The sequence below is a fragment of the Ambystoma mexicanum genome, chromosome 2q (genome assembly GCF_040938575.1).
Source record: "Ambystoma mexicanum isolate Mex_15411 chromosome 2q, UKY_AmexF1_1, whole genome shotgun sequence".
NCBI lineage: Eukaryota > Metazoa > Chordata > Amphibia > Caudata > Ambystomatidae > Ambystoma > Ambystoma mexicanum.
Window position 1 is genome coordinate 1,400,194,335 of NC_090924.1, and position 72,089 is coordinate 1,400,266,423.

The following is a 72,089-nucleotide window of genomic DNA, read 5'->3' on the forward strand; positions in this document are numbered from 1 at the left end:
GAAGAACGAAAGTAACAATCTACTTCACGAGTTGTCCCCGAAAATATTGAGACAGAATGAAGTATACATGAGGGTCTGGGCTATACTCTCTGGAAGACCTTAAGGGATAAATAGAATATAATACCTGTAAATTCGATGGTGAAGTCAGGATACTCTAAAAACTATATTTTCACCTTCCGCTAAAGACAGTCACTCTTAATTCAAAGAAGATAAAGAGCAATTGCAAACTCGGTGAGAGATCTTGAGAAGGAACTGAAACTGAGCATACGACAGGAACCAGACCCAACCCATGCTTCAGTTCTCAAGGAATAGGAAGAACGAATATTAACAAAGACTTACCTGAAATCTATTTATCTGCTGACCTGGAAGATCTTTGTCCTCACAAGAAGATACCATCAGAGACCCACTGTATCATTTTGTTTATTTATTTATTTTCTTGTTTAGTTTCAAAAGAAAGGATGATAAAAGTTAGAACAGTTGTACGTTGAGATTAAAAGTTATCTTGGGAACAAGTTAAAATTAACTCTCCTTTTGACTGTGTTCGCATCTATTCGGCACAAACCTCGCAATTTGGTGTTAGAAGTGGGATAAAAAAACCGAACACCATGGAGGAACTCATTAAAACGTTGAGTGAGGGGCAACAATTGCTTCAACAGGCGTTACAGTTACAGAACCAACAAGCCCAAGCCGATAGGCAAGCATTTCAACAGGCCATACAACTACAACAAGCCCAATTAATGGAGGCGACCACCGTAAGACGACATTCCCAGGTTCCAGCATCAGTCTTACAAAAGTATGCCGTGGGAGAGGACCCGGCTCACTTCTTTGTGAACTTCGAAAGAGTGGCTAGGAACGCGCAATGGCCAAACGAAAGCTGGTGCCACTACATAGCACCCCTTATGACAGGTGAGATGCAGAGTGCGTACCAAGCAGCAAATCCATCTGGTGAAACACCTTATACAGATATGAAACGAGTAGTACTGGAACGCTTGGGACATGATGAAGAAGCATATAGGATAAAATTTAGAGAGATCAAGCTACAAGCCGAAGAAACACCGAGGCAGTTGTTTTATAGAGTTAAAGAGTTAGGAGAGAAATGGTTGCAGTCTAACTCCAGTACTGCTCATGAGATGTCGGAGAAAATTGTGATGGAGCAGTTTGTGGAAGCCCTACCATTACCGATGCAACGTTGGGTCCGCCAACATCACCGACCCAGCCTGGTTGAAGCCGTTAACATCGCTTCAGCCTATCAAAAGGCTGGACAAGGCAGGACCATGTCATATGCGATAAACAACAAACCAACCTCAACACCCAGTTGGAATAACCCTTCTCTCAGAACCACCAACGCTACAAGATGGCCGAACTCGATGTTACGTAAGGCGGAGTGGGAGGCTCCTAGAGGGAGACCAACGAGTGAAAGCCCTGTAGGCATCAGACCCCCTAATATGGTACCAAAAGGTATACCGTGTTTTGACTGTGGGGAGTGGGGACACTTGGCAAGAATGTGTCCCAAAAGAGCTAAAACTGAACCGATGGACGTGGGAAACCTGGAGGTTCCCAGAGAAGGAGAATATCAAGAAGTGATAGCAATCCCAAAAACATCATATTCATATATCTGTGAAGCCGAAGTTGATGGGAAACCTACAAGAGCCATGGTGGATACCGGCAGTTTACAAACAGTAGTAAGTACAGAACTGGTAGGGAATACGGGGGACCCGAATACAATGATTCCCATCCGTTGTGTCCATGGTGATGTCAAACCTTATCCTACCAAAGAAATTAATTTAAAAGTGGCCGGGGAACAGATGGGGATAAGGGCCGCCCTCATGCCAGTATTACCAGAGCCTCTGCTGATTGGTTCCGATGTTCCTAATTTTTCACAGATCATAAAGAAGATAGAAGAGAGTTGGTTAAGAAATGCTCCTTTCGCCCAGGAGACGATTGCAGAGCCACCAAAAAAAGAAAAGAAATTAAAATCTGAGCTAAGAAAGTTAAAGAGAGTTTGGGCCGAGAAAAATGTTTGCCCAATTGCAGTTGACTGGAGAATTGATGAAGCGGGAGATACTTTCAGAATGGCACAAGAAATAGATCCGCTATTAGGAAATGCTAGGGCTGCAGTTCACTCAGTGGTATCGGGAAATGGTCCCTCTTTTGTTCAAGAAAAAGGATTATACTACCGAATTAGCAAGGATGCCACTGGAGCCGTTCTGAAACAGTTGTTAGTCCCCAAGAAATATTATCAAACCATGTTGGAAGTGGCCCATCTGCAAATTGGTGAAGGCCATTTAGGAACGGAAAAGACCACTCAGAAAATCCTTGCTAGGTTTTATTGGCCAGGGCTCTATGCTCAAGTAGCTCGTTTTTGCCAAGCCTGTCCCGAATGCCAGAAGAAAAATAAGGCCAATGTGAGAAAAGCCCCTTTGCAGCCGATGCCAATCGTGTTAGAACCTTTTCATCGGATTGGGTTAGATATTGTGGGGCCCTTGGAGCCCTCATCCAGAGGTCATAAATACATTCTAGTGATTGTAGACTATGCTACAAGGTACCCAGAGGCTTTTCCTCTTAGATCTACTAGTACCCAAAGTATATGTGATGCCTTGATACCCTTTATCAGCCGAGTTGGAATACCGAAGGAGATTGTTACGGACCGAGGATCCAACTTTATGTCATCGGTGATGGAACAAGTGTGTACGATTCTACAGATGAAGCATTTAAAGACCGCTGTATATCATCCTCAAACTGACGGCCTTGTAGAGAGGTACAATCAAACCATAAAACAAATGTTACGTAAAACAGGAGAGCCGGGAGGAAAGAATTGGGACAGGTTGTTACCATGGATACTCCTTACCTTAAGGAATACGCCACAGTCATCAACCGGGTTTTCACCCTTTGAACTTCTGTTTGGAAGATCGGTGAGAACACTTCTCGATGTTTTAAAGGAAAACTGGGAAGAAGAGCCGAGTCAAGAAATCTCCCTTACCGAATATGCCTACCAACTTAGAGAAAGGGTAGAGAAGTTACAGAACATTGCCAAAGAAAACCTGTTACAAGCACAAACTAAACAGGAATATTATTATAATCGCAATACTCAACTGAGAACATTTAACAAGGGAGATAAAGTGCTGGTCTTGCTCCCGACCACCGAGAACAAAATGCTAGCCGCTTGGAGAGGTCCTTATGAGATTGAAGAGGTCCTAGGTCCACTAACATACAAGGTGAGACAAAAGGACAGGAGATTCCCAACACAGACATATCATGTGAATCTACTGAAGAGATGGGTAGAACCTATAGCGACGGTGGCAGTGATTAATACAAAGGAGGTATCTTTCGAACCTTTTCCTCAGCTCAAAGAAGAGATAGGACTGGAGGCGTTAAACGTAAATCAAGACCTATCTGAGTTACAGAAGAAAGAACTTCTGGAGTTGGTAACGAGATTTGCTAATACTTTTTCCTCTTTACCGGGGAGAACGAACCTGGTGTGCCATCGTATTGCGACTCAGCCAGGAGAAGTAGTAAGGATTAGACCCTATAGAATCCCAGAAACAAAACTCCAATCTATCAACAAGGAGATAAAAGAAATGCTGGAAATTGGCGTAATAGAACCTTCTCATAGCGAATGGTCATCCCCCGTGGTAATGGTGCCGAAACCTGATGGAACAGTTCGTTTTTGCATGGACTTTAGAAAATTGAATGAGATTTCCAAGTTCGACGCCTATCCTATGCCACGGATAGAAGATTTGATAAACAAGCTGGGTAAAGCTAAATTTCTAACAACCATAGATTTGACAAAAGGGTATTGGCAAATACCGTTACTCCCAGAGGACAAAGAAAAGACAGCTTTTGCTACGCCATCGGGATTGTTCCAATTTACAGTCTTACCTTTTGGGTTACATGGGGCACCCGCAACCTTTCAAAGGCTCATGAATTCAATCCTTAGAGGGCATGAAGCATATGTAGGAGCATACCTTGACGATATTATTGTCTTCAGTCAGACTTGGGACGATCATTTAACCCATTTGGAAAAGGTACTGCGACTCTTACAAAAATCCGGTCTACGCATAAATCCAAAGAAAACTTGCATGGCTAATTTCTATACTAGATATTTGGGATACTTTGTAGGACAAGGGATGATTAAACCACAAGAAGACAAGTTGAAAGCCATAAAAGACTTACAATTTCCTACAAACATTCGACAAGTGCGAGCCTTTCTTGGCTTTATTGGGTACTATAGAAGGTTCATTCCTCATTTCCCAACAATAGCAACTCCTCTGACGGATCTGTTGAAAAACTCGTCCAACACGAAGAAGGGCTGGTATACAACAGAAACAATTAATGCATTTAATAGCTTAAAGAATGCTTTATCGGAAAAAGCCATTTTAAAATGTCCAGATTTCTCAGCGCTGTTCTTCCTACACACGGATGCCTCCGGAACAGGTCTGGGAGCGGTATTATTCCAGGGACAAGATGAAACGGAAAGACCAGTACTTTTCATAAGCAGAAAACTCTTACCGCATGAACAACACTATGCTACGATTGAAAAGGAATGTCTTGCAGTAAAATGGGCCATAGAGGCATTACGTTACTACTTATTAGGAAGAGAGTTTACCCTAGTGACTGATCATGCACTTCTTGTATGGTTAGCCCGTAACAAAGATACTAATCCCCGAGTACTTAGATGGTTTTTATCACTACAACCTTTTACGTTTAAAACAGTTCATCGCCCAGGAAAATTATTGACCCAAGCAGATTTCCTATCCCGGAGTAATTCCCTTCCCGAGCGTAAGGGACTAGAGGGGAGGGTATGTGATAAAAATGGGGCAGTCTCGACATTAAGGACACCAGCAGGCTCAGGCTCTGTTAATACGAGGCAGAAGGACCATATGAAGGGTTAATGGAGTCGCTCTGATTCAATGGATTAAGTGACAGGTCATTGGACCAATCATGGAGTGGCTTGGATGAAAAGGAAGTTTTATGACAACAATTGTCTCTCCTTTGTTTTGTTTTTGTTTTGTTGCCAGGAGACGGAGGAGGAGGAGGTTTTGAAAGACGACAGTTTGAGCTGGGCATATTAGGAGACGAGAAGCTGAGGCGATTTGTGCCGTTGCACTGAGTTAGATACAAGTTGTGAATTTTAATATTATAGGCGATCGTATGAAATCGCTATTCCCTTATCTCCTTGTGTGGGCGAGAGAAGCGGAGGAGAGAGGGAATACAGAGAAGCTGAGCAGCTGATCGATCGTAAGAGGGGCCGCGCTGGGCCGAGCAGATATCCACACATTGAGAAACCAGAGGGGAGGAGTTTCCGTTATCTGAGGCCGTCGGGTGGAACAGCTGATCCGTCCCACGAAACGCCGAAGGAAGGTGACGCGGTTAACGAGAGCCGCGGAGTCGAACAGCTGACATCTCGCCGAGTGCGGAAAGGGGAGGAGTTTTGTTCGGCGGAGGCCGCGCTGAGGCGAAGAACTGAAGGTCGGAGAAGAGGCCAGAGAAAGAGTTGAGGTATAGCGGAAACACCCAGGAACAAACGGCTTCAACCGGTAAGAGAGAACCGAGTGGGAGATTGGGACGCTACGAGCCGCACTGAGGGGAAGCAGCTACCTCATAGTGAACAGGCGATATAGATGAACTCTGGGAAGACATTCGTATGAGAGGAGACGGAAGTATAGTAGGGGGAGTGAATACCAAATAGCAGAAGAACGAAAGTAACAATCTACTTCACGAGTTGTCCCCGAAAATATTGAGACAGAATGAAGTATACATGAGGGTCTGGGCTATACTCTCTGGAAGACCTTAAGGGATAAATAGAATATTATACCTGTAAATTCGATGGTGAAGTCAGGATACTCTAAAAACTATATTTTCACCATCCGCTAAAGACAGTCACTCTTAATTCAAAGAAGATAAAGAGCAATTGCAAACTCGGTGAGAGATCTTGAGAAGGAACTGAAACTGAGCATACGACAGGAACCAGACCCAACCCATGCTTCAGTTCTCAAGGACTAGGAAGAACGAATATTAACAAAGACTTACCTGAAATCTATTTATCTGCTGACCTGGAAGATCTTTGTCCTCACAAGAAGATACCATCAGAGACCCACTGTATCCTTTTGTTTATTTATTTATTTTCTTGTTTAGTTTCAAAAGAAAGGATGATAAAAGTTAGAACAGTTGTACGTTGAGATTAAAAGTTATCTTGGGAACAAGTTAAAATTAACTCTCCTTTTGACTGTGTTCGCATCTATTCGGCACAAACCTCGCAATTACATACCCAATAAGTGTCCATGAGGGCCACTTTCTCATATCTGGGATGGTGAGGGTCTTGTTGCAATTTTTGTTTACCCCCATGATGATTTTCCCGTCTCCCTTGAAACACAGTTCATAGTTTATTTCTTTCTGTAGCTTGAAGGGCTTTTCAATGGCCGTTACCCAAGTCAATTTTGAGATGTGCTCCTTCCAGACTGGTGTGCAAGTTTTTTCTGTCCATTGCAGTTTCTCTGGTGCCACACCTCGCAGCGCTTCAGCTTTGCACATTATCTCTTCATCTTTCCACTTATTTTCTGAAAATAATGTCCCTTGTATTATAAAAAATGGTTCCCCCAAACATATCACTCCTACCGCCTTCGGATAACAGGTCTTCTCATTCTGCAACATTTTAAGTTACCTCATGTGCCTGGAAGGTGTTCTTAATTCTGCACAACGTGAGATGAAGGAGACATTGGGCATCGACAATAGGCAACTCTTTGGGCAACAATACTTTGGGTGTACCTGAAGCATGGGGAATGAAGGAGCATAACAGCTCTCATTTGTTGTTTGCTTAGCCGTTGCACTCATGTCTGCATACCATTTATTTGTCTGGTGGGGGTGTCGTGGGTCTTCCATTTTGTCCAGACCCAACCCGTAATATTCGTCATATTTTCTCCTTCCCGCCTCCCTTTTCCTTCTGTTATTTCTAAGATATTTCCCAGCTTCATGGGCGAGGAACAGTGTGGGCTCCCCTTCGCCCTCCTTTCCCCAGTCATTGTAAAATGCTTCATATCCCACTGTCATTTTTTCATTCTCTTTCTTCATACTATCTAGCAGTGTGTTTTCTGTTGCGGGAGTGGGCACGCTGGTGGGGGTGTTGTACAACCATGATATAACAGAGGGGTTACGATCATTTAAACTATGGGCATTGTAATTAGATGCTTTTGGCGGAGAAGTTGTGCTGTTTTGCATTTTTTCCTGCAGTCTTTCATCTGGCGAGATAGCAACATTGGGCGGTGTCATGTATTATCCCCATACAAGTTTAGATCCGTCCCATACCAAAAAATCACCTTCTTTAGTATTTACAGTTGTGGTTTAATTTGTCGCATTAATCCCGTTATTCCCTCCCCCCTCGTTCATCTCGATAGAGATGAACGCTATAAACCAATAAGTAACCAAGCCAAACAGTATTGTAAAAAATAATGTAATGCATACAGACAACCCACACTCATACGAATATCTACATCTTTCAGCTAAAACTTCTCTATATCTAATCAATCCATTCGTTGCAGGCTGCCCGTTTGTTGCCATGGTAGTTCCTGTTTGAGATATAAAAGTGCATTAAGTGCGTGCATGTAAACATTTTTGTTGGCACTGTTTGTGCCAGGAGGTCATGGAAGGGAGATGGGTTGGGTAGGGGAGGGGGGAAGGTGGGAAATGTACAGAGAAGGGAGCAGACAATATACATATTTTTCACATCGTTATTTATACTTCAACGTTTTTTTTTTAAAATCATTTATCTCCATCGATAACCTGTAACATAATTTCTTTCGTTAACTTTGTTGTCTGCCATTATACTCCTCCATTCACTTGTTCACGTTCACTCATCATTTTCATTACTTTTGTTTGCTGTTGTCTGTGCCTCCCTATCAGCCTCTTCCTGTACACTATTTTATGCCTTTCGCACATCTGTCAAATGTATCCAGTATTTGAGCCCCTTTACTTTTACAGCTCTAGGGGTACAAAATACCACTTCGTACGGCCCATGGAACCTTGGGGCATTCCACCGGCGCACAAAGCTCTGGACATAAATTAACTCTCCTGGCATTAATTGTGCCTGTACTTCATGTTCTGCATGGGACACCGTCGTGTTTCCTTCTTCCCTTGTGAATGGTGGTGAGGGCTGCTTTGAGATTGCATGCGCTGCCCTAGTTAGCTTCTTCAGGTATTCTGTGAACTCATCTCCCAATATCGTGGCGCTTCTGTGTGCATCTGAGTGTTGGCGTAGTGGGGAATGTGAAGTGTGCATCCGTCTCCCTGTCACAATTTCGTGCGGGGACAGATGGTGGTCCTTGCTCGGCTGATTCCTCAGCTCAAACAGTGCAAGGGGTAAGCAGTAGATCCAGTTTTTCTTCAGCGAGAAACACAATTTAGATAGTCTCCCTTTTAACAGTCCGTTCATCTTTTCGACAACGCCATTACTTTGAGGATGATAAATCGAGCACAATTTATGTTTTATTCCCAATAACGTGGTCACTTCGTTGAAGAGCTCATTCACAAAATGAGTGCCGTTGTCTGAGCGAATTACGTCGCAAATTCCCCAACGCGGGAACACTTCCCTTACTAGGAACTTTGCAGTGCTTTTAGCATCAGGTCGTGCACATGGGCCTGCTTCCACCCACCTCGAAAATGGACATACAACCACTATCATGTAGCGTGCCCCATTACACCTTTCCCCCATGTCTGCATAATCAATGTGCAGTTCTCTGAAGGGCCCTATAGGCTTTGGAATTGTTCCCCTGAGTGTTCGTAGAGTCATTCCAGAGTTATACATTTGGCACGTTGTGCACTCCATTGTCAATCTAGATATGTGTTCTCGGAGACATCGCACGAACCAGTCTTCTTGTATCTCTCCTTCAATGTGTTGTTTGGTGTTATGCGCGGGAAAGTGTAATTGCTGAAATGCTATCTCTAACAGTTTGACGGGCATTACTACTTTTCCTGAGTTATTTTGTCGCCATAGTAAGTCTGTTGCCGATTGGCTGCACCCTCTTTTTTCCCACACCATCTTTTCATCACAACTGGCCCCTTCCTGCAGCTCTAGTATTTGTGATATGGGCATGGCATTGTATCCTTCTGGAAGCTCTTCGCTCGTTTTGTGCTGTAATAGGTACTCACCTGCTCCATGTCTTTCAAAATATGAAGCTTCCTTGGCAGCAGCGTCTGCTGCTGCGTTCCCCAAAGATACAACGTCTGTGTTGGACGTATGTGCTTGGCACTTCACTATTGCTACCACTGTTGGATCTTTTAGGGCCTCAATCAATTCTTTCAGTAGTTCTGCATGTTGCACTGGGGTCCCATCTGCCCTTCGAAACCCCCTCCGCCCCCACTGGGCTAGACCTCCGTGTACTGTCGTCATGTAGGCTGAATCTGTATATATTGTTACTGCACATCCTTTAGCTGCATGTAATGCTTCTATTAGGGCAATACGTTCTGCTGCTTGTGCTGAGAAATGTGATGGAAGGCGATACTGTACTAGTACTTCATACTCACCTTCTTCTAGCCTCACTACTGCCAGTCCCACATGTTTCTCTCCTGTGTCCATGTCAATCGACGCTGACCCATCCACAAAGTACACCTCCCTCTCGCTCAGGGCATTTTCGCACACCACCGTGCCCTCCCCTGTTTCTCCTGTGTAAGTTGCACAATTGTGTTCTTGCATGTCCTCTAGTGTGCATGGTTCTGTGATGAATGTTGCCGGGTTTACTGTCCTGCATTGTACCACGTGAATATTGGCGCTGGACAATATTATATCATAGGCAGTTGCCCGCTGTGTGGTCAGTGTACTTTTTGATCTTTCAAGTATTACAAATGAGTGTTCCACGAACAACGTGACAGGGCACCCCATTACTATTGTGGCACTTTTCTCAATGGCGAACGCGGCGGCGGCGAGAGATTGCTCGCACGCGAAGTGGCCTTGCATCACCGGATCCAATGTGCCACTATAGTAAGCCAATGGTTTGTGTCCTAGGGAAGTCTTTTGTGTCAGTACAGCTGTCATAAGGGTTCCATTACAATGTGAGAACAGGTAAAATTTGCGCTCATAATCAGGATTGACTAGTACTGGAGCACTCGAAATCAGCTCTTTTAGTGACTTAAATGAGTCACTCATCTCTTCTGACCACTCTATTTTCCTGTTCTCTTGCTGGGCCTCCTTGAGTGCTTGCAGTAATGGCCTGGTGTAGGCTGCATAATCTAATATCCATGCTCTACAATAGTTACACATTCCCAAGAATTTCTGCATCTCCTTCACTGTTGTGGGTTCTCTCACTGACCTTATTGCTTCCACTCTGTCAGGGATTATTCTTTTCCCGTATCTTGATATCAGCTGTCCCATGTACAGCACCTCCGTCTGACAGTATTGTAGCTTTCCCTTGTCCACCTTGTACCCTTTATTCGCCAGCAGCGTCAAAAGTATTACTGAGTCTTTCCTACATGTCTCTTCACTCTGTGCGCAGACGAGCAGATCGTCCACGTACTGAATGATCGTGCTTTCAACTGATAAATTACCCAGGTCTTCGTGTAGTATGCGGTTGAATATGCTTGGACTTTCACAGTATCCCTGAGGTAATCTACAATGCTCGTATCTCTTTCCCCCTAATGTGAATGCTGTCAGGTATCTGTTTTCTTCTGCCAAGGGGATGGAGAAGAATGCATTTTTCAAATCAACCACTGTGAAATGTGATGCTGTTTTTGGGATGCTGCATAATATTGAAGCAGGGTTCAGGACTAAGGGGAACTCTTTCTGTATGACGTCATTTAGGGGGCGTAAATCCTGGATCATCCTCCAAGCCCCTCCCTTTGCTTTTTTGATCGGGTAGATACAGGTGTTACATGGGGAGTTTGAAGGCACTATTATCCCCTGTGCTAACAATGCATTTATTGTCTCTTTTATCCCTTCCTCAGCTTCGCGGGACAATGGATATTGTTTCACTCGGGGCAAAATTGCCCCTTGTTTGAGCTTTATTACCACTGGTGTCACTCCATGCAACAAACCTACATCATGGGGGCCAAATTGTTTGGCACCAGTCGCAAGTCATCGTCAAAAAAGGACGGTGGCATTCCCACCACTGCCATCAACTGGACGGGAATTTGTCTAGTGTGAATCAAAATGTCACAGGACATTGCTTTTTCCATTATTATCTCGCCATCATTTTCGGCATCAGAAAAGAGATCCTCACCAGATAAGTCCCGTAGGGCAATATTAGCGCTGATGCACAGTACAGTGCGCCATTCACACCCATCTAAGTCCATCCCAATCACTGCAATCCTTTTTGCTGACACCTGGACAGCGTGCAGGTCTAAGGATACCACTGACCCTGGTGCTATGTCTGGGCGCACTATTGGGCGGAAGATGAATTCTGCGGGTATTTTCCACTCCAACTTTTTTAGCTCGGGGACTACTTGGGCCAGCGTTTTTAAGCCTTCGATGAACATTCTCTCGTCCACTGGCATGCCGCGTATTTCCGGTGCCGTTGTCCGAGCCTGCACTACCAGCATTACGCGTAATGGGCATATTCCTGGTGTCTAGCACACTATCCCTCTTTCTGTAAATGATATTGTCATGTTAAGCTTGCTAAGAAGGTCCCTTCCGAGCAGGTTTATTGGCAATTGTTCATAATACAGTCAGGGTGTCTTTACCGATTTACCCCCCACTGTCACATCCAAATCTTCTGTGTAAGGAACTTCAATTACAGCCCCAGAGAACCCCAGCGTCTCTAACTTCCGGTTAGATAACGGGCCCTCCCTAATACATGATTTCTCCGCTCCCGAATCCACCATAAATATGAACTGCTTGTCTCCTATATGCGCCCCTACCAATGGTTCCTCCGCTGCATCGTAGGTTGTAGATAGAACAGGACACGCAAGTGTTCTCTGTAGGGGCGCAGATAGAACAGGACACGCAAGTGTTCTCTGTGGGCTGTCCTATGCTGGTTGCCTCATTGTCCCCCCCTGGTTGAACAAACTTGTTCTGTAGTGATGCACTTGCCTTTGCTCTGGGTACCCCAGCTCTTGTTCCCTTTGTTGTTGCCCCATTGGGAGACCATATGGGCTTCCCGGGTGAGGGTTGCCATAGTGTTCTATCTCTGGAAATCCGTTGTTTGTTCTACTCCTGCACTCTCTGGAAAAGTGCCCCCACCTCCCGCAGTTCCAACAGCTTCCCTGCGCACCTCTGAGGACCTTGCCATCCATTTCCTCCCATTCCCCCGTACCCTTGTCTACCCCCTCTTCGACCCCTGTACCCACCTCGTCCCTCTCGAGGGGCCCACTCTTGCCACTGCGGACCTCCACTCTGCTCCTGCTCGTTCCACTGTCGTTGCCCTACTCCTGCCCAATTCGTTGCCATCCTCCCCTGTATTGCTACCTGCCCCCCTCCTCTTCTTCTCCCTCCCTGCTGTGTGGGAGTGCGGCTACTGCTGCAGCGACCTTCACCAGTTTCGTTTGTACTAATTTTGCCTCGTCTGCCAATCTTTTCTGCGCTATCTCCTTTTCCCTCTCTTTTATTCGTTTACAGTGGTGAACTATTATGCTGTGTATTTCGGGCCATCCTTTTGCTTCAATAACTGGGATTTTGTCAAGTGCTTTTTATACCTCTTTAGGGAGCCCCTCTTTATTATGAAGTAGAATAATGATGTTGATTGATACCAGGGCGTGCCCGTTTCTACTCTCCACATCTCTTGGACCCAAAAAATGTAATCCATAGCATCTTCCCCGTCGTTCATTGTACATTGCATGACTGACTGCAAATCTGGGGTGTCTGGGAACGTCCCTCTTAAGGCGTCCCACACCCTGGCACGTACTCTGTTAAAAGAGGCGCCATCATGGCGATCACAGTCTAATGTTACCCCCGGGAAGCCAGCCTTTACCCATACTCTGTCAGCTTGATCCCCCGACTGCTGATACTAGCAGACTCTTCACATCGCCTATTGCTAGAGGTACCCCGGCTGTGTGTTTCTCAAATGCATATATCCACTTGTTTGCCCCTCCTGATAGCGGGGGCAATAACTTTAACAAATTGGCCTTATCCATCTGAGCCCAAGGTATGTAATTCGGCCTCCCTCCTCCCCTGTGTATTAGTGGGAGTTGTAACCTCCCCTTGGTTGTCTTGTCTGCACTCACCTTCATTCCGTTTTTTCCTAGTGGTGCCATTTTTCCCAACCTATTCCTTAGTCGTCCTGCCCACTCTTCTTCCATTGTTCTCCCTGAACATGCGCCATCCAACCCCTCACTTCCTCCTCCCATTGCCATGCTTAGTCTTTCACTTTCCTCTAAGTCTTCTCCTATATCACACAATAGCTCCTCTCTACCTCCTGTAGTCCTTGTCTCATCGTCAGTGCGCTCCTCCCTCTCCTCTAGTTCAATTATTCGGGCCGGTTCTTCTTGTATCCTAAACAATATTTCCCCCTTCTTCCACCCCTCCTCAATGGTTTTATTCTCACTCTGCGCTCTTGATGTGGGCTCTGACCTAGCAGCATTAATCGCAGTCTGTTCACATATACTTTTTATCCTCGAGAGCTCATCTTTTGCTATAGAGAGCCTGGACTCTAGGTCTTCTGTTAGTTTCTCTATGTTCACTATTGGTGTACTTACCTGGTCTCGCTCTCTATGACTCTCATACGGTGGGGGTGCTGTTGGCCCTTGGGTCGTAGTGACTGTTGTTGGGGGTACATATGTTGGGTCACTGTATCCTTCTGAGGGCACTGGCTTATTTAGTATTGGATACAACCTATTTATCTCTACCGGTGGCTCCCCTTCTGGCAACACCTTGTCTTTTGGTATCAGTACTGGATTATCAGTGGTAGATGGCAGATCAGTACCTAATTCCCTTTTCTTAGGTGGGGGTACTTCTTCAAACAATCTTCATAGGTCTAATATTTCTCTCCTATTATGTAGCTGCTTCCCCTTGTATTTCAAACAAATGCATGTAGCTACCATATCTAGGACATTCTTGTCAAATAATCCTTCCCCCTTCAGCTCTGTGATCCACTGATCGTGATATTTCTTAATGCGTTCAGCGTACCCAGGTAGATTCTTACAAATATGTGATAATGGTGTTTCTGCCCCCATAGTTCGTGGTTGCTCGATCCTGATGTATATTTATATATATCTTTATATATATGTATCACCAGATATACCTAAGTATTTGTGTATCACTGCGCGTGGGGACCTGCGTGTGTTTCCGCCACCTGTACAATATAAGAATGGCCGCGCACAGCCTCTATTCTGTATACTTTAGGGGGCACATACAAAAGCAAACCACCCTTCGTACACCATCAATATCTTCAGCAAATTTACCCAAAAAATCAAAAAGAAACAGTCACTTTACTGCATTGCGCTCTTCCTTGTAAAATTTCTTCTGGTCACACTTACCATAACCACACCATAATTATGCACTTATGACCACTTTTACACATTCATCGTGACAAATATGTTCTGGCACATATGATGCTTACACACCCATAGGCAACACTCTATTCACAGCTCAATTTGTAATCCCTTTCCTCCCTTGCTAGCTGTCCCTTTCCGTCTTAATCTGATATTAATTCGTCTTGTAGTTTTGATATAAACTCGTCTTTCTACTTAGATTATCCTTTTTTTTTTTCTTTTTTGCACTAACCCTGTTTTTTCCCCGTAAACCCAGAGAGAAGAATAGAAAGAATAGCAGTCACTAATGTATTAACCGTGTCTTCCTTTACCAGACACCTTTATCTCATTTTCCACTTCTTCATATATTCCCAGTACTAGTCAAGATAGCACTATGCGGCGCCGCCTTCTTCCCCCTCGCAGAGCTAGGTTCCCGTCTCTTTATCTCTTTTCACCTCTTAATCCTAATGGCCATATGCAAAGAAAAAGTAAAGAAAGTCTAGAGTGGTTCTTAGTAGTCCCAAAGTGCCCCCTTTCAACCAACCTCGTTCCCTGTCCTATTTTTCCTCCCCTACTCCCTTTATGGTCGCTCGCACTTAATACTCACGTGCCCGTCTTGAACCGAGAGTCTCTGAAACTGGGTCCGTCCAGGCAGTGTTGCCGTACGCTCAACGGTTAGCCCCGGCTCCGGCGAGCGGTACTCAAAGGGGATTTTTCAACCGGGATCCCGTACCCTCTTTCTGTTGAGTGCGCACTTCTGAGCGTACCTGTCGCCGTTGGCGGACAACCTTCTGGAGCCGGCGCACCGTGCTTATCCCTTTTCGACCGGAGATTTTTTTGCCAAAGGGGACGGTAGGGATATATATTAAGAGAAAATAATCATCACGCTGTCGGGGTCACCACTGAAGGCGAGCGTCCCCCAGATAGCACGATCCTCCCCTCAATGAGAGACAATAATAGACTCTCCCAAGATGGGAATAAGGCTAAGACAAAGTGCGGGTGAGCTTAAATGGGAGTTTATCAATCAGAATAGGGCATGCAAAGGACTCTGCAAACTCCGAGAGCGCTCTGTCTGACAATAGCAAAGACAGGCGTATATATTTACAAAAAACGTCATAAGAACCTACATGCTATAGGGGGCACAATTTCGTGGGGATTGGGTGGCGACGACTAACTATAGGTGCTGCTGCGATGTGGTTTGCCGTGGTCGGTGGACGTCACTGGTTACCCTCGTGGGCTGGGCTGGGCCGGGCAGGTCAGCTGGGTTCATCCAGAGAGTATTGTTGTGCCAGCCGTGACCAGTGTCAGTGATGAACGTCTTCCCTGGCTTTCTGCCCTAAGGCCACGCACACCGCAGTCATTCAACATTGCAATATTATCTTCCCCGATAAATCTTCCAATAGGTTATTCTTTAGGTTAATGCAACACAGGAGGAATGCACCTGGAGTGGGGTCTTTTGGTGATACATCAATACATGGTTACCACCGTCCTGTTGACCGGGTATCATAGGTCGCGAGGTTGGGTCTCAGGGCAAGGGACGGGCTGTCCGAGTTATCATGTCTCGTTAGAAGTCATTATGAATGTGTTCCTGTAGTGTTGCTATAATATTGGGTGTCCTAATTTTACAGGGGGCATTAACCTAAGGTGAGCCGGTGGGTCGTGGAGCCTAAGAAAGGGCGCCTTCGGATCTGTGTTTAAGGCCGGGGTTTACTGCTGGGTTGTAAATAATTCAGGTGGCAGGCCGTGGCCTTGGGTGCTGCGGGGGGAATGTGAATGTTTGAAGCAGCTCCAGCCGAATTGGGGGAGGTGGAGCAGAGCAGCACAGGCCTCTGCTTTTTCGTCTGGCAGGCTTCAATGGGGAGGGAGGGGGAATGGCCTTGCATATGCTCACAAAGGTATTTTCCTCGTGTGTTGTAGATTTAAGTGGAAGAGGCATAAACATTCCTATAATATACAATACTCATGGAGTCTTTTCAAAGCTTATGTTTTCAACATTGTTAGTGCCTTTTACATAGCCATTTCAGATGCGTTACCTATATGCTAAGTATTTAACAACCACAACATTTTGTTACATTTCTATACATGTGCGGTAAGCGAGGTAGTAGTAAGGTTGGTGGAGCACGCAGGGACAACCCGCTAATAAGACTGATGGCAGTGATACATGGTGAGCTTAGACATACATATTGTGCATTTTTCGTGCACCACTTACATGGGCTTCCAATAGGGCTGTACTTGTCTTCCTTTGCACTCTAGCAGCATTAGTTCAGTTATGGCATGGGACCTTGGGGTGCAGTCTTCTCGGAGAAACATATAACATGAGAACCCCGGGACACTTTTACCATTTGCGCATAGCTACGGGGATGTGGGTACTTCACCCCGAATGCCATATAAGCACACATTCTGCCATCTTCATGGAGGTTACAGGTTTTTAGTCAGAAAGTTCATGGAGAGAAGGGTTTCATCACAAGTAGTTTGCTAATTAGTTTTTGGGTGGCACTGCTTTTGTCAGGGGACCATTTTACAGTTCTTCTCCACCCCGGCCCTGGTGGCCGGGTCATACTGAGTACAGTGATACACTGCGGAAGGTGGATGTTACAATGTTTGCATCTAGCGCTAGCTCATTTCCATCCGTTCGTGGGAACGGGCTCTCAGCGGATCTGCCAGGGAGCTGCGGCCACAGGGATAAGTGAAACTCTCCAAGGGTGGGGGCCGCGCTGTGGTGCACAGGGCTGAAACCATTTTGATTTCACAAAATGGTTTCCAGGGCCTAGCTAAATACAGCATGTTTGGTCAATGTCTTCAGCCAGTGGCCCACCCACCACCTGGGCCCTGGTGGCAGGGGGAACCCCCAACGAGCCATGGACTTCACAATGGGGAGGGGTTGCAGGGGAGGGGGTTCTCTTGGACCAATCCTCCCATACACATGTCACAGTACACTGTGCGTGTATCGCATCTACATAACACAGATTCACATTACAGATTGACAACCCAGCTCCCCTTGCAGTCTTTTACATCAAGTGCGTGTTCACGTGTATTCCCACAGAATGAAGTTACATTTAGCTAACTGTGTGGCATGGCGTATCATCCACACTATCAATGTCAGAATTTTCAGTGTCTGTGGAGGTTTCATCTAAGTATGCCCTGAACGGGGCCCAAATGTCTTTTGGTTTACACAGAGCAGGCATCATACTAACATAGTTTTCTTCACATTAATTTACGTAAGTGAGGGTCGTAAGCAACTGTTCTGCTGTTGGACCCTCGCCACTCTTCCATTTCTGAAGGATGCATTTCTTCACTACTGCGCAGGCGACGTTAGAGTCTCCTTGTTTTTTCCGGAACCTTACCAATATCGCCAAACAGGTATTTAGGTGGATTGAGGTGTGCAGGGATTTGTGTTATTTCCTCAAGGATATTGGCCACTGCGAGCCAGAAACCCGCTATCTGGGGGCAGGCCTAGTACATATGAAACGTATCCGCAGCAGGGGCGTGGCATTTCGGGCAACTGTCGGGAATGGTCCTGTAGAACTTTGCCATTTTGGCTGGAGTGAAATGTAGTTTGTTCAGAATCTTGAATTGTACTAGTCTCAGACCTGCATTAAGAGAGGTCTTCTTAGATAGGAGACAGTGGGCCTCATTACGACCCTGGCGGTCCGGAAATAACGGTGGCGGTAAACCCGCCGCCACCGTTGTTTCCGGACCGCCTGATCCCGACCCCTGCAGGCGGGAGGTGATGTTCCCGCCAGGTCTGACCTGGCGCGTTTAACACCTCCCGCATGCAGGTGGACGAGGAAACACCGGCAGCATTACGAGATGCTGCCGGTGTTTCCATGATCCTGATTCCCATTGAGTCCTATAGGACTCAATGGGAATGGGGATTTACACCATTCCGCCTCCGTGATTCCCGGAAAACCGGGGTTGTAATGCCCCGGTAATTCCGGGAATCACGGAGGCGGAATGGTAATACGAGTCCGGCGGTAACCAGGCGGTTTTACCGCCGCGGTTACCGCCAGACTCGTAATGAGGCCCAATACCTGGACCACTTCCCCGCCTCGATTGTAATGTCCATGTATTTTTTTCCCACAATGCCTTGATGGTGTTTGTTGATTTCGTATGAGCCTGCACAATATTGTATAATTTGGACACCCCAGTGCCTGCCTGAGAATGCAATGACTGGTAGCATGCATGTTCGGGGGGTTCGTCTGGTAATGATGGCCACCTTTCTTTGAACGCGGCTTTCATACGATGGAATTGTAGGGTGGCTAGTTGGTTGCTCCCCACTGAGTTTGTGAAGTCTTCAGGAGTTACACATTTACCATTAGGGAACATGCTTTTCATTGTGAGTTCATATTCGGGTAGCCAGTTTTTCTGGATGGCAATGTCGTATGTCGCCTTAATGCCCGGGAAGTTCCAGAGCGGAGCTTGGGAATCATAAGGGCAGTCTATGTGTAGACGTTTGCTTATTGCAGCCCATGCCGCAGCTGTGCAGGAGGCAGGGTCAAACCTGCAATCATCTTTATGTGACTTCGTAAATATGATGGATCTCAAATCGGTTGGGCGGACCGAATGACGCTCGATGGGTATATGTGGTGTATTATCCAAGGGGTCCTGCCAGAACATTGCGTAGCGTGCCTGTGCCACATAGTACAATTCTAAATCAGGGGCGGCGAAGCCTCCCACATCATAGAGTTTGACCAATTTGTTCCATTTCATTCTATTCGCGCCACTGTTCCACACGAAGGTGGTGGCCATGGAACGCAGATTGTCAAAGAAGAGCTTGCCCGGCCATATAGGTACATTACAGAAGATGTATAGGAGCTTAGGGAGTACTGTCATCTTAAGGACTGCTATCCGGCCGGAAAGAGATATGGGGAGTTTGGACCAAATTTGAAGTTTAGGGTATATGGTTTGTAGCGTGGATTCATAGTTATCTATATAAAGAGAGTTCTTGTCGTGAGAAACCAGGATTCCCAGGTATCGAATGTGATCGGGAGCCCATGACAGGCCATGAGTGTTTGTGGGGCAAGTAGTGGCTCGTGTCAACGGAAAGATCTCGGATTTGGAAGTGTTAAATCTTGTAGCCTGAGTGTGTAGTGAATTTGGTGATCACCGCCAAAATGGGGGATAGGTTCTTTTCTGGTTCCCGAACATATAGTAGTGCATCGTCTGCATACAATGAGATGGCTTGGTGTACCCCGGCCATTTTTATACCCCTAAAGTCTTATTCAGCCCTGACTGCAGCTGCCACTGGTTCGATGGTAAGGGCAAAAAGGATGGGTGAGAAGGGGCATCCCTGCCTCATTCCCCTGCATAGAGTAAATTGATTGCATAGGATACGATTGGTTAGAACTCTGGCCTTGGGAGAGGAGTAGAGAAGTTTGACACAACCAATCAGATAAGGGCCGAATCCGAATTTGTGAAGAACCTCAAACATATAAAGCCACGATACCGAATCGAATGCTTTTTTGGCGTCAAGTGAAATGGCTGCCGCTTGTGCCCCTGGTTTGATCTGTGCTAGAACACTGAATAGTCTGCGCAGGTTCAGGGCCGTGGATCTCGTAGGGATAAATCTGCACTGGTCGGGATGGATTAAGGTGGTCATTTTGGGGAGCAGTCTAGTGGCCAGCACCTTCGCTTAAATCTTGGCATCTGTGTTAATCAGGGGCAAGGGACGGTAGGAGGAGTGGTCATATGCCGGGCCTCTGGGTTTCAAGAGCACCGTAATGACTGCATCTGACATGGACTCAGGGAGTGAACCAGCGCTCATAGCCTCTTCCCATACAAGGGACAATATTGGGGCGAGTATCGGAGAGCATGCCTTATACAGGTCAGCCTTTAGACCGTCCGTTCCTGGTGTTTTACCCGCTGCTAGTGCTTTAATCGCCTCAGCAATTTCCTCGGCCGTCATGGGTTGTTCAAGGGACCAGTTGTCTTTTAAAGTTAGCCTAGGGAGGGAAATCTTGCTCAAGTACAACTTTACGTCGTCTCGTGTGCATCTATCGTGGTTGGCGTAAAGATTAATGTAATAGTCTGTGAATTCAGAGTTTATTTCATCCTCCCCATGCACAGCCGTTCCCTCATCTGTTAGAATACTTGCAATAGGGGTGTGATTGTGGTCATTGTGAAGAATACGGGCCAGGTGGTGGCCCATCCTGTTGCCCTCCCCGTATTTGTGTGCCCTGGTCGGGATGGCCATGTATTGTTGTTCTTTGGTGGCCAGTTCGTTAAAGGTTTGGAGGTGTAGACTAATGTCCGCCAAGATGCGTTTGTCATGGGTGCTACTATAGGCAGATTCGAGCGATTGCAGGGTTCATTCTGTGTTGCCCAAGTTGGTTCTAACGGTTCTGAGGAGACCAGACATCTTGGACATAAGATTGCCCCGTACCCACACCTTAAATGTTTCCCAGATGGAAGCCCAGCTGTCCACAGAGCCCTTATTCAGCTGGAAGAATTCTTCCATCTCAGTATATAGAGCCTCCACCACATTCGGGTCCTTCAATATTTTGGGGGGGGGCATCCTCCATCGCTGTGCAGAGCGGCGGATGTCGGGGAGCAGTATATCTAGAGTAACAGGGGAATGGTCCGAGAGTGTGCGCGGAAGAATATCGCAGCATTCGATGGAGTTGATGAGGGGGGAAGAAAAGATGAGCCAGTAGTCTATTCTGGATTCAGAATCATGGACCGAAGAATAAAAGGTATATTTTCTATCTGTAGGATGGGACCCTCTCCATGCATCGGACAAAGCAAGTTCCTCATGGGCTTGGTGTATAATGTTGGCTGTTTTAGTAAGGGCTCTAGGCTTACTTGAGGACCTATCTAATGTAGTGTCGAGGATAGTGTTAAGGTCTCCTCCCCACAATACCCAGGCTTCCGTTGTAGGGCCTATCTCTGCAAGGAGGTGCATGTAGAATTCTGGCTCATCTAGGTTTGGCCCATATGTATTAACCAATATAAATTTTCTGCCTGCCACGGTGCCCCAGACCACAACATATATGCCCTGTGGATTGATTATGCTTTTCTCGGTGGAGAACCCCAATGAGGGGTGGTATTAGCGTGATGACGCCTCTATTTTGGGAGGAGTATTCCGTGCAATACCTATTTTTCCCCCACTGCCGCAGGATACTTTAATTGGTGGATTTTAATGCATGAGTCTCTTGGAGCATAGCGATATGCGGGTGATGCCTGTTAATGTAAGCGCCTACTTTGCTGGCTTTCGCCCTGTTGTTTAACCCCCGGATATTCCAGGTGAGCAGTTTTAGTTTAAGCCCCCTGAGTGTACTAGTTTTCTGCGCCATTTCCGTGTGTCATACAAAAGCTTGGGAGAGTGGAGGACAGCAACTGAAACCGTGAGTGCAATTTTACTGATGTTTAAGCCAACTGAACATCGTGCCTGGTGCCCAACAGGGGCTTCCTGCAACGTTAACGTAGTGTACGAACAGTGGAACAGTCCCCTGTTGCCCGTACCCACCCCCTCCCACACCAACGTGCCCAACTTGATGATGAACCCTTTTAACTAACTTGTGGATGTTCCCAAAGAAGGGGACGAGTGCAGCAGCTCCGCTTCGAGGTCGGGCGCATCTCATCCGGCAGTGTTAAAGGGTGGATGGCAGAGGAGTTCCCCCTGCTTCATCCTGTTTCCAGCATTTACAGTGACCATCATTGACCGGCCCTGACTGCGGCTGGGACCAATGAGTAGGAAGATAGGTTATACAGGTTGTTGCAAGTCGTTCTGGTCGAGCTCCCGTCTCCCCGGCGGGAGGGGTATCGAGGCTTCCATGTAGGCCAAAGCTGTTGCAGGAGATTCGAAAAAGTGTGCTCTTCCAGCATGTTGTATACAAAGTTTCGCTGGAAAGAGAAGGGTGTAGGGGACCTGTCTCAATCGTAGCTGCCGCTTGATAGCTTCGTAGGATCGTATTTGAGTCTAGGAACTTGAGCCTGCAGAGAAGTCCGGGTATATATGGATGTTGTTGTTACCAAACCAGAGGGATCCTTTCTCTCTTGCTCGTTTGAGGATGGCGTCCCTGTCCCTGTAGTTCAACAGTTTGGCAATCACCGTGCGGGGAGGAGCCCCTGGTCTGGGTGGCGGAGCGAGGGAGCGATGCGCCCGCTCAACGAGGAACTCGGGTGAGAGTGCCTTTTCCCCAAGGAGAGATTTCAAAAGGTCTTCGATTCGGGACTCCATTGGACCCTTGCAGAAGGTCTCCGAAAGGCCGACTATGCGGATGTTGTTCCGTCTGGACCGGGATTCCAAATCGTCGCACTTGTCACAGAGTTTATTCATTTCCCCTCTAAGGAGTGCGATGTCCTGGATGTTTTGCCGAGCGGAGTCCTCATTCGTGCCAATTCTGCTTTCAGCCTCTGTGATTCTGGCACTTTCCTTGTCTAGGCGTGTTTTTAGGGAGCCTATCGTGGAGACAATGTCATCAAGTTTGACATTAATGGCCAGAAACCCATTTTGAACTGTTGTCAGCAGATGATCAAATTTCGTATCTTCTGCATTTAGGGTTGAGGCCGGAGGTTGAAGATCCGGGCGTTCAGGAGATGATTGTGAGCTGGTAAAGGAGTCCGTAAGCCCTGCCTTCCTAGTTTTGCCTGCGTTTTTTCCAGGCATCTAGGAGGTGGAGAAACGGCATGGGCCTGATGGTATGAGAGGGCCGTGTGATAAAGTGTGGTGGAGGACGGCTCTGGAAGCGCAACGTCCGCGGGGATCCCGGTGTAATCGAAACGACGGTTGTTCCAAGATGGTGTGCTACGTTGCGTAAGTGGGCAATGACCGCCAGAGCTGAAAGGCACGAATTTTCACAGTGTGATTTGATGGTAGAGGCTCCGAGCCAGTTGAAGGGGAGCACAGTGTGACCCGGGGGGATGCCCGCTGTGTCCGTCAGGGGCAGCCCCAGGATATGTTTGATTCGGATCAGAGAGCCTTACAAGTGCCTCGCGCCCAGCCGCAGCGCCAGCCCAGCCCCACGCAGCTCTCACCTCGGGGAGGAGGAGCGGGAACGGGGACATCAAATCCAGACCGCCGGGCCGCCACCCGGGATGCGCCCCAGGCTGCCGCAGAGATCCGTCAGTGGCCTGTGTCAGGACGCACGGGTGATAGCGCCAGCCACAGGCACGAACAAGCAAAGGGCCCGGAAGCCGGCAGCTGGGTTCCGAGGAGGGGGATGGCACGCTGCAGTCCCCAGGGGTGCAGCAACGAGGGACCCGAGGAGGCCTCGTCGCGAGCACTTTCCTCAGTGGGAGGGACGTTGCAAGGCGCTCTATGCTGGGCAGAGCACAGTATGCCCAGAGAATGTGTGGCGCAATGTATCGTGGCCGCAGTCTGCCAGTCTCGCTCCGCCCACTATGAGGCCCGGTGTAGGAGGGAGCCGCGGCGCCCTCGTAGATACTTGTGGAGCTGCGAAGCGGCTCGGGTCGGTGGCTACAATGTCCACCAGGGTTCCCAAGCTTGGGAAGTCCGATTTCGGTCGGGATTTCGTCTGCAAGTTCAGAATTTTCTCCGGGAACAGCGCGGGTAGCTTACGAGGTTCAATGCAGATAATTCGATCAGGATTCATGCCGGAGAGGAGCTGCTCACTCAAGCGGCCATCTTGTTGCGCAACAGCGCCCCCCCTTACTCAGTTCTATTTTAATACATGAATGCGGGTTAAATTTGTTGGCTTTGAAATTCTGGTGGCGTAAGCTAACAAATTATAGCAAAATGTTATATCCTCCTCCGAATTCATTGTACCAAGATTTCTGTTGTATGGTCATGAAACAAAATCCAATGTCGATCAAACGGCATACCGAGCAGATGGAAGAGCTATTATTTAGTATAGCGATGGACCATAAAGATTTGTATGAATGACAGTACGTGGTAAAAAAGAAATTTTTCCAAATGGACTGATTAAACATCATAGAAGCCAATGCAGCATACAAATCTTATAATGATCATTATCATTTTTTCCATAAACAATCACCCAGATTACACTACTTAACTATTTTTCCATGTCATAAAGCAAGATATCTGTACTTGAGATTTAAATTGAACCTCATACACACAGGAGAAAGAATCAAGTACTAGTCGGAAGCTTCAAATCTTGGAGTAGGAGTGTATTGTAGATTTTGCCGTAATAAAGAAAGCCCTGAGTCGCTTAAACATCTGGTTATATATTGTAGCGAGCTCAAAAATATCAGAAGTTTGCATTTAGGTAAATTCTATAACAGTAATATAGCTTTGTCAAGAGTTGCTCTGGTCACAATGCATGTGGAGGAAATCGCAGAGAGTGATACTGGCACTAACACGTTTCATTGTTATTCTTGAGTGAAAAACTGAAAATCCTACAATATGAGTGAATAAGATCTATAAAAATGATGTAATGTATAGCTGTAATCAAGAACTCACATGATTCCAATTAGAAGAGATATGAAGCTCTGTTTGATTTTAATTGATTAGTGGAATATGATGTTCATGTTTACTAATACTTTATGTGCTCCTAAGATACCAAAATATATGTTTATATTGTGTTTTAAAGTATGTTAGAAACACTTGTCTTAAAGTTTGTAAGAAACATTTGTAAAGGTGCATTGTACCAAAAACAAATGAATAAATAAAAATTAAAAAAAAAGCTGCCTTAAACTAGTATGCCAGTTAGCACAGTATGAGCCCAGCATGCCCAGTTAACACAGTAAGCCCTGAATCCAGTATGCTCGGTTATAGAGCACACTAGTGCCTGAATCCAGTATGCCTGGTTAGCACAGTATGGCCTAAATCCAGTCTACTGAGTTGTTACAGTAGAACCTGTTAGCACAGCAAATCCTGAGTTAGCACAGATAGGCCTGAACCCAGCATCCAGGTAGCACAGCGTGGCCAGAATTGAGTATACAATTAGTAAATTAGAACCCAGAAGGCCCAGGTAGAAGATAATGCCTGATGCCATTACTGCAGGGAAGGCCTATAACACACTAAGACCCAAAATCAGTATTCACAGTTAGCATAGTGTGACCTGAATCCATTAATGTCCAATAAGCACCAATGTGCCCAGATCACCCCTCCCCAACAGCCCTTAATATCTGCTACTAGAGGAAGGTAGGCTTCCTTCCATACTGCTGGTAGGAATCTGGATTTTTTCTTACAGGAATAAAGCGTGTGAGAGGCAAGTGGGGACTGCATTCTGCCAGCCAATCGCAGTGGCGCAATCTGAGTGCATTCATAAATGTCAGCCATGACAATCGTAATCGTTTCGCTCTCCATCTCAAAACATCACTCACGGCTATGTCAAGTATTCGAGTGCTAACAAGACCGCACCCTGAACTGGAAAATGTGTGAAATTGGAGAGAAAAAAAGATGGTTTTCTTTTTTTTTTATGTCTTCAACGGCCAACGTATCATGGATGACCCATGGATGACCCATAGATGATGCAAAGTAACCAACATCAAATCTGCCGCCCCACAATACAAAACCAATGCTAGGTGCGCAGTTTTCTTGGCATAATAAGCTACTGTGGCAGGTTTACACAGACTCTTGCCACTCTAGTGGGACTACTGAGGAAGTTAACAAGAGGAACTGAACCATGGTTGTGGGGCAACCCCCAATAACTAGCATGCCATGCAACCAAATGTGCACTAGCAGCGACATGACTGTGCTGTACGGAAACGAAAAATACATAGTTATATTGCATATTCAAGTTTGCTGTGTTTGTAAGGTAGTCTGCGTACACATGAGAACATTTAGGGAGTTCATTTATTGATCATTCACATTCATCTTTGTTGACTGCAAGGCCTGCTAAATCCCAATTATATTAAGTGAACACACCTCTCCACATACACAGATGCATACTACCTTGAAAACATCAAGTAGAGCACAATATATTAATCGAGTTATAATGCTTTCACTTTCAAATGCCACAATGTTCTAGTGTATACTTATGTTACTACTATGCTTTTATAAAAAAAGATATAAAAGCATGTTGATTGGGGAGCGCAGGGAGACTCCTGAATTCCCTGGAAAATCTCAGTTGGTCTAGGATCCATCTCCTGCAGCACTCTGGATACTTAATAAATGGTTTCTAACATGACCTAATTGAAATCTGAAATCTGAATGCTGTGTTTCCTTTACCCGACTACGTTGGGCGAGAGCTAGAATCTCCAGACATGACACAAGATACTTCCAAATTTAGAAGGAAACCGTTGTGGTACTCTGGGTGCGCCAACACTTCCAAGTCTATGTCTGTGGTCACTCATTTACCCTATCGATGGTCCATACGCGACTCCCACCCATTTTCGGAGGATTAACCCCCAACCTCAATCATAGATTAAGAAGTGGATCCCAAGGTTTAAAAGTATAAATAAGATCTGATTTTACACGGGTGCTGGCAACCTCTCTGATCTCCTATTCCTTCACCCGCAGGTGGCCACCAAGCGAGAAAATGCTGCTCACGGGTTGGAACACTAAGTTTGGTTTGTCACGGACCATGCTACATCCAAATCATATTTTCTAGAAAAGTTAGTGTAAGCATCAGAAGAAGCTGACTGATAGACACCTCACTCTTGTGTCACTCTTGTGTCATCCAGACTGAAGTAACGTGCAATTCTCTCATGAGCCTATTTGCAGTTTTTGTGGGATTTTCAGTGAACTTAGAAGGACTTATAGTGAGAGACTCGCGCATAGTCTTCCCTGATCACAATCAGTCATCCGGCTGGTACATGGAAGCCACAAGCATCTAAACAAGACAATACAGACTACTCAAAATGTTTGGTTTTGTGGATCGGAAAAAGTGGTAGAACAGCAGATACAACTCTACCCCGTGGCATGCATCCATGACTCGCAAAATGATCTCGCCTCCATCATGGTCAGGGAATGAGGTCTGGAACCTCGGCACTGGCTCAATGCTCATTTTGGATTTCGACCCACAGGTCAGTACGTATTGGGGGTTATTGATGAATCTTCAAAATGCAGATTGTCACCTACACAGTGGCTGCAGCAATGCTCCCCAAGCTGGACACGATCCTAGCAGCTCACAGACTTCTCATCCACTCTCAAAATGGATAATGGCCCTCCTCTCCAAGGCAGTGGAGTGAGTTTAGACAGTTCTTAGACCTGCTGGCCGTGAAGCATTTGCACTTCAATCCCTGCTGTCTTAAAGCTAATAAAGATGCTGAATGATTCATGAGAATATTGAAGCCAGCAATAAGGATTGCACTGGATCAACAAGCAGACATTGCAGCTAGTATGAGCAGAGAGAGAGTTTGTGACCGCGTGATCTCCTGCTATCCTGTTGTGAATAAGACCTCAGAGGAATTGAAAGATTTGTGCTGGGGAGGAACTTGATGGACTGCAATAGATGGGGCCAATGTTTTTTCGACATGCCGGGCCTCCACAAATGCATGCATGCATACATCAAGTTGTGATGTCATGGCTGTCACTTTAAATAAAGGTATCACTTAGCCTCCCGTATTTGTCTGTGTGACATGCTCCAGGTTGTTGGCTCCATTTGTCATTTAATTAATTTTGCTCTTTGCTTATCATACCGGTAGTGGCTTATGATAGGCATTGTTGGTCTCCACAGTTGCTCCAGGTAAAACCCATCAGTAGGCATCCTTCCATGCAGCTAGGAGAGGAATACTCGAATGAACCAGTGCTTGAGACGAGTGTGGCAACTTTCCTCTCTATCCTGCCAGCTAATCACAGATCTAATGGCAGTGTCTGGGTGTTTTAAGAGACATGCCTGGGAGCTCTTTTTTATTATTCTATAGCAGCATCACTTTTGGTTCTAAGTTGCTGGCTTGTGATGTTGGGTTGGAGAAGGCACAATGTCACACTGCGCAAACCCAGTAAGAGCTCAGTGAGAATGGGCAGAACAGCAACCTGTAAAACCCGTAAATGTTTGCAAGCTTATGTAACCCAGTGTAGCGCCCTTAAGTCTGGCATTGTATTGGGCAAACCAGTCAGTACATTTGGAGGTTATGAAGTGGGATATTGAAATATATTGGAAATAATGCTTCAGCTAATCTTTTGGAGGGTGTAACTCATCTAATTCAATGACAACATATTTGGAAGCCATTCCCCTTTTTTTTTTTAATCAACTTTATTTATTCAAATATCATCATAATCAGATACCGTATAGGCCAAAGATTTAAATACTTTTAACATATATCATTTGATAAGGCTGCATGTTATCCTTTGGTTTTACAATTATTTGGTATAGCTTTGAACATTAACTTAACGTCATCTGCAACCGTTCAACAACCCTTCCCCTGTCCCCCTCCCCCTCCCGGTTCCCCAGAGACATGGACTAGTCTTTCGGCTTTCCAATGAGTCCTTGTGTTCTAGTTAGATGGCTTCTGCACCAAGTCAAAGCGTTTGTACTCAGGTTGTCAGAACTCAGTTTTAAAGCACTCTCAACAGGTTTGTTCTAAAAAAGTATGCTTCTCTGTCTCTGACATAGTCGAAGAAGGGGTCCCAGGTTGCCCTGAATTGCAGGTACTTGCTGTCCTTTAGGGCCCCCACCTTCTCCATTGCCATTACATTCCACGTTCTCACCCACCAGCATGCTGTTCTTGGGCCTTCTGGATTTTTCCACGCTTGTGCCAGGGTCATCTTTGCTGCCATTAACAGCTGAGTAATAAGCGCTGCATTGTTGCCGGATACTACATATATGTCCTCAACCGCTGTACCATGAGTATGACCTTAGGTGCTGCTGGCAGCTGTTTCCCTGTGATTTCCTTTATGTGGCCCAGGACTTCCTTCCAGTACATGGTCGCTTTGGGACAGGACCACCACATGTGGTATATATCTCCTTTACCTCCACAGTTTCTTCAGCATGTAAGTGGGTAATTGTGGCTCATTTTGTACAACCTCTGGGGGGTCAAATACCACCTAAAACAAACCTTATATGCGGTCTCCCTAATGGCTGTGCATCTGGAGGATTTCTGTGCTCTTTTCCAGATTTGCGTCCACTATTACTCGGTGATGGGGTCGCCTATGTCTTTTGCCCAGTTGTCCCTATATGGTAAGGTGTCACTCTCTTGTGCACTGTCCAACATCTTATATATTTTGGAGACGGCTCCTGCCTCATCCCCTTCGTGTAACGTTAGTTCCAGGCCCACCGGTACCTTAGTAGCTGCGTTCGTGATTTCCTTATGCGTTATCCAGTGCCGGATCTGGATGTAAGTGTATCTGTCTGCTTCCCCTACCCCAAATTTCTGTTTGCACTGTTCGAACTGTAATGGGATCCCTTCCTGATAGAAGTCCTTCAAATATAAGGTTTGACCCTGTCCCCAGTTCTTCCAGAAACTGGGCTGTTTACCTGGTGTGAAGTTTTGGTTGTGCGCCATTGGGGTGAAGGGACCCAACCCCAGGGTGGTGCTCCGTTTTTTCATTGCTCTGTCCCAGACTTTCAATGAGGTCTTAGTTGCTTCAAGCAAATGTCCCTCTGCTTCCCTATCACCCATATGCAACCCGTGTAGAACCCCCAATGGGATCGTGGTGACCTCTTGCTCAATCCCCACCCATCCCTTTCACATGTCCTCTTTTCCAGGCTAACATTGGTGCTATTTGTGCGGCGGGGCATATCTCTCCACCTCTGGGACCCCCAGTCCCCCAGGGACACGGTAGCCTAGTTGGGATTCTTAGTTGTATTCTAGCTTTTCCTTTGTGCCAAATGAAGGTGGTCATATCACCCTGTAGTGATATGACCCCCTTGGGAGGGGACCTCTATTGGAAGCGAGCTTATCGTATATAGCAGACGTGGTAACAGGGTCATTTTGAGTGGTGCAAGCCATTCCCGTTTTTAATATCCATACATTCACCCTACTAATTTTTTTTACCTTTATTTAAAATTATATGGTTCAAATATTAAACCTTTCATCTTTAGTACATGCAATATTTGAATTCAAAAAAATAAAGAATAAATTATTGTCTGTCTTTTTTTCTGGTTTCTTCTAAAATCGTGTTTAGAAAGTGTACAATAGTGAAGATTTATTTCTTTGTTCCACCCTGAAGAAATTTGGCCCATCGATCTTCGGTTGGAAGTTGGGTTACTGAAGTTAGATAAATGTCTCTGACACGCAACTTTGTGCCTGTCAGGGCTGGGCAAGAGATGATAATATGCTGTAGAGTTTCGAGCTTGTTTTCTTGTTTGCAGAATCTGCAGAAGGCCGTGTCCTTTGGTACGAGTTTCCTAGTTAATAGTAGTTCTCGAGTTGGAATCAAATTTAGCCGGAAACGTAGAAAAGTGTCTCTGACATAAGCAGATGGGAAACATTGTGGATATGATGGAAGGCAATTTAGTGGATGAGTATCAAATTTGCATTCTTGGTTGAGTTTGAATTGCGCTTTGGCCTCAATAGTAGCTATCCAATCGCTTTGGGCAATTTTATTTTAGCTTTTTCCGGGCATTGAGTTAGCAATTCTATTGAAATATTTTCTAAAATTCTGATGGCTTCCATATGTGTTTTCCAAGTCATCAGAGTGTTTGCTTGTATTGTGGAATCTTTGCCTTGGAATATGTGTAGCGCCGGAGTATGGAGATCGGTGGTCATTTTCCTGTATAAACATAATTTTTGCCAGGTGTAAAGTGATTTCAGTGATTGGAGTATCAATTCATATCTCGGGCGGGACTCGGGAAAGACAACAGAACTTTCCTCCTAATATGTTCTGTATCAGTTATGTTTACTCCCTAAAAAGGCAAAAACTATCACGAAAATTAGAGGTGGAAGAAATGCTCCCAACAAAAAATAGGAACCAAAGGACAGTGACGCATGGCAAACCATTTACAGAGCGGTGTGGTCCTCCACGATTGCAACGCAATATAAGATGCACAAAGGCAGGCTTCTTTTCATGTGGCACTTAACTCAGCAGAAGCTCTCCAAGATGTACCACGGCATCAGCCCCCTATGCTGGAGGAAATGCGGGGAGACCTGTTCATACTGGCATATGTGGTGGGCATGCCCAGACGTGCACCAGTACTGGAAAGAAGTACTGGGGTGGATCAGGAATACGGACTGGCTCATTAGAGAGTCATCACTGTTGCTTGTCCTGTTTGGGGTAGAGGGACAGGAGCGTGAGTACACCATATTTCCTCACATGCAGAGGAACTTGCTCTTAGCGGCAAGAGTATGTGTCACCATCCATTGGAAAAGGGACCTCCTCCTGACGTTCCCCAGAATGGGTTACCAAGTCCTATGAAATGTATGAGATGGAGATCCAGACGGCAGTCCTGGCAGAGACACACAAACACAGAGACGCACAATGGCTGCCCTTTCTGGAGCTTTACCTCTGGCACACAAGCATACAAGCTCCATAAAGGCGACAGAACACAAGAATCAGCACTCTCAACCTCAACGCACTCATCTGACGAGGCTGGCACCAGTCTTAGCAGGGACACCTCCCGGCTCCACTCACAGGCCCCTCTTCACCTAACTACCGGTACCTCACACTGGCTCTCAGCAGTTCTGCCCCACAATTCTGTTCCTTCCATCCCAACTGGGGGGAGGGAAGGCAATTGGGTGGAGGAAAAGGGCAGCGCCAAAAGTTTATACACTGTTGGCTGATATAGTATGGTTCTTACACCCACAGGGTGATTGTTGGACACAGTGTGAGGCTGGTAGTTTTTTTCCCGTCGGTTCCCATCATTGTCAGGCCATGCGCCCATGTATTGCTTTTTCTGTAATGTTATGTATCACCCCCTGTGGAAAACGGCACTAAAAACATATTTTCAAAAAAAGAAAATAGGAAGCAAAAAACACATAGAATGTCGCCCCCTCGCTTCAACCCACAGCTGAGATGTTCGGATCAGTGATTACAGATGAGCAGTGTCAATGGAAACTCGCTATGATGTTCTGTTCTGCATGGCTCTAAAAATACATGCAAAACGATTTAAAGTTCAGGTATTTTTATTACATTTACCAAGATGAGTGCGTTGTGAAGACTTGGGAAGGCCATTCTCGAGGGGCTTTCCTAGTATAACCCCCAACCTCTGTGGGCTCCCTCCACCCTAGTGCAGGTGTTCATACTTCCACACAACAGAACTCGTGATGAGACTATTGCTGATTCACTCCTACAGTCTAACTGTATGCTAGTCTCAAGGGAAGGCCTAAATGCCTGAGCTTTCTTTATCTGACTCCCTATGGGTATTTTCTAAGAGTACCTAACTAATAAGTTCCCACTGCTTGATCCCACAATGTCTTGTGATGTTTTCTCCAAATACTCTCTCACTCTTGTCTTCTCTAGCTTATCCTCTTCCTTTCCCGTCTCCCCTATCCTCTCTGCTTTTCTTCCCTTCTCCCTCTCACCTCTTTTTCCCTTTCCCCCTCTGATCTTCTCAGGCTCTCTATCTCTCGCCCTCCAAGTCCTCTTCTTTGCTCTCACTCTACTTTCTCCCCTCGTTCTCTCTCCCTACTCCTTCAGTTCCTACTTTCCTCTTCCTCCCCCTTTACATTGGTCCTTATGGTCTCATATTCGCTTGAACCAATCTTCGTTGGTGCTTTCCTCTGGAAGCTGGGTTTCAGAAGCAAATGATTCACCAGGCGAAGTACCTGGAAGTACCTCTCTGCCTCGCACGCTGCTCCCATTGCTTCCTTTGGACTTTTGCCAGACTTGCCTCACATCACGGTACTTTTTCATAAAGACATTGGTGCTTGGAGATACCTAATCACTCTGTGACCTATCAGTACAAAGTACAGATATACTTACTGCTTTATTTCTTTGTATTTAGTGAAAAATTTGCTGTGCTACAGCTTAAACAGCTGAAGCCCCGCCCCCTTGGGCGTGACGAAGTTAAATACGTGACATTGCACGCGCGCGAACCAGGCGAAGTACCTAGAAGTACCTCTTTGCCTCTAAGCCGCAACGTTGCGGCGGAGCGGCTGAGAGATACTAGGTGCGTTTAGTATTTGTGTTTTTGGTTGGAATGTCACACTATATAGCGCCCACGCTGAAAACAGGCATGCCGGTTACTCTATCCGAACTGGCTCAAATTCCAAACCAAAGATCCGAGTCGCTTTCCTCACGCAAACGTCCATTCAACTATTCTACATTGACGGCAACGGACAAACGCTCTTGTAAAGTTGCAAAGCATGGACCTATACAAGCTTTGTCCCATGATATTCGAAAATTCTGCAAGGACGCTCAGTCAGTAACGCCACAGAACATCATCAAAGAAGGTCTGTCAAATCTATCTGTTTTACCACACATTACGCCACCTATCACCCTGGATACAAATCAATTGCCTAAATATTCTTCGGATATGTCTGTTATGTCTGTGAAGGCGTGGCCTCACGGCGAATGGGAAACTACACCGGTTTTGGTGGTGTTTAGTCATAAAGAGGCAACTGCTGATGCAGCTATGACACCCTCACTAACAGACCGTATTATGCTGGAATATGTACCCACTTTGGTGGAGAATCAAAGAGAGTTGTCCTTTGAAAATGTGCGGCCTGATATGGCCATTATCGATTTAGACTCGGGTGTCTCTCGCCTTTCGGACGACGACCAGTCGCAAAATCTATCAGGCTCTCCTTTAATGTTTAATGAAAATGACAAATCTACCACAGAGACAGTGGCCTCGTTCTACGCACCCACTCCACGGAGAGCGATTGACCCCAATAATCCCATCTCATGTGGAGTTGGCGGCGGCTTCTAATTTAATAGAAATAGGCCTCAATGCAATGAATCTAACGATGCTGTCTCTGAGCAAACTGTATGAATTACTTGATTAAAAGCTAATACTGCAATCTGCCAAGATAGAAAAAATCCTGATATGGCAGGAAGATACTGGGCGCTGGCTGTCCCAGAGGTCGAGAGAGGCCCAAGTTGAATCTCCAGTGACTATAATGTGTGCCAGTGTTGCATGTCACATAATTTGTATAGAGAAATCAATAAGATCAAATGAAGTATTACCTGTAATCGGCCAAGCTGAAACGGGTGCACCAAATCCGCAGCATGCTGACAGCACGGTTGATCTATCTGTACTACCTCGGGGTGTAGTTAATGCTCCTCTACCTCTACAACATGTGTCACCAGTAGCATGTCAAAATACATATACGATTTTTGCTAATCAATCGAGGAAAAAATCTCGTGCGAGTACTCGGGTGAAGTTGCCTAAAAATCAAAGAGTTTTGAAGAAAAACACCCCAACAAATACCAAACAATTTTTTAAAGCTATCAAACCACCAGCTAACCGCTCGGTGATAGCGTCTACTGCGGCGTTGAAAAAATATCAATTACAAGCTCAATTGAGAGCTTCTCTTCAAATGGCTTTTCCAAAAGACACTTCTGCGTATGCCCCGTTGGATGAGCTAATTGAAGTTGCTTTGGAGTGTGACTTAGCTAAAAGTAAATCGGTTGAAATTCCACAACCTACCATGATTCCATCTATCAAAAATAAGATCGGGCCAACGCCCTCTGTAGACCCTTTGAGTAACCTTGTCCAGAGATGCGAAGAGCGATGGATGCCTATATGGCTGGTCACCCGTTACTTTAACTGGGCGTCCGACTTCCTCTGATAATCTGTATGCGAATGGTGGGAACTCAAACGTGCAAACTGCTAAGCAAACCCAATTGAGTAAAGATTATTTACCATTGAGTGTGGGTGCGAAGACAACTTTTAATAGCGATAATATTGAACGGAACAATCAGCTATACAGTAGTACTGATCACCCAGAGGCGAAATTGCCATCTCCGTGCCCCAAAAAGCTTATTGCTCTTGAGGATAAAAGTGCCCTGTTAGCAGAATTAGCGCAAGAGTTATTGCAACTCGTACAATCAGTGCTGATCAACAATAGGGAAACAAGTTGGGTAGGGGAGGGTTTGCATAAGACAAAAAAGGAATTGACTTCGAAAACTGACCAAAAAACACTCAATTTCTCAAAAACGGCCAGCTGCATAGTCTTTAAATCTTCAATGTAGACCGAGTCCGTGTACTCAATTCGATTCAAATCGGCGATCCATTTTAGCCATATTTTCTGAGATTCCACAACTTGAAGACATAGGGCCTCATTCCGAGATTGGTGGTAGTCATGGAGCTATTTGCGCCATGACTGCCACCGATAACGGGTCCGCCACCGGTGTAGTTCAGTGGGGACCTACCTGTGTAGTCCGACCCTGGCGGGACCAATAAGTCCCCATTGAACATGCCATTCCCCATTCCCATTTGAGCCCCCATAGGGCTCAATGGGAATGGGAAAGGCGCTATTTGCAGGCCTGCTAATGGCAGGCCCGTAATTAGCGGCCTTGTCCCCTAACGGGACCCATAAGGGACGTTTGGTCCGACCAAACGTACCTTACGGGTCCCGTTAGGGGACCTCTGAATCGGGCGGTAGGGGATTACCAGGACCGGTCTTACCGGTGCCCGGTATCCCCTACCGCCCGACTCGGAATGACCCCCATAGTTTCAACTGACATCTCATTAGTGGAATTCATAAATTCATCCATGTTATATAATGTCCGTATTTGGATGAACTCTCGAGTTATACAGAATACAATATGGCTGGCAAAAAACAGCTATTTGCCTTAGGATTCGAAATCTCAATAGAGGCTCCAACGACCAATGCCATACCTAATACTAAATTTGATATGGGTACTAAGACACAAGAACTGCGTCCTTCTATTCTGAGAAGCGTGACTCCAGGTCCCAATTTGGTTGTGTTTGCAAATGTCGTGAAGCTACTAAATAACTAGACGTAGTTAAGTCTGCTACGGAAATTTCTATGCTGAGTTGGAACTCCAGAGGTTTCAAACATTTGCTAAACAACAATGAAAGTTGTCTGAATTAATTTAATATTTTGCTCTTTCAAGAGACGCGGCTTACAGAAGCTCCGATCTGGGATAAATACGTCATTCACTTGAACGCAGCTAATAAGTCAATCCGAGGGAGACCTACCTCTGGTTTACTTATTGCAATAAGACAAGACTGTGGTTTAAATGAAATGGGCCGCGCCTAATAATTATATGCAATTGATAAAGGTATACACAAACTCTTTCCGGTGTGTAGTTGTAAATGTATATTGGAACCCATTGGGAATGCCTGACTCTTGCTTCTTTAAAGATCTGCTCGATTTGTTTACGATGATTGCCTTAGATGCATCAATCATCTTCATATTACTCTGAGGTGATCTAAACCTTGATTGTATATCTGGGAAAGTTGGACTTAATAAAACTGACTACTAAAATGGAATCACTTCACAAAATCGCATAATCTGTGTAGACTAAATGGTTCATTTACATCAGACATTCCCCCTTTGCCGACATGGCGTAGGGGTGTGAGTAACTCGATCATTGATTATATATATATATATATATGTGAACGCAAATGTATTCTCTTTGATTCGGGATTTTAGAATTGTGAAATCAAAATTGAGGGACCATGATCAATTGACAACTAAATGGGTCATCCCTAGCAATAATCAGCTAGTTAGGTACCATCTCCAACATAGATATCTAGTACTAAATCTGGGAAATAACTGACTATGATGGTCGGAGGAGTCATTGAAATAGTTTAACATATTACTATCAGAATCAAACACAAGACATCGTGCAAATGTCCCTCCCCTCAAATACGAAATCAATTTCTTTGCTTCAGGTTAAATCTTTGGCCTACACAAGATGTATTGGCGAGGCGAAAAAAAAGTTCCGCTGAACAAAATTTTTGTCAGTTTTGCAAAAACAGATCTGAGAGAGAAACACTACAACATCGCATTGTGGCATGCCCTGATTTAAAGGTAAAGAGAGAAAGATATTTTAAGAATTTGATTACTTCTCAGTATATTAGAGATCCAGAAGAAATTTGGTACTGCTTGTTCACTAATACGAAATTAGCTGTCCGTATTGCCAGAGTGCAATTCTTGGAATGTCTTTTTCCCTTTATATCAAAGTACTACATGAAAAATGATTGAATCTGTGATCCACAAAGTTATTGTGCAGGGGAAGTAATTGACTTTATGGATGAATTGACTGACTCTTGGATTAATTTAAGGAAAGATGTAAATGATGAATGCAAGAATTGAAGTGTATGTTGATTTAAATGGTTATTTTCTCTTTTAATTGTATAACAATGTTGATTTGATTGTATTTATATTCGAAAAGTTGATTTTACCAGCTAATCCAAATAAAATAAAAAAAAATAAAAATGATTCAAAATTCCCTTTTGTCCTGGTCCCTTTTCGTTCGTTCGTGTCGATCTTCTGGCAGCGGCACGAACCAGCATGGCTCTGGCGGTTTGGCCCCCTCACCCCAACATAATGTTTGCTGGGTCTTCCGGGGCGGTCGTCTTTCTTTCGCCCGGTGAGTTAAAATACCGAGACGATGTCTGTTCGCCTTAGCTTTTTTTTTTTTTGAACATCTCTTTATCAATTTCAATATAACAATTCAATACAAAAGAAAAGGAAAAACCAACAAAATTTCCCTCCTCCCTCCCCCCTTAACCCTGGTCGTAGCGTGAATAGAATCCGAAGATCAAAGTCCCCCTTCACCCTCCTGAACAATGGAAGTCCAGCAGCTTCAGTCTTTGGGGGCACCATTGCTCCCTAAACTCCCCCTTCAAATAGTCCAATGTCTCATCCCAATCGGCCGCAAAACTTTCCAACTTCCCCGCCTCCGCGTACGCGGCCCATTCCAGTGAGACAATATCCCATAGTTTCCTAAGCCAGTCCTGCTCTGCGGGAATCGCCAGGCTTTTCCAGTTTTGAGCGATTAGCCCCATTGCCGCTAGAGTAAAAACCACTTTCGCCTTGCGGCTCCCACGACCCCCTCCCTCCCCTTCCTTCACAGTCTTCCCCAACAAAATCTCTCGTGGGTCTTGGCCGTCTCTCGACCCTAGGGCAGCAGATTGGGCCCGCTTCATATCACGCCAGAAGGGTCTAATGCGCAGGCAATCCCACCATATATGTGCAGCTGTGCCCACCTCCCCACATCCCCTCCAGCAGGCGTCGGAGACCGTTGGGTAAAACGCATTCAACCGGTCAGGGGTGTAATGCCAGCCAAACATATACTTATACCATGCTTCCTGTAATTGAGCAGCCCTAGCCACCTTAGGGATTAACATCCACAATGCCTCCTAATCTCCCCACCCCATCCCCCCAGCCCCCGCTGCCCCCACCTCTTCATAAACGGCCATGTAACCTTCGGGGTCGAGCTCTCTAACAGCTTATATAAATCCAAAATAAGACCTCTGGAGCCGTCATGGGTTTGGAGATAACTCTCAAATTGTGTCCGAGCGAGTGTTGCTGCCTTCTTAACTTCCGTTGACATGACCCAGTGTCTAATTTGAAAGTATCGGAGCCTTTCCCCCTCGCCAACTCCAAAATGTAGCTTACATTCCTCAAATGTTTTTACTCCCTGGGCAAGAAACATATCTCTAAGGGTCCTACATCCTCCTTCCTCCCACCTCCGGAACGCCCCTCTCTCCAGCCCTGGTGTGAAGTCCCCGTCATTAAATAGCGGCGTAAATGGGGACGGGAAGGATGAAATCCCTCGCTTCTCCACTGCCCTGTCTCATGTGTCTATCATACCCTTTGTAATATCGTTCAGATATATATGAGGCGGCCTCAACCTTCGGGGGAGCCACAGTACTTCACCCAGGAGGTGTTGGGCCACAGCCCTGTCTGTTCACCTTAGCTTTTAAGGTGCTGTAGGAGAAAGACCTCTGGCCAGCAAAGAGACTAGTAGGTATGATGCAAAAGACAATGGTGCAAGCATCTATACAACATTAGGCATGTTCAGAGAAGTCAGGGTCTGAGTCCTCCAAGCTCCCCCACCCCACCATTTGGGTAGGATGAGCTCTGGCAAATGGTAGGCCGCCTACCCCAGGCTGGGAGGGATCACTGCTCCCCCTTGACAGGCTCTAATCTTTACGTTTAAGATGCATCTTTTCATTTCCATGCATTACTAGGTGCACACCTATATGGATTACTAAACAAAATCTGTTTTAGAGTTACACACCTAAAAAATTGCCCGTTGAAAATGGGAAGTACTTTTTACTCTCTGAAAGCTCATTTTAATCCCCATCTTCAAAAAAGAGGGAGTAAAATATTAGAACTTCTGAATCTTATGTGAGATGCTGGATCCCTCCTTTACATTCTGGGAGTAAATGACTATCGTGATTACACAGAAAGGTTAGCATTTAGGTGAGGTGACAGGTACAGGACGGGTGAAAGGCTATATGCTCTCAGATGAATTGGCATTTTGGCTTACTCCCTTGCCTTGCAATAGTGCCAGAAATGTGTTTATAAGGCAATTCTGGTATTTCTGTGCTACCTGCTGGTGGCGCTTTAATCAGACCGTAAGATGGTTTTAACATAGAACTCGCCTTTACCAGATGGTATATGATTTTACATGGAGTGGAGGCAGGAGCCAAAGCTAAAGTTGAAGGTTAAAAAGAAATGCATTTTATCCAATTTAAAGAATACTTCAGATGTTCCACAACTGTAAGTCGTATGAGAAACACACTGTAAGTAAATATTCTATGGAATAGCTGCTTATTTGGGAGGATTTGGCTCTGGTGGGCTTAAGAGATATAGCTCAAAAAGGGTAAACCTGAAACATTGTATAGCCTAAAAGGTACATGATCTTTCTTTGCCTTTGCCACTGTTTCAAAGCATCTGCTTAAACAAATGGAAATATTAGTCGGAAGCAACTGTAAATATATTTTTTGTTCTAATGTGGACTCCTCAATTTGAGTCACTGCTTTATTCTGAGGTATCCTTGTTGGACCACACAGTAAGAGTGTACACTCTGTTGATTACACGCCTCACTCAGAAGATCCCAACTCCAATAAATACGGTCACATGCTCTAGTTTACCCTCAGGGGCATTGCCACATATTGATTTTCAGTATCACAACATACTTGTACACAGTGCACTTCATATATGCCAATGCACAGTACGGTAGCCTCAACTCTCACTCATTCAGATCTACTAAGTTTCAACCTACCAACAAAGACAACAAACAAGATGTCTTCATTGTGAACCCCCTTCTAAAACATCAGATTTTAACCCTCATGTGAGACAATACTGGTGGAACATTAGGTATGCAGTCTCGCTTGCTGTCACATAAACACACGCACACAACTCACATATACTGTCACATAGATAGAAATTGGAATGTGATGAACAGGAGCTAACAGCAGTCCTTGGGTATCACATATCACCCAGTAAGTAGGAGCTACCTCTATGGAACAGGAGTTGGTTCCAAGCATGTCGCAAATTCAATTTCTAGACCTTGTACAAACTATAAGCGTTTGTCTGTTATAAATAAGCCTTTCTACTTAAATGTGTTTTCTGCTTGTCCTAATACTTCTTTATAAAATTCTGAAGCACAGTTAACGCCACATAGCTATCCGAATATGGCACCAGGTAACATGGGTAATCAAAAGTATCTCCTGGTAAATGTTTGTTTCAAGATAACTTCTAGTCTACAAGCAGGACATAGATATTTCCCTTCAATTTTGGTCTTTGCACTCGCACAGTTCCACATACATGCACTCTCATGATAGTCCCTTTTGCACATAAACCCTCACACATTGTGAAATATCACTTCACACTGTCACTCCTCATTTATGTACCAGATCACATACCCAAGAATAATTCTACATCTGCACTCTTTCACGCATGCGCTCCAACATAGTGTCAAAGAGCCTCTTGCACACTTCATAGTGGTGCACATGCTTCTCAAGCGTGCCTGCTTGAACAAGTGACATTGCATCTCCCCGGTACAAGCCTTCGTCATGTACTGTGTCCCTCACAATAACCTCAAAAGTGATGGGTGGAACGTTTTGAATGAATTTGAACCACTGGCATTGCTCTGGGCAACCGTCCACACCACTGTTTTTTATCCCGTCAACTCCATTGCCAAAAGGGTCCAGCTATATACAAATCAGACAGGTACTGCCACCAATGGTAGCAGCCCAGCCCAAACTGCGAGGCCAGGTCCCCTCTGCACAGAAACACAAGAAACCCCAGACATGTTTCAGCCTTATTGGGCCTCCTCAGTGAGGTGCAGCTTGGTTCCCTATGGCATACCCTCTCTCACATAGTGAGAGAAACTATAACCTCAAAAGTGATAGGTGGAAAGTTTTGTATGAATCGTGTAAGTTGCTTGGGAAGTCTCTGTTGTGCTGGGGGGAACCCTGGAGGAGCGAGCGTTCTATCATGCAATATTGCTTGAAGCAGCCTGGTACGGCTTCTTTCTAATGGATTGATAAGTGTGGTCTAACTATGGACTTATTGTAAAGCTGTTTTTACTTTTCCTGTTAACTAACAGCTTCTAATTACACTTTTATATAGAAGCCATGCCCCACTTCCCAGAAGGCAACTTAAACAGCGACCACGCGCTTCTGCACGCGCGCTTCAGGTAAGTCACTGTTGTGCTGTTTGGCGTGTGGGAAGAGTTGTGTGCAAATGAAAGTGCGTTACAGACTGAGTGACATTGTGAATGCTGTTCAAGCTGCGAAGTTGTAATTATAAAGTCGAATAAGACTTAACGGCATAATAGCAAATATTGAAATATTGGAAAACATGTCTCGTAGCTTAGAAGAACAATGTTGAGACTCGAAAATGGTCTTATGTGGAAGACGCATATGTGTACCTAAAATAATCTCAAAACCTAAGTATTGCTTGCAGACAATTAACAACATATTTTCCCAAAGTGCTGCCCCAAACAAACGTGAGCTTAGTGACTAGCTCTGGTGTTATTGCGGGGGCTGGTGTTGAGACTAGCTCCACTACTGTGGTTAAAGAGCTGGTCGGCGATCTCACTAGAGAACTTGAGTGTGTCAGCTTGACATTTCTAGATGACGTGTTTTGTTGAGAGGTTATACAAACGACTGTATGTAGTGAAAGGTCTGGTGTAAATGCTAGAAATTACATAGAACATGAACGCATTGCCAGATCAGGGTTGTTTGATGGTTGTAAAGGTGGTGAAGGGCTCATCACGAGGCCCAGGCCAGGTTTGCGCAGTGAGACTGCAAAATGCATTGGGTCAAGTGTTGAACCAGAAACCATACTAAGTGGCAATCTTTTGGGCATTCAGTCAGTGGTCCATAATAAGGCAGACAGTGGTCTGCCAGTATCGACACCTATCGATCTCCCTAGTAGAGATTTAGAAGAGTATGAGGTAGAGATTGTAGGCAACAATATGACATCGTCCTTTTGTGATGTTGTCCCTACTCCAAAATCAACAAGTATGAAAACATCCCCTAATATGGTGGGTCCGCTTAGCTTAGTAGTGTATCCCTTCACCTCTAAAAATGACATAGCTAGAGGCACTGTAACCATTATTCCCTATGACTCTGCAAATCTGAAGGAACAAGGTGCGTTGTCAACGGGAACTGTCTCTAAAAACAATAAACATGATAGCAGTGATGATGTTCTGACAAAGTAGTTTGTGAGCCTAGTGAGAGAATCAATGTTATTATCGAAGACAATGGTATGTCTTCAAATGAAATGGTTAGTGCACTCTAGAATCTTCTCACTGTATTAGTAGCAAAATGCGAACGTCTTGAAGTCAAATTGGACATTCAGGCATGCTCTTGCACAAAAATTTAAAAAGCGGCTCTAAAACTGTATGTGACCGGGCTACCAGTATGCTACCCGTTGATTTTGCTCCCCCGGCCACTTGTGATGTAGCTGTTGAATCATTACCGTCAAAACCGAAATTTGTAAATGTTTCTAATAAGAAAGGTGGCAACACATTGTCAAAAACGAAAGGGTCAACCTCGGCAAACCACACCTTTATGTACAGCAATAAACCTATCCTGCGAAAACACAAAAAGTTTGTAAAAAAGGATGTCTTCCTTTCTGAGCCAGTTAAGGAGGTGGATATAGTCATCCCTAAGATAGATAAGTCAGTGGAAGAGGTGGCTATAGGGTCATCTAAAAACGTGACCGAAGGTGTCACTTTCAATGAAGTGCCCATTGCAGCTTATATGCCGTTATGTACACATGAAACACCTGGGTTGGGGAAAGTACGAGTTGATAGTGTAGAGAGACATAGGCAACCGGTGGGTACCAGCGGTACTTCCTCAGTACATTATCGGACTCAAAGTACGTTGACCAAGCTATGGCATATCAAAGGTTGCAACAGCGCAACGCGGGTGGGTGAGGGTAACCCTTGTGTTGTGAATAAAGAATTAGCAGTAGTTACTAAATCTGAGAAAGCATTACAACTAAAACAGGTTTTTCTAGAGGATCATTCCACACCTTTAAATAGATCAGCTGTGTTAAACATTCTACACTCGATTGTTCCACTAAGGTCAATCAATATGAGAGACATTGTGTTGGTTGATCAAGTGGAGCTAGTGGGTGTTTTTATATCAAAGATATGCTTCAGATCTGAAACAATTTTAAATTATGTAATGAGTTATGAAGCAGATTTAGTGCATTTAGGATACTCCAGTAGTGTAGTACTAATACTAACAATCAAAGCATGTCCCGTGCTGACTCAATCAGGAAACATGGTGAGTAAACTATTGCAGGCTGTGTGTTCTACAGCCACATCTCATGTGAGCAACAATCAGCTGCCAAAATGCATAGACTCTAGAGATTTGTCTAATACAGGGTGGTCGCAGTTGAATGCGCACAAAATTCCCAGTGATCATCTCTCTCGAGGTACAGCCCTAAGGGAACCGTTGTGTACTGGGCGCACGCAAGGACATACTTTTCACCATTGTGTAAGCCCACTGCACTGCAGAGCCAAGAGGGAATAGTTAAGGAAGTAACAGAACAAGGGTATTGGCAGTGTCTTCCTGTTGCTTTTAAGCAGCATTTTACAATGGGCCAACGCTGAGATAATCTAATGTTATCTTGGAATACAAGAGGTCACAGCCATTTATTTGCTGAAGATAGTTTAGTATCTGAACTAGATTACTTCCTGATTATAGCCTTGCAGGAAACGTGGCTTACCAGTAAGATACTATTTGATGGGTGCACTACTGTCCAGCAACCAGCCGCTCAAGGGCTTAAAGGTCGACCAAAGGGGTGGCTGTTAAGAACTGTTAAGCTTCCATGGCAAGTTCAAATGTTGAAAGAATCTACATCAAATATATTGGTAGCATAGATGTCGTTTCAGCAAGTAACAATAATACTTCTCAATATATATGATCCTCGGAACATGGTAAGCACAAAAAATAACGTAAAGGTGGTCAGCAAGAGTCTGCAACAGTACATCCATAAATATCCGCTATGGATAAGCGGTGACTTTAATGCCAAGATCTGCGCATCATTGAGCGTGTTGCATGATATAGAGGAAGCGTCTTCGACTTGTAAGAGGCATGGCAACAATAAGCAAGGGAAGCAGTGGCACCAAACCTTGTTATCCCATGGTCTAATAACGTTAAATGGGACCACACCCACTGATGCAAATATGGCGGCCACAAGAGTGGCTGGGAGATCAGCAGCAATTCTAGACTATGCATTTGTAAACTATAAGGCTAGGGAATATATTAGCGACATGGGTATTGCTAGCAGAGAAGAGAGTGATCATCTGACTCTCTGCATGCTTTTATCACTACCAAACGGTAATAAGGCAGTGCATGATTTTGGCCTTAACGGCCAGATATATGTGAATGAGGGTCACAATCGTATACAATGGCACACTCCCAATTTGGAATTGGCAAATGCAGCTGCAAAGCCGCTACTCTTAAAATGTATTGAGGTAGGCTTAACTAATGAAGCTGATGCGAGTACTATGGTAGTATCACACTTCCCTGAGATGATAGAGCAGATCCACATCAAGTGATGGCCAGCCGCGTAGATAAGTCGACTATAGAAAGATCTAACAAAAACACGACTAATAAAAGGTATGTCGATAAGGTCATTAGCGTTGCAAAAACAGCTATGCGTAAAGACATTGCTGATGTTGTTTGTGGCATTGGGATGGGGTCAGATGCTGCACTGGTCACGACCAGAGTAAAATCTATTCAAAATAATTATCGGCGTTGGCTAAAACAGCACCAAAAGTGCTGTGAAATTGAGCAATGGCGACAAATTGCCTCCATGGTGCAGTCCAATAATTCATCCAGGATATGGGATGTAATCCGATGCGCCAAACAATGAGATGTAACGATAAATTGTATCTCGGAGGAATCTTGGTGTGCGCATATTAAAGCAACGTTAGGTCAAATCGAATGTATTACCGAGCCACATGCTGTCTGAGCAGGTATGTGTATGTAAAGCTTCTGTTTTGGATATCACTGCAATTATTGAACAGCTTAATAATTCCACAGCATCAGGTCTGGATGGTGCCTGTAACAAATTGCAAAAATTTGAACCAGACCTGTGGACTGCTGTTTTGCGTTTATTGTTTGTCCAAATTGGTTTACAGGGTAGAATCCCAAAATCACAGTGTGAGAGTCACATTCTGACTTTGTATAATAAGGTAGCATGGAATGACCCTAAGAACTTTAGAATGTTGGCGATGCTCGACATTCCATTTAAAATCTGAGCTTGAGTGTTATTGTTAGAACTAATCGAGTGGATGACTACTAATATTATCTTGCCAGCAAACCAGATTGGCTTTAGACAACGTTCAAGTACATCTCATAACCTAATAGTACTGACCCCGGTCATTGAATATGCATGGCAGATAAGGAAGCTGAATGTTCATTGTGCACTAATTGATTTTTCAGCCACCTTTGATTCAGTGCTCAGAAATAGATTATGGTGCATATTTAGTGCTTGGAATATACCTAAAGGGCTTCTCAAAATGTTAATGCTGTTGTACTCAAACACCTCTGTGCGGATATGCTTGGATACAAAGGGGAAGCTGCCTGCTAGTATACCGACAAGCTGCAGAGTTAAACAGGGTTGCATAGTGGCAGCAAACCTGTTCAACTTCTATTTGGCCGACATCGATCCGGCCTTTAAGAATCTCAGCACATATCCGGTAAAGGTTGGCTCGTCGTCCATGGGATGGTTAGCTTATGCGGACAACCTTATTTTGCTTGATTGCACTCCAGCTGGCCTACAGAGGATGCTGGATGCTCTGATTGGTTATTCCAATTACAATGGGCTTAAAATAAACGTCGACAACAGTAAAATAATGGTTTTACCAGTAAAGTCCCTTCCCAAAAAACATGTATGGACCATGAACAGTGTACCTCTAGAACAAGTCTGTAGTTATAAGTATCCGGGGATTGAATTTGATAACAAACTAAACTGGGAAAAGTATTGGCTATCAATAAAAACAAGGTGTCTTACATCAGCCAATACGGTTAATGCCTTTATAGGCAGGAATGTTGGCTACTCTGATCAAGCTATATTACTGATGTACACAGCAAAAATAAGATCTATGCTCTAATATTCTATCGAGATATGGGGACACAAATATATATCTTGCCTCATAAACATATGCGTCTCCCTATGACCATATCTGTGGAATATCTGTATCTAGAATTTGATATCAAGTGCATAAATGCATGTTATGTAGTGCCTATCTGTGATGTGTCATGTGTATTGGTAAAGGAGGGAGGTGTGTTGTGTAGTGCCTGTCTGTGATGTGATGTAGCTGGTGATGTCATGTGGAGTGTTGCTGGGTGAATGGTGGAATGTTCTGATTGAGGGTTGTTAGTGGTGGCAGTTAGATCTTGCCTGCCTGGGTGATGGGAGCCGGTGTTGTCTTATATGTACCTTCTTATGTCCTATGTGTAACAGTAACTAAGGAACTCGTAATAAACCTACTTGAAGCAATCTAAATGAGCCTGGAACTTGCTTCATTACATTGGCGACAAGCTGGTCTCTAAAAAATGTAACCTACGGCTATCAAGGTGGAAAGGAAGCTCAAGGAACCTGCTGGGGTGGGGGTGCAGGAAGGACAAGGACAAACTGCAAAAAGGACAACACCACCCCCAATACTAGTAAGTCCCGTCACCCACAGCGCAGGGGAAGGCAGAGGAAAAGAGTTCCTTTTTGGAGCGATCTGCAGGAGGTAGAGTGGATCCCAGGCGGGTTGGAGAGCAGAGCTGGGCCAGAAGAAGAAAGGAAAAGCTGTGCTTCATTACTGGAGAAGCTATAATGCATGAGGTGAAGAAAGGAGCTGGTCCATAGGCAGGAAAGCAAAGTTATTCCTCGTAATAAAAAGGGAAGCAGCTGCTTTTGAATGCTTTTGAAGAGGTGCCCGTGATGAAAATGGTAAAGAAGGGAGTCGTTGCTTCTGAGGTGAATTGGGATAATCACTCAAAAGTGAGCAGTGAGGTGGCAACATGTGGCTACCATTTGCTGCTCTATCAAGGAGGGGCTAAATAGATGGCCAGGACTGTGCACGCCGCCAGAAGTAGCGTACCTGAAGTATCCAAAGTTGGCACTCCGGCAGGAGGGTTGGATGCAAGCCCCAGCAGTGTGGTCAGACTGTGTCTGTACTCTGTAAACTGGAGTTCATGGTCATCGCATTATCGTAGAAAAGATATAATGTGCAGCAAAAATGTGTGACATTGTACTGTGGTACGGGGCATATGTTAAGGTGGGCAGCGGGAGCTCGTTAACGGTTTGCCTCTTACCGTGCTAATGGTGACGTCACACTCGTGTAGGCTGGGTTGGCGATCGGGCCAGATGTCTGAGAATTCCTAGAGCTGTTACGATGAACCATAGCCGGAGTCCCGTATAGTAGGATGCGGAGGGGAGAATTCCGAGTAAGGTACCCACCGGCGTGGTGGAGGCGTCAACGGAAAGGAGCCTGTGACGCTCTGCTTCACAAATGGAAGCGGTTGAATGGCAATACGTCTTCGTAGAAGGACAATACTGCAGAGGAGTTCGGTATCAGCAAATTCTGCTATACTAAGCGGAGAGGGTGAACAGGGGAATATTCATTCTTTTCCTTCGCTGCTTGGATTAACTTGGGGATTGAAAGTGGCAACAGCTGATGTTGAGTGCTGCTTTTTAGCTTCAATGGAGGTTCGCACAGACATGGAGTTGGTCATCTGTCTCTTGTGGAAACTAATCCTCCCGAGTTCGGCGTGCCATCTATCATGTCGCTAATGGTGATAGTGACTTTTTCGAGTTGTGCTAATAGAGAAAAATTGGTGGAACACGGAATTTACGAAGTTGGGACGGCACAACTTGTATCCTTTTTCTTATTGGACTTTTATATGGTCGCATTTAAGTTTCGGATTGTGTTAGTATGGTCTACGGGAACACCTATGGGGATGTCTTGTGTGGTATGGTTGACATTGGTGGTGAGTATGGTGGATAAAAGTGCCACATAGCATTTTGGCATTTAGGAGTGGTCTAGGTGGTAGTATGGATGTGCGTGGGATATGTTATCAATGATTCTAATAAGACAAAGCAGCATCTATGTTTAACTTCTTTTGAGGATTTGCAGCAATTTAGGTTGCAGGAGTGCAACATGGACTTTCGTTTGCACATGGACTTCCGCTTGCAGAAGATGTTATTGCTAATGGTGCACAGATGGTTGAGTGTGTATGTATGTGATAGCTCTAACACTTTGAGGATTTGCAGCGATTTAGGTTGCTGGTAAGCAACATGGACTTCTAGTTTTGGCAGTAGAGCCCCGGGCCGGATATGGACTTTTAGGAATTATTACTGAGTTTTATACTTGTTTTGATGACTTTGTGTTACATCAAAACTTATAGTTATGCATTGGGGATGGTACAGTGCATATTTATCATATCTGACTCCTTTAAGGAAAATGTAGTGTTGGCATGGAGTACGGTGAGAGTCAGAGAAGATGGGAGATGGGTAGTGCTCACATGTGTACAGTATGTGGGTGAGTGCCACCATGGTCATGGGAGGTAGCGCCTCCGTGGTTGGCTTGAAGTTTGTCTGGCATCGTGCGTGAGTGAGTGTCTTGCTGGATTGACGTGCCATGACTCGATGGTTATTGGGAGGTAGCGCCTCCATTGTGTGAGTTGAAGGAGGTAGCGCCTCCAGCAGTGGTGTTAAGTGGTTAGGGTGGTATTTTCTTTAGAGTTTCATGGAATAAAGGTGAGGTCTAGTAGCCACAAGGTGTGTTAAGTGAGGTAGCGCCCCCAGTTTATCAGTAAGGAGAGGTAGGATCTCCAGGGGTTGTAGGGAGTATTTTGGGAGGTAGTGCCTCTGTTTTGTGTAATAGATATTCGCTTGTCACTCTGGGATGGTATTTCTTGTTAGGAATTATTTTGGGGGTGAATGGCTGGGTATGCCTGCTATGGAGCCCATGTGGAAGGTGTGGGATGGAGTTCTAAAGTGACGAGTTTTGGCTTTTGTGTTGTTTTTTGTTTGCTGTAACTGGACCTTGCTCTTAGCATGTTGTTGCTAGGTCCGTCGTAGTGACTTGTGTGAGGTTGTCATCGGGGCTGGTTGTGTGTGTGTGGTTAACCAGTTCTTGTTGATGGAATTGAGAATGACTGGCCAGCGTTCTCGATTGTTTGGTGGATCTTTACATCCTGGTCTGGTAGTATGCTCTGTTTGCCAAGTCTTTTTTTCCGGTTTTGTGTGAGTGTGTGGTGATGTTACACTTGCATTGTGTGTTTGCTCTCCAATGTGATGACGTATTTGGCTTCAAGGTATTCAAGGTCGGGTAGTGCTCCAGGGTGGCAGCCTGGAGGCACACAGGCGGCGGGGGTGGGTGGAAAGTGGCTTTGTAGTTTTTCGGGGGTGTCAGGTTGTAGTTTAGAGTGCCTTGGATCTGGGCAGGTTAGGTTCTGGGGTGAAAGCCCAGAGTTTGTTTGTGGCAGGAACAGACAGAGGGAGTTTTGCTTATTTTGTGAGGGGTTTTCAGAAGAGTGTAGGTTAATCTCTTGTTGTCATGATGGTAGGAAACCTGCTGTGGAAGTGGTGTTCTGCATGTGGTAGGTGTGTTATGTAGTGCCTGTCTGTGAGGTGTCTGTCATGTGTATTGGTAAAGGAGGGAGGTTTGTTGTGTAGTGCCTGTCTGTGATGTGATGTAGCTGGTGATGTCATGTGGAGTGTTGATGGGTGATTGGTGGAATGTTCTGAGTGAGGTTTCTCAGTAGTGGCAGTTAGACCTTGCCTGCCTGGGTGATGGGAGCCGGTGTTGTCTTATATGTACCTTCTTCTGTCCTATGTGTAACAGTAACTAAGTAACTGGTAATAAACCTATTTGAAGCAATCTAAATGAGCCTGGAACTTGCTTCATTACAATGCAGAATACATAAGTAGATCAATTATGAGCTATGAGAATCTGACCAAGTTATGGTACCATTGTTGTATCCCACATTCAAGCTTTCACGAACATAGATAGATGCTCAGAGGTGGGTACTCTTGGTATTATTATTAATTTTTTTTCATTTGAGTTTTATTGGTTTTTAAACATGAGGGTAATGCATACATATACGTGCGTGTTACATTCGTACTGTTACATCAGAGTTGTGTAATTATTGAACGTAAAAGGCACTTTTGTGTGGGTTATCTTTCCCCCACCCCATTGTATTAGATTTTCTCAGTCCCTCTCCCTCCCCCTCGCTCCCCTGGGTGGCTTTCTTGATTCTTCCAGTTCGTTGGCGAAAGTTCAGTTCGTGGTTAGCACAAGATGGGACGTTTATCTCAGGCGGTCTTTTTGGGCTCAGAGTGTGTGACAGAGTGTGCGACGGGCTTGATTGACTTGTAGCTTGTCAGGTGTTGTTTGCTTCCTGCAGGGGGTGTTGCTTTCTAGAGTCCTTGATGTGTTGGGTTGTTCTCTTCCGTGCGTATGATATGCAGATTAGCAAAATCACACCAAGTTTCTTCGTATTGTGCAGCCTTATCTTGGAGGGCTGCCGTAATTTTCTCCATTGTATAAATGTTTGTTGCAATCTTAACCAGTTCCTTTTTAACTGGGAGGCAGGGGGATTTCCATTTAATGACCAGGCCCGCCCTAGCAGCCAATAATAGTGGTGATGCCAGTCCCTTTATTCTGATTATCTCCTCATCTTCGCTTCCAGACCAAATAAAGTCAGGAGGGGGGATGACTTCCGGTCTATCTGTTTGATCCAGCCTAAGACTTTGTCCCAGTATATGTGAACTTTGGGGCAGCCCCACCACATGTGCCAGTAATTGCCGTCCATGCCACATTGTCGCCAGCATTTCGGACTGTTGGTCTGGTACATTTTGGAAAGCCTATATGGATCGTACTGCCATCTGTGAAGTAGCTTTATTGCATGCAGCTTATATTGTGCTGCGATTGATATTTGGGATGGTGTTGCGCAAATTATGTCCTATGCCTGCTGATCGAATTCTCTGGCAAAGTCCTTTTCCCATTTTTCTTTGAGGCAGAGGTTTGGGGCTCGTTCCTTACAGATCAAGGCGCTGTACATGCAAGCTATCAAGACTTTGTTTGTGGTGGTCGTATCTAGGATTATTTCAAAAGGCGTGAGTTCTCTTCTCGTCTTGTCTTTCCATTCCCTTTTGGATAGGACGTCTTTCAAACGTAGGTACAGGAAGATCGGGATTGGGTCCAATTGGACGGCTTCTTCTAGTTTTGTAATCAATATGAATTTATCCTCTCTCCACAGCTGGCCGACCCTCTCAAGTCCGGCATCGAACCAAGCTTGGTATCTGGAGTGTTCAGGGATTTCCTCTCTGATCCCGGGGGACCAGAGATGGCTCAAGGGGGATGGCCATGTGGTGACGCCGGTCATCCCTTTCCCTTCCCTCCATATGTTATATATTGTTCCCAATATTGGGTGGTTGCGTAATCTCGTGAGCTTTGGTCTAGGGACCCATAGCCATTCTGCAAGGGTTGCGGGGGTTAGGTTGTCGTTGTCCAATTGGACCCATTGCAGGTCCTTTCTGTCTCGTAGATGTGGAATGAGGATCCTTAGTTGGGCAGCCTGATAGTATCGCTCAATGTCGGGGAGGCCAACCCCTCCTTGCTCTTTGGGTAGTATCAGAGTCTCGTACGGTACTCTTGGTTTCTTTCCATTCCATAGGAATTCAGTGAGTGCCCTTTTCACTTGTTTGAAGAAGTGTTCTGGGACTGTCACAGGAAGTACTTGGAAGGGGTAAAAAGAAGCGTGGAAGTCTCACCATCTTGATGGCGTTCAGGCACCCCAGCCAGGAGATCGTAAGAGGTCTCCATTTTGTGAGGTCTGTTTTGAGGGCGGCCAGGAGTTGGGGAAAGTTTGCCTTGTACAGGTCTGCGATGTCCCTCGTTAGGTTGACCCCTAGGTATCTTAGCGTTGGGCCTCCGATGATTAATCCGAGGTGCTCGAGGTCCGTTCGTTGGTCCGGAGTGGGTTTGTAGAGCGGTAAGAGAATGGATTTGGTTTTGTTCATTTTAAAGCCCGAAAGTGCGACATATTCTTCGATAAGACTGATCGCTTGGGGGGGATCGATGTCATTGGATTCTGCATGTGAAGCAGGATGTCATCCGCGTACAAGGCCAACTTGTATTCTTTGCCATTCACCTGCATCCCTTCCACACTGTCGTTTGTTCTAAGCGTTTGCTCCAGTGGTTCCAGCGACAGTGTGAATAATATTGCCGAGAGGGGGAAACCCTGTCTTGTCCCTCTACTCGGGGGGAACCAGCGTGAGTACTGGGAGTTCACTACGGCAGACGCTCGAGGCGCCGTGTAAACCGCCTTAATTCCTCATCGAAGTGCAGGGCCCAAGCCTATTTTCTGTAGCATGGCTTCCAGGAAATGCCATTCGACTCTATCGAACACCTTCTCTGCGTCAATTGAGAATAGTGCGGGTGTGTTCGGCATTTTCTTGGCTTCATGTATGAGATGAAGGGTCTTCCGGGTAGAGTCCGCTCCTTGTCTGCCATGGATGAATCCCACCTGATCGTTGTGAATTATGGCGGGCATGTGAGACTCCAGTCGTGCGGTGAGGACTCTCGTGTAGATTTTGTCGTCCGTATTTAAGAGGGAAATCGGGCGATATGCGCATAGTTTGGGGTCCTTGCCTTCCTTAGGGATAACCTCGACATCCTAAGGGAGCTCCTCGGAGAAAGATTCTGCCGCGGAGCCCGATTGGAGGATGTTGTTGAAGAGCTTGACCATGAATGGAAGGAGGGTGTCTATGAAAGTCTTGTAGAACCCTGCTGTATAGCCGTCGTTTTCCGGGGGATTTCCCTCTTGGGAGCCTTTTAATCGCTTCTTCTATCTCCTCACCTGTGATGGGGGCGTCAATGGCTTGCGTTATGTCCGGGGGTAGGCGTGGAAGGGATACCTTGTTCATATATTCTGTCATCGCCTCTGGGTGTGGGGCAGCCTCTGAGGTGTATAGTTTCTCATAGAAGCTAGCGAATGTCTCTGGTATATTGGACGGGTGGTTTCCTTTAATGAGTATTCCTCTCCACGTGGCTTTGCCCGTTTCCCATACTGTATTTACGGAGGTTTCACCTGTGTTGTTTTGCTCGAAGTACTGTTTGATGCCCTGCCTTAGTTGATCTCGGAATATCAGGTCCTTCCAGAGTGTCTCGTTGCAAGGCCATTTCGAGCTTCTGTGGGGGAGCGCCATCCGACTGATGATGGCCATGACCATGTCGTGGTCCGTCCACATTACTGGGGATATACTGGATGTGGACATCGCCTTGGTGAGGTAAAGGTAGTCAATTCTAGTGTACGTGGCATGCGGCGTGGAGTAGAACGTGAAGTATGTCTGCCGTGGGTTTGTGTCGCCATGCATCCTTGAGTTTGTAGGCATCCATGTCTGCAATCTGTGCGCGACCAGATTCTGGAGGGGTAGTCGCTAGTCGGTTGCCGGCTTGTCTGTCCCATTCTGGGTCTATTCACGTGTTAAGGTCCCCTCCCAAGATCACTTTGCCTTCTGCTTCGGTCATGACTTTGGGGACTGTGTGTTGTAGGAACCTGGACTGCCCAGAGTTGGGGGCATATATGGATGCAAGTGTGATGGTGGTGCCCTTTATTTTGTCGACCAGTACAAGTGCTCTTCCGCTTACGTTGGCCCAGGTTTTCAAGATTTCAAACTGGAGCTCTTTGTTGATTAGGATGCCGACACCGGCTCTCTTGAGTGGGCTGGAGCCCCAGTATTCGGAGCCTGTTTTAGCATGCAGGACCTTCCTCTCCTATCCTCTCCTCGGCTGTATCTTGTTTCTTGTAAGAAAAGTATATCTAGCTTCGCCCTCTTGAACTCTCTAGACACCAGTGACCTTTTGGTGGGGGAGTTGAGTCCCTTGATGTTCAATGTGCCAATTTTGATTGCGCCAAGCCTGTCGCTGGTCGCGTCATGTCTGTCGATCATTTGTGTGTCTTCTTGGATTGTGCATCGAGTCCCGTCTTCTGTCTATGGGTGCCGCCTTAGTGGAAGTGGGCTGATAGGTGCCCATAGCCACCTGGAGCTGTGCTGTATTCATTTGCCCTCCCCCTCGAGGTATCTAACGTGATACCCCTCGCGCTCTGTCCACTTTCTTCGTTTTTCCCTTTTTCAACGAGGGCCTGCATTTTGGTTTAGTGACGTCCGGGTTGGACTGAGTGAATGCAGCCGGTCCAATGTCGGACCACCGGTGGGGACCGTTACCTCACGTTCCCTGTTGCAGTTAGTATCAAAGTAACATTTTGAGCCCACCTCCCCCCCAAAACACTGCAATACTCAACAATAACTGTTATAAGTGAAAACTGTAGTGATACATGCGGTTCCATGGCTCTTCGTCAGCCAGCTGTTCCAGTCCGCCTCCTAGGAGGAGGCCCTTCCATGAGGCGGGCCTCGCATCAGAGGTGCGTGAGTCACCAGGATCCTGACAAGTGTCCATGCGGTGATGCCCGGATGGATGGCGTGGCTCGTGACTGGTAATCCTGTTGCGTCACTGAGTTTCGGGCCTCTCGGGCGCGGGTTGCGTGATAGTGTTCTCATTTGTCGCTGCCCGGAGTGTTGTTGCCCCTTCTGTACTTTCTTGAGCCTTTCACTCTCTTTCTCCTTGGGCCTTGGAGCTCTCATCGTTGTCTGGTCTATTCGGGCCCTTCACGATCTCCATTACTCTGGTGCCGGTCCTAGAAGGTCGGCGATGCAATCACGGATTTCTTCAGATCTTAGCTGTATCCTTCTGCTGCCGTGTTCGAAGGTGAGAGAGAAGGGGTATCACCACCCATATCGTGTGCCCTGATCTTTGAGCCATTTTATGAGTGGGCCACAGAGGCGTCTCAGCGCTAGTGAGCGAGGATAGATCCTGAAAGATGGTTATCTGGGCGCCTCCGAGTGTAAGGGGCCCGCCTGATCTAGCCTTCTCTAGTATTCTGTCTCTGTCTTGGTATCTATGAAATCTGGCGAGGACTGATCTCGCCCCGCCAGGTGGGCCTCCGGCTCTGTGTATTCTCTCTGTTTTAGGCTCATCGATATCCTCGTCCGCCGTCAGGATTTTGATGATGTCGTGTATTGGTTTTTTGAGGTCTTCTTCCGATTCTCCTTCGCGCTCTGGAATGCCAAAAAAGCATAGGTTGTTTCTCCTCTCGCGATTTTCTAAATCGTCCATTTTTAGTCGGAATTCCTCCTCTCTCCTTTCTAGTTCTCTTATTCTGAGGTCCATTTGGGTTTCAAGCGTGTATATTGAGGCTTGATTATTCTCAACTCCTTCCAGTCTTTCTTCGATGTTGTCCATTCTTTGTGTTATTTTATCTATTTTGCCGCCTAAGTTGGCTCCCATGTTTTTTATTTCGTTGAGCAGGGCTGCGATGTCGCCTTTGGTGGCAGCTTTACCTGTTTCTGAGGACTCCATTTTCTCTGTGGACACGGTGTCAGGGGTCGGTGGGGTTGGAGTGTAGGCGTATCTGGCAAGTTTCACCTTAACGCTCATAGGGTGGTGACTGTGGTAGAGGAGGCACACGCCCCTGAATTGGGGGCCCTACTCTCTGCACTACAGTGCTCCCAGATGGGTTCAGGATGATTCTAGGTGCAGGGCGAAGTCCAGCGTCCCCTTGTCACTATGCGACGGGAGAGTGGTGCGTAAAGCTCGTTGATTGGGCGTGCGCACTGTTGGGGCTCTTAGTCGCAGTGGACTGGTGCTTCGATCTTCCGGATCCTTGGACGTGTGGCTCTGTCCTGCGGGGTTTGGGAGCTGGTGATCGTTCTGGGCAACCTTGTGTGTTCCTTATCAGTTGCAGCTCTTATTTGGAGCCATTACTTCTTTTCCAGTAGAAAGTGTGGGAGTAGGGTGGTCTGCTGTGTTAGGTGATTGATGTGGGTCCTTTAGTGTGCTTCAGTGTCAGGGCGTGTGGGTCACGGGAAAAGTGACCCTTCCTTCCTCTTCTGGGCAGGTGGCTCCCTTGGACCCGCTATTGGATGTTAGTTATGACTTGTGGGCATGTAGCGGCTCTTGTTTATATAGTTGTCCACTTTAAGGGCTGGGCGCTTGGGCTTCCGTGGAGCTTTGCACAGTTACATGGGCAGGTGCACCCTGGTGTCTAAACTCGCTGTACAGTGGGGTGCGCCAAGGAGCAGATGAATGGAGCCTTTGGACTTTGTAATTTACAAAGCTGTCAGCGTCCCATGTTATGTTGGCGTCTGGGACAAGGTGACTCTCAGGTCGTGCTCCTCCTGGGGTTGGTCTGGCTGTGCTGTGAGCAGGAGGCGTGACTTATGGACATATACGGGCGTTCAGGGGCCCCACATATTAATTGTTACTTTTCGGGCAGTATCGGCCCAGGGTTGCAGGTGCTGTTTGTTGGAGTGTCTCAGGCTCCTAGAGGCTTGCACGCCCCTCTCTCACCTCTCCTCGCTTGCCGGAGGGTCTCAATCACCGGCTCCGTGTCGGCAAGGCAGATCTCGCGGCACGCGGCCACCCGCGGGGGGAGTGGGACGGCGCTTCGCTGTGGCTTCGATTTCGCACAGTGTTAGAGGGGCCCCCCGGCGGGAGGTTTAGCAGCTGTATATAGCGGCCGCACTTGGTGCGCAGCTCCGTGGGCGAAGGAGGGGGGGCACTTATCTTCCTCCCCCGGCGAGCATACACCTCCTCTCATGGAAGCACCGACTGGCATCTCCGGCGGCGCAGGTCCGTGGGGCGCAGCGCGAGACACGTTCTGTGCCTCTCTCTGGGCCACAACAAGCTGTGCGTGCAGTACAGGAAGGATGTCGGGTCGGGCCTCGCTGCAGTCCCGCAGTCGGGGGCCCTCCTCTGGTTGTTGCGTGGGCTCTTCAGGGCTCGATTCCACTGTGAAGCGGGCCCGTGCCAGCTGCCCCTTGACAGTCGGGTTTCGTCACCTTCACAACTCCGATTTCTACCAGGTTTTTTACTAGTTGTGGGGGGGCGGGGTCCTCCACCAACTTTTCCTTAGTTTTGGGTTTGGGGGGGGTCACGAGACAGGGGGCTCAATTCATGTCGGGGACCTGCGGCCACGGAGCACAAACAGAGGTGAAACTCATCTGTGCGCAAACTGGTGACGGTTAGTATTAAATGTATGCACGAAAAATTGTTACATGGCTACACGCATTCCTCCCTCATTACATCTTTAGTACAAGTAAAATGTTGGCTTAAAAAGAAATTGGCAATGTATTATAAAGAAACCCACTCAGTAGTTAGCTACTCGCGTACATAGTGGTAATTACTGTCATTATTACTTGAACCGTAAATCTGTTCCCAAATACATTAATGCATATCAGAGTCCCGTAACATTTCGTTCCTACCTCTTAATGAATTTCAACAACTCGGAGGTACTTGAAACTAAAGGTGCTTAAGTCGGGATAATAGGAATTGCCGTTTATGTGGTTGTGAAGTCACTGAGTCACTTTATCATATAGTGTTGGTCTGTGCAAGTTTGTATGCGTTACGTACTACATTTCTTAAATCATATAACAATCAGGTTGATGGTTGTAATGCCTTAATGTTATGGCCAAAGTTCATGGAGGGCGATGATTACAATTTTATATATTTTATGGTGTCTTTCTACCTGCGAGTAGTTGACATTTTTAATGGCCTGAGTTAAGCATTTGTTTTTTTACTTTATTTATTGTGCTTGACATAACAACGGGAGAGCGAGCAGCAAGTAGTATTCAACAGTTACAGTAATAGTATATTTACTTGGCATACAATATCGACAATCAGAACAAGAGGATATCCAAAGAGTAGCCAAATGTCATACATACATGATACAGCAATCAAAGCTATCGCTTAAATAGAAACGTTGCGAGGGGAGGGAGGAGCAGACGACCATCATCAGTTTCTGTTGAAATGGAGGCGATATAAGAGCGAAATGGGGCCCAGACATCCCTTGGTCTGGACGTTGGCGGCTGCTGGGTCACCCATGCCTCCTCTGTGTCGGAAGCCGCGGTCACGGCAGACAGCCACTGTGTATGTGTGGGTACTCAGTGACGGAGCCAACACAGCAAGACACAACGTAAAGCAAGTAGCATACATAGCCCAGCCAGTTTTTGGGAATCGCGGGCAAGCCCGGGGAAGTTGTGAAAGTGACACTGCAGAGAGGATGGAGTGATCAAGTGGTCAAGGATAGCTGAATGTGGAGCAGGTTTCAGACCAGAATCGGGAAAGACAGGGACAGGACTAGATCATGTGAATATAGGATGCATCTTCGATCATGTGAATATAGGTTGCATCTTCGGATCTACACTGGGGCATCTGGGAGATTGGTCCGGGAACATCCGATGTAGCCGAAGTGGGGTGTAATGGAACGTGTGTAGGAATTTAAATTGGATAAGTCTAAAACGAGATTTGAGCGACACTGCGTGGGTGCAAACACACATACGTTTCCAGCATTGGTCCGTTATATCAGACCTAAGCACGGCACAGAGACAGCCCTCTTAGACCTCAAAACCCAAATCGAGGATCTCAAAGACAAAGGTAAACTAGCCCTGCTACTACTAGATTTATCTGCTGCCTTTGACTTGGTCAACCAACAAATCCTTTGTCATCACCTAAAAACTGTAGCCCACTTTTCTGACAATGCCACTAACTGGATTAAATCATTCTTGGACAATAGACATATGAGGGTATTCTCCCCCACCTCCTCTGCTGACCCTGCGCCAGTCCCTTGCGGGGTTCCTCAAGGATCGTGTGTATCCCCTACCCTCTACAATGTCTTCACTAAACCCCCTGTTTGATGTGCTTGATTATATGGGTGTCACCTACACCAATTATGCCAATGACACCCAGATACTCATCCCCATCACGGGTGACTATACAGTAGACTCAAAAGCTTTGAATGACATATGCCATGTCATTCAAACTTGGATGGCACAACATGAGCTCTGTCTTGATGACGACAAGACAGAGCTCCTCATACTAGGGACACAGCTAAGACTGAACAAGTTGAATCCTATGTTCAGCACTTTCAACATTGACGGAAATTCCATAAAAGTTTCCAAAGATACTAAAACCCTCGGAATTTACCTCGATTCCACTCTTTCCCTTCACAGACAAACGAATGCAGTAAAAGCCGCCTCTGCCTACACATGCAAGCTGATCACAGCATGCCGCCCTTTTCTCTCCTCTCAAAACTGCACTACTCTTGCCAGGACTTTGGTCATGTCCAAACTTGATCACTGCAATGCTCTGTACCAAGGCACCAACCAATGTAACCTTGACAAACTCCAGATTACACAAAACAATGCTATCAGAGCAGCCCTCAACATCCCTAGATCAGCCCACATCTCTGAAACTAGGAAGAACCTTCACTGGTCGTCAGTCTCCCAAAGGATTTCACTAAAATCTCTTGCCCTGACTTACAAATGGATGAATAACCAGGCCCCTAGCTATCGATCCTCGCGGTTTACCCAGTATATCCCACCTCGCTCACTAAGGTCTGCCACCAGCCAGAGCCTACTGATCCCGAGATTCAAGCTCCAAACAGCCGGTGGGGCCAGCTTCCCAGTTCTGGCAGCTAAACTGTGGAACTCTGTGCCTCTCACTGTCAGAAACTTGCCTTCCCTGAATTAATTTAAACACAAAGCCAAAATGTGGCTAGTCTCCTCTGATGACCTATTGTCACTTTAATAAGCATGTCTATTTATATGTTCTATGCAATGTTATATTGATATGTACCCACTGCCTCAAGATACGCGCCCGATAGCCTCCGGGCCTGGTTTGCGCTATACAAATAAAACAAATACAAATATCGACCTCCAGGTCCCCCAGCCAACAGTGCCTCAACTTGTCAAATGTAGGAGAAGTTTTGGATTGTAGTAAGGTGTATAACCTGGAGGTTTTCCCCTCTAGTGGTCGTAGAATTCATGATTTCGGCTAAAATAGGATTGTCGGGAGGAATAACAGGGCAACTTGGGTAGCTTCTCTTGAGGAATTGGCGGAGGCCCGAGTATTGGAGCCAGATGGGTGATTTACCTTGCAGGTCTACTGGCAGGTCTGACCATTCCAGAAAGTTGCCTTGATAAAAGACATCTCAAATTGCCTCAAATCCCGCCTGTGTCCAATGGCGAGCCTCGGACAGGGGAATATAGGTGCCACCAGGGCATAAATTCCAGAGGGGTATACAGCTGTGAAAGGGCAAGAGCCACCGGACAGCGACCACATTTTGGTAAGAGCAAAGAACGTGGTGCCCACCGGGTCAAGAGAGCTACAGGTAAGAGTAGGGGGAGAAAGAACTAAGGGGTGAATATCTTGGTCGCCAATCGCGCCGCTTTCAAGTCTTATGTGCGGAGGGGGGTTTGAGGTCATAAACCAGAGTGACGCGAATTGCACTTGGGCGACCAGCCAGTATTTTCGAAATTGTGAGCTCCGAAGCCACCATTCTCCATGGGGGTGGCTAGTGTTGTAAGTTTGAGTCTAACTGCACCTGAGTGCCACAAGAATGTGTTGAGCGTGTGGTTTAGAGACTGGAAGAATTCCCTACCGGTCCACAGGGGGAGATTGAGGAAGCGATAAAGGAGTTGGGGAAGTACAACCATCTTCAAGACCCCGATCCTGCCTGCAAGGGACAGTGGAAGCTTGGACCAGCCAACACATTTCTTAGTAAGCGTGGTGAAATAATTCAGATAATTGATCTCATATACCCTGTCGGGTGGCGAGCGACTACCGCCCGAGGTAAGTGAATTCCGATTGCACCCAAGTGAATCCCATGAGGTCAGGGGGAGGGAGGGTGGTGTCTGTGAGTGGAAAGAGGGTTGATTTTGTACAGTTGACCTTGAGACCCGACAGCAGCCCAAAATGGATGATGTCTTCCAAGATCGGGGCAAGATTGTGTTCAGGTCAACGAATAAAGAGTAATGAGTCGTCGGCGTATAGGGAGATGTCAGGTGTATCCAGCAGCCTCAGGCCTCGATGTGAATGCGTTTGCCGTATCCGATCTGCCAAGGGTTCAATAGCTATGGCAAAGATCAGGGGCGAGAAAGGGCAACCCTGCCTAGTGCTTCTGGCTATACGAAAGGGGGGAGACCATCTATCTTCCGTGCGGACCCTAGCCATCGGGTCTGAATATAGCAATCTGACCCAAGAGAGAAATCGGGCCCCAAAGCTTAATTTCTCAAGAACCTGCCAGAGGTAGTTCCATGACACGGAATGAAACGCCTTCTGCATGTCGAGGGATGCAGCCACTGCCTGAGTGTTAGGGTCTATTTGAATAATGATATTAAAGAGGCAACGTAAGTTGAGGGATGTGGACCTACCTGGGATGAATCCCGATTGGTCTGGATGTATAATATGGGGCATATATGGGGTCAAACGTAGGGCCAGAATCTTAGCATACATTTTAACATCACAGTTGATAAGCGAGAGGAGGCGGTATGACCCACAATGAGTGGGAGGCTTGCCAGGTTTGAGTAAGACAGTGATAATGGCTTCGTGGAGAGAGGGGGAGGAGGGTACCCACCGCGCAGGATTCTTCCCATGCTGCCAGGAGCTGAGGGACTAGTCGGGATTTATAGTGCTTATAAAATTCGATCTGGAAGCCATTGGAGCCGAGGGCTTTACCCGAGGCAGAGGGAGTCGATGGCCTTCGATATTTCCTCAGCTGTAATAGGAGAATCCAGGCAGATTCTAGTTTCGTAAGCAAGAATAGAAAGGGGTAGACTGTCCAAATAAGCGTCAACCACCAATCCGGCGACAGTCGACGTTTGTATATAAGGCTGAGTAAAACACCAGGAACTCTGTGTTGATATCTTGTGGAAGAAGAGCCAAGGAACCGTCAGGCTTTGCTATGGCTGGAATGTGCGGGGATCCCGTTTCACGGCAAAGAAGTCTGGTCAACACGCGACCGGGTCGCTCATCCTCCCCATACCGCCTCGCAAGACCAGGGTTATCAATGAACTTCCTCTCTCTTTCCGCATGGGCACGAAATGTGTCCAGTTCGGCACTGATGCTGGAGAGGATGGCAGGGGACTGATGTTGGGCATATTGGGTCTCAAGGGAAGCAAGTGTCGCTTCACTCTTTCAAATATCCCTACGAATAACCTTTAGGACCCCGGCCTCTTTGGAGATAGCTATCCCCCTAATGTAGGCTTTTGTCATCCGCCAGGCCGGCCGCAGCCGCGATTGGCGGTTGCATCTGCGTTGGAGCTGGAGACGCGGAGGTAGAGTTTAGTCCCCTCTTTGTTTCCACGTCTCCAGCAATGCAGCGCATCCGGTCATATTTAAGGCCCCGCCTTCCGGCACGACGCTGCGTTGCAACCCTCCTCTGGATGTTTTCCTGCTTCCGGGTTAACACACTGTGTTGTTTCTGTCCTCCGGCTTCGGCTTTCTTACGGAAACTTTCCTACTTCTGCTGTTGGGTGCCTCTGCTTCCCTCTAGACTCTCCAGATCCTCGCTGTCGGCATCTTCCTTCCCCCCGCTGCGCGGAGCAGGGCTCTGCCGGTCTCTTTCTCTCTCTCTCTCCACTACGGCTCCCGCCGCTTGTTTCCTTTTTCTCCTTCCCTCTCCTTACCTGGCCTCTCTGCTTTCCCTGAGGCTCTACCTCATCCAGCGGTCCCATTTCCAGGTCCAGCCTTCCTTCCTCATACTGGTCGCAGCTACCCGAACTCTGCTACTCCTGCACTCCTGGCATCTGAACTATCCCTTCGCTACAGACACTGTACTCTGCCTCGGATTCGACCACTGCCAACGGTCCATACTGACATCTGGATTGAAGAGCGTCACTGCTCCACAGCAGGGTTGTTTTCCCCTTGGGGTTTTTTCCCTGATTTCTGGCTTGGTTCCGGAACGGAGTCGCGGGACAGCTGTTTTAACAGCAGTCACTGTGGCTTCCCTCCGTGACAAGCACCATCTTCCCAAAAAACAGAAGGACTACCTCGCGAGACGGCACCTGCAAGACCTTGACACTTCCAGCTGCTCAGGTGAGGAGAGTGTGTGTACTGGGGAGGCCGAGGTCGGGGTGCATACTAGATCAGATTGCAACGCCAAAAGGAATCACGATGTCGGCGGAAGATCAAGTCCAAGAGTTATGGAAGGCATTCCAAGCAATGTCTCAGGAGCTACAAGGGGTAAAGACCGGGAACGCTCTGCTAAAACAGATGGTCTCCGCTAGAGAACCCGCTCCCCCTGAATTGCCACCCATAGCGCTATCCTCCGGAAAATTTGACGGCTCTCCTAAGAAGGTGAAGGAATTTCTAGAAGCATGTATGGTGTATTTCACCTTCCGCCCTCGCACTTTTTCCTCTGATCAAGCCCAAGTGGGCTTTCTGATTTCGAATATGACGGGAAACGCACTATCCTGGGCTACCCCGCTAGTGACCAGTGGTAACGCCATTTTACAGGATTTCTCTGCGTTTCAGGATTTGCTAAAGCAGACTTTTGAACGCCCGGAATTATCGTTTACCGCTTGTGAAGAATTGCTGGACGTCAAACAAGGCTCCCTGGATGTCTTGTCTTACATCTCAACCTTGAAAACGTTGGCGGCCGGATCAGGATGGGCCGAATCCGCACAATACGCCATCTTCAGAAGGGGTTTGAAGGAAGAAATTAAGGATGAGCTTGCAAGGTCTCCTCGTTCACCTACATTCGCGGATCTGCTTGCTGCGGCCCTTCACATAGAATATCGCATCCAAGAAAGGAGGGCTGAACGTTGCAAACAAAAAGGCCTTGGTTATCTTCCAGAACCCCTTACACACTCTTCCCCTGGGCGGTCCACAGTCTCTCCGACGGATGAACCAATGCAGATCGGTACCACCCGATCACCACTGACCTCGGCTGAAAGACGTTGCAGACGGGAGAAAGGTCTGTGTGCCTACTGTGGCTCGGGCCAACACCTTCTTAAAGACTGCACAGAACTGCCAAGCAAGAGGTCTGGAAACGATCCCCCTCGGCGTCAATAGGGACAGACGACCGAGGGTCTCCAAACGTTTCTCCTCGTCCCTATGTCTCCCTCTCGGTTTCCTCACCCGGGTCGCAGGACGACTCCAGAATTATGGTGATTCCGGTACTTCTTGACCTTGACGGCCGACAAATTAAGACCCTAGCTCTACTGGATTGCGGTGCGGCGGGCAACTTCGTCGACACCCTGTGGGCAGACCGAGTGGGTCTGCGCCGGATACAGCGGAAGGAGGGTCAGAAGGTTGAAGGTGTGGATGGGTCCCCTTTATCCTCGGGCCCAAACTACAGAGGAGCTAGCCTTGATGATAGACCATCACAAGGAAGTCTTACGCTTCGACATCATTAGGGCTGCCCACTTCCCTATCATTTTGGGTATCCCTTGGCTCCGCCGGCATAATCCCCGAATAAATTGGACTGAGAACCAGCTAAGTTTTGATTCCTCCTATTGCCGTAACCAATGTTTCTCACTGGAAGGTCGGGGAGACCTACAACCGGTTAAGATCTCTTCCAACCATCACATAGGAGTTCATGCTTTACCCAACTTCTGTTCAGGATTCTCAGAGGTGTTTCAGGAATACATTCATGCTAAGTTGCTGCCTCACCGGCCAGAAGACTGTACCATCGACCTGGAAGCCAACGCTTTGGTGCCATTCGGACGGATGTTCTCTCTCACACAGACGGAGAGACAGGTTCTTCGGAAATACTTAGACACCAATTTGGAGAACGGTCTGATTCAACCCTCAAAATCACCGGTTGGAGCACCACTATTCTTTATCAAGAAGAGAGACTCTACCGATCTTAGGCCCTGCATAGATTATCGGGGCATAAACAAGGTTACTGTTCGTGATAGGTAGCCCATGCCCCTCATCACCGACATCATTGAGGCGGTACAGGGAGCCAAAGTATTTACCAAAATGGATCTCCGGAACGCTTACCATCTGCTGCGAATCGCAGTAGGAGATGAGTGGAAAACCGCATTCCGGACCCCTCTAGGATTGTTTGAGTACTGAGTTATGCTGTTTGGATTGGTGAATGCCCGAGCGGCATTCCAGAGGTTTATGGACAGAATGTTTTCCGACATGCTCTTGATATCGGTTGTCATCTATCTGGATGACATTCTGGTGTTCTCCCCTAACATGACCGAACACATTGAGCAGGTCAGACTGGTACTAGAACGCCTTCGGAAGAATCATCTACTCGTTAAAGCAGAGAAATGCAGATTTGCTGAACCTTCTGTGCAATACCTGGGTTATGTCCTGTCTGAGAGAGGGATAGCCATGGACCAAGACAAGGTGAATTCCATACTGGATTGGCCAGCCCCCACTTCTATCCGGGAGGTGCAGCGGTTCTTAGGACTTGCAAATTACTATAGGAGGTTCATCACAAACTTTTCGGAGGTGGCGTTTCCCATCACCAGATTGCTTAAAAAAGAAGCCTACCCTTTTTCTTGGTCTGCCTCGGCGGAGCAGAGTTTCTGTAGTCTCAAAAGCCTTTTTTGCTCGGCCCCAATTCTACAACATCCGGATCAAACATACCATTCATTCTGGAGACGGACGCATCCGCCATAGCCATTGGGGCCGTGCTTCTTCAGTCTATTCAAGGAGTTGAACACCCGGTGGCTTACCTGTCTAAAACGCTCTCACCCAGCCAACTCAACTACTCCGTTCTCGAAAAAGAGTTGCTTGCCATGAAGTCGGCTTGTGATGAATGGCGGCATCTCCTTATGGGGGCAAGACACTCGTTCCTCATTCGTACGGATCACAAAAACCTGAAGGCCTTACAATAGATGGAATGTTCGAACTCCAGACAGGCAAGATGGGCATACCTGTTCTCGCAATACGACTTTCGGATCACCTATATTCCTGGGTCACTCAATCGTCTGGCCGATGCCTTGTCTCGCAAGGACTCCCACACCGAAAGAGCGGCAATCAAGGTCGATCCCAGATTCCTAATTTCAGATGTGCCTAAGTTCTCGAATTCTCCGACGGCAGAAGAGGTTTTGAGGAATATTAAAGAGGCTCAGACCATCGCTTTGCGTAGCCTGGAAGACAGCAGACGACAGAATAAGGCTAGTGCTGACAAACACTGCAGAGCGTGCCCGTCCTGGAAACCAGGGGACAAAGTGTGGTTGTCGACCAGGTTTCTTCCCAGGTGGACGAGGCCCTCCAAACTTTCACCTTGCTTCCTGGGTCCTTTTTCTATTCTCTCTAGGGTTAATCCTGTGGCCTATCGCTTGAGACTCTCCCCGTCTCTTAGACGCATTCACCCTGTTTTTCATTTCTCTCTTCTCAAGACCTACTTCCCTGATCCACATCCACGGACTCCCTTCCGGCAGTCTCCGGCTCCTGCCTCTTCTCAGGAGGAATACGAAGTCTCTGCCATCCGGGATTCTCGGTATAACCGGGGATGTTTGGAATATCTCTTGTCATGGAAGGGGTACCCTGAGTCGGAGGACTCCTGGGAGCCAGCTTCGCAGGTACATGCCCCTCGCTTGCTTGCCAGGTTCCATCGCCTCCACCCGGGGAAGCCGGGGTGGGTGCGATTTAGGGAGGGGCATACTGTCATCCGCCAGGCCGGCCGCAGCCGAGATTGGCGGTTGCTTCCGCGTTGGAGCTGGAGACGCGGAGGTAGAGTGTAGTCCCCTCTTTGTTTCCGCGTCTCCAGCGATGCAGCGCAGCCCGGCCGGTCGTATTTAAGGCCCCACCTTCCGGCACGACGCTGCGTTGCAACCCTCCTCTGGATGTTTTCCTGCTTCCGGGTTAACACGCTGTGTTGTTTCTGTCCTCCGGCTTCGGCTTTCTTACGGAAACTTTCCTACTTGTGCTGTTCGGTGCCTCTGCTTCCCTCTAGACTCTCCAGATCCTCGCTGTCGGCACCTTCCTTCCCCCGCTGCGCGGAGCAGGGCTCTGCCGGTCTCTCTCTCTCTCTCCGCTGCGGCTCCCGCCGCTTGTTTCCTTTTTCTCCTTCCATCTCCTTACCTGGCCTCTCTGCTTTCCCTGAGGCTCTACCTCATCCAGCGGTCCCATTTCCAGGTCCAGCCTTCCTTCCTCCCTCATACTGGTCGCAGCTACCCGAACTCTGCTACTACTGCACTCCTGGCATCTGGACTATCCCTTCGCTACAGACACTGTACTCTGCCTCGGATTCAACCACTGCCAACGGTCCATACTGACATCTGGATTGAAGAGCGTCACTGTTCCACTGCAGGGTTTTTTTCCCCTTGGGGGTTTTTCCCTGATTTCTGTCTTGGTTCCGGAAGGGAGTCGCGGGACAGCTGTTTTAACAGCAGTCACTGTGGCTTCTCTCCGTGACGAGCACCATCTTCCCAAAAAACAGAAGGACTACCTCGCGAGACGCCACCTGCAAGACCTTGACACTTCCAGCAGCTCAGGTGAGGAGAGTGTGTGTACTGGGGAGGCCAAGGTCGGGGTGCATACTAGATCACATCTTTGAACGAATCCCACAGAGTAGCCTGGGTGCCGACTGACCCAGTGTTCAGTGTAAAGTAATCATCAATGGCAGATTCCAGGTCGGCAGAATAGGCTACATCCGATAATGATTGTGGTTTTCAGCTTGTGTTGTAATCAGTACCCCAGTTGATAGAGATAGTCACAGGGGAATGATCTGAAAGTGTTCTAGGGAGGATTGACATATGTGTAATGTTTCTAATAAGTATGTTGGATGCGAGCCATCTGTCTATCCTGGAGTGTGAGTAATGTACAGAAGAGTAGAAAGAGTACATTCGGGAATCGGGGTGCACCAGCCATGCATCTGAGACCTCCAGTTGTGGCAGGGTTTCTAGAATAACCTTAGCAGCTCTGGAAAGTTGGCGGGGTCTATTAGCAGATCTGTCCCAATCTAAATCCAGGACGGTGTTGAAATCACCGCCCCAGAGAATGGGCACAAGGGGAATCCGGAAAGTAGATCAGTGAGAAGCGAACCGAACTCTGGGTTATCGATGTTAGGCCCGTAGATATTGAGAAGCACAACCTCCCTGCTGTGTAGCTTATCGTAGAGTAAAACGTATCGACCCAGAGGATCTATGTGAGAGGCGATGTTTGGAATTTAACCCTCTTATGGATTAGAATCATGACACCCCTGTTTTGAGTAGAATAATCAGTGTAATATCTCTGGGGGCCCCCTAACTTTGCAAATTTCAAGCAGCCCTCAGATCTAACGTGTTTCCTGTAGGAAGCGGATGTTTACTCCATGGCATTCCACATAAAGTTGTACATTTTGCATCTTTCTATTATTTTCGAATCCCCTAACATTCCAACTCATACAAACCAGATTATGATCACCCATTGGGATACATAGGAAACAGGGGTATTGCTAGGTATCGTAGTTGTGTACAGAGGACCCAGTCCGACTGGTAGCAGATATGTTTATCAAGGAGGTGTGCTCTCCATAGTGTTACCACGCGCAACTCCTCCCTCGTACATGTCAAGCATTTTTCCCCCATAACAACCCAACCCTCCAAAACCCAACCACAACCCTCTCCCAAACAGAGGGGTGAAAGCCCAATACCCGTCAACCATAACCAAAAACAGTGGACTCAACGCCTGGGGTCCAGGCGCCGATCAGGTGGCTTCGTTTCCTAGCTGGGGACATTTTCAGGAGTAATGTGGTACAATATAAATAGTGACTAATACTGGTAGTTCAAGAACAAAGTAGGGCATCGATCAATAGAGAACAAATAAGTAGGTAGGGCAAAGAACCTGCTACGTAATCAGAAACAGAATGGGGTGCCGCAGATCTAAACGCTCCTGCACACCGTAAGCCAATGGGCTTTATCTCCTTCCCCGTGCCACTTTATTTCACAACCGGCCCGTGTGCACCTCTCCACCATCGGGCTCCACGAGGATCCGACCACTCCAAGATGGCCGATCCGACCCACAGACGTCCCTAGAGCACTGCCTCGTCCCATCTGCGAACCTGATTGGGAGAAGCGCTCTACATCGCCACCAATCGACTACCGGAGGCGAGAGCCGGCCCACTTCCTGGAAGGCCCACGGATGCAAGGCTAGTGCCTGTTTTGAGCCTGTTTTGCCGAGGTTGCCGTTTGCCAGCCCCCCTGGCTCCTGCATAAGGTAACACTGTCCATTTCTAGCAGGAAGTCTATGGTAACTCATCTTCCAACTTTGTCACATCCCACATCCAAGTGCCACCATTATTATTATTGGGAACCACAACAGAGAAGCTAACTATCCCTTCCCCATTAACTGCACGTGAGCCCTCTGCTACAGTGCACTTTGCGTTCCCGCCCACCCTGCCGGCATATGACCTACAGCACACCGCGACGAAGACAGCCGCTGGCTCATTGTACCCTGCCCCACATACTTGTCATTAGCCATGACATTTACTATGCTTGATTAATATCTCACAGTACCATCTGGGCATCACTACGCCACATGTGGGTGACAACTTCCCGACCAGCCATAAAGTAATGTTTGCTTATATTGTTATTATTTCTACATTGTTATGTTTATCATGCCATACTACCTTATTTGAACTGCTACATTCTAAATCTGCCTTTGAATTGCCTTTAATCAAATTCCTGATTTTAGCCTATCGTTGTCTTGCCAGCATCTGTCAAGTCTGGAACCAATATGCAACTTTACAGAACACACTAAGTCTGAACTCAGACTCAATGCTTTGTAGACAACTGTCTTATCTCAAATTTAGATGTTACTAATGTACCATATTCATTCTGACTGACGCCAAATCTAGCTGTTGCCCTTAGTCATTCTGTTGTACGTCAAATCTAGATGTTAATAATGCATTTTTGTGCTGCTGCTTGATGGTAAATCTAGAAGTCACCTAACGCCTCCAGCTATACTGTTGCACCTACCTGAACTCTAGGCGTGTCCACAGGGCACTGTACAGCCTAGTGCCTCCCTAGCTCATTGTATTTTGGTCCTGAAGTACTGACTCTAACCTAGATATTGCCACAGGGCTCTGCATGGCCACTGCATCTAGCATTTTTACAATGCACACTACTAGGAGTTCATTGACCTGTACGATCCGTGTCCTAGCCACTACGCTGTTAATAAGCACACTGGTAAATTATTACCCTCCCACCTCTACAACAGTATTACACCCACCTGGGATCAATGCAGAAAGGCTTTCCAATCTAACCATGCAAGAATTACTGCTATCTCTACCGTGCTCAACCCCTATCAGAAATAGCAAACTCCGGGCAAGACTGCCTAAACTGTATGAACCTCTCGCCAGAACACTAGCACCTAGTAACAACAGATCCTGCATTTCACCCGTCACCAATATTAGTAAAACCAAAGGTAACCAAACACAAATAACACAGACTACAGCACTAGCCAACCTACCGTGCCATACTCTTAAAGGAGCTCTAATAAATGCCAGATCCCTGGTGGCACACGCCATTGAGATATCAGAGATCATACAGCTAGAACAACTAGACCTATTAGCAGTCACTGAATCGTGGTTGCACGCTGCGGCAGGTCCAGCATTATCACTAGCTATCCCTAAAGGCTACACTATCTTTAGAGCAGACAGAACTGAGGCACGAGGTGGTGGAATTGCACTTATTGCAAAAGATAACTTACCTATCAGACTCATACCACATCTTGATACCAATTCATGCGAGAACCTATCAGCCAAACTTAACTTAAATTGTACCCAAACTCTTACTATCCACCTAATATACAGACCTCCAAACTCCATTGGTACCTTCCAAGATGACTTATCTAATATCATATCAAACAATCTAAAAAACTCCTCCCAGGTAATCGTATTAGGAGACTTTAACTTAGGGCATAACGACCCAAAAGACGCACATGCCTCTACTGTGGCAAATATCCTTACAGAACAAGGTCTCACCCAAAAAGTACTAGACCCTACACATTCCAAAGGAAGAACTCTGGATTGGATAGCGGACCATAATTGCAATGTGACTATCTCTTCCAACTCGCCTGTGATATGGTCAGACCACCACCTGATAACCTTTACTATTAACACTGAGAAAACTACTGCACTGCCCACACCACTAGCTCCATCAGTCCCTACTCGCAACAAAAAAAACATCACCTGCGATAAACTACTCCCCCTCATCTTACCCACCCTTAATGCCCTCCCAGAAAACCTGGGACCAGACGCCCTGACCAAAATCTTCAATAACACCATGACCACCTCACTGGACACAATCGCGCCACTCAAAATTAGAAAAAGCAAACCTAAGGCGCATCTCAACTCCTGGTACACACCCCACTTAAAAACACTACGCACCAAAAAAAGATCCTGCCAATCACTATGGAAAGCTCACCCCTCCGAAGAAAATAAAACTAATCTGCGCGCTATCTCTGCTCTCTACAAGAAAGAAATTCTCTTAGCCAAACGTGAATCCTACAATTCAAGAATAGCCCAAGCTAACTCCAGTACTAAGGAACTCTTTGCCATCCTCAAAGAACTCGAAGCACCCATCCCCATACCTGACAACTGCATTAAGGACAAACTTTGGTGCTCGAATATCCAACAAGCACTGACAGGCAAAGTTGCTACTCTTCAAACAAAAATTAAGAATAAAAAAGCTTCACTAACAATAAACCCGCCCAACATTACCACTTCAACCCTGCCCACTATTTCCGACACACTAACACG